Source organism: Vitis riparia, chromosome 15 (genome assembly GCF_004353265.1).
Source record: "Vitis riparia cultivar Riparia Gloire de Montpellier isolate 1030 chromosome 15, EGFV_Vit.rip_1.0, whole genome shotgun sequence".
NCBI lineage: Eukaryota > Viridiplantae > Streptophyta > Magnoliopsida > Vitales > Vitaceae > Vitis > Vitis riparia.
In genome coordinates this window covers 7,760,039-7,832,127 of record NC_048445.1, presented here as the reverse complement: position 1 = coordinate 7,832,127, position 72,089 = coordinate 7,760,039, and the positions used below count along the sequence as shown (strand labels likewise).

The window sequence follows — 72,089 nt, the reverse complement described above, 5'->3', positions numbered from 1 at the left end:
TTTGTAGGGTCAAAGAGCATGTAGGGATGTGGAAGACACATTGCTTTAGTCAGTGTCAAAGAGTGACAAGTTTATAGTTAAGTCCCTTTACAATGTTTTGGAACTTGACATTGGCGGGTATTTTCCAATGAACGACATTTGGCTTTCTTGGGTCCAACCTAGAGTTGGTTTTTTTTTTTTTTTTTTTTTTTTTTTTTTTTTTTTTTTTGCATGAGAGGTAGTGTACGTGAGGTAAAGTTCTAACTTTGGATCAAATTCATAAACGAGATTGGTCTTTAGCAAATAGGTGTTACTTGTGCCTTACACATGAAGAATTTATAGATCATTTGCTTCTCCATTGTGAAAAGATAAGAGTTTTATAGGAGCTGTTTTTTGTGTTTTTTAGGGTGTCTTGGGTGCTATCTTTATCGATTAGAGATACTTTACTGGGATGACATAGGTCTTTTGTGGGTAAAAAGTGTAAGAAGCTTTGACGAGCAAGCCTTTTGTGTTTATTTTAGATGGTTTGGAAGGCAAAAAACAACATTGCGTTCAATAATGAGATTTTTGTTGTCAAAAAGCTGAAATGAGATTTTGTTTACTTTCTGTGGTCAAATTTTGTTAGTAAGTTTTTTTTTTTTTTTTTTTGAATGGTTGGGTACATGCTGAGGTTCTTCTTCTATTTTATCTTGTTTGAGCCTTGGTGGTGAAGAAAGGTTTCTCTCTTGTGTACCTTGGGTCACTCTTGTGGCGGCTCTTTTGAATTTAATTTAAGTGTTTATTTATAATAAAAAAAAGTGCAATATTATAGGCTATCCATTGATCAAAATATTATAAGCTATCCTACAGTGCCGCAATTTTCTTATCATTTTTGCAACATGAGATTAGATATAGCTGGATGAATTGACTGATTCATTTTGATTCTCCAAATCTGTTTTTATTGATAATTTTGTTTTCTTAATCCTTATGAGATATGTTCTTTCTCTCTCTCTCTCTTCCTTACAAGAAATATCCTGTTATTACGTTTTTTTCTTGATCTTTATTGCACTAAGAATATCATATATGTTATTAGTTTTTGACCTGCATTCATCTTATTCATGTGTATATTTGTCACACTTCTACAAACAGGTCATTCCTTTTACAAGGGGAAGTGCATTGGACCAACATCCTCCCAATTTTAAAGAAAGAAAGTATACATGTCGTATATGAAGAAAAAAGGACAAAAAGGTGCAAAGACACAAAAACCCACTATCGCACCCTATCGTGAGTCTACCCAATCCACAAAATCTAACAATGATAAAAATCCACAAAACCTTGACCACTATGGAGAGCTTAAGAAAATGTTGGAGACATGCTTTTGAAAGATGATAAAAATAAGCATCAAAGTTCATTGAGTTCATATGTCCATTTGATTATGGAAGTAAGATGAATAAGGTTTCAATTGTGAATGAAAATTTGAAGTCATAACAAAAGTTTTATAGCCATGATACTAACTTCTGTGTGATAGAAAAAAATATTTGTGAAGACAGAGATATAGAGTATTACTAAGTCAACTATCATATCTCAAAGTGATCAAGAAGAAACAATAGTTTTTGAACCATATCATTCATCTGTCCTTCATTTTCTGTTAATACCTGGCTATGTGGCACAAATCCTAGTGATCGAGGATTCAACATATTGGAATATAGAAGTATAGACCATATTACATATTTAATTATACATTTTAAAATGCAAGAAAAAGCGCCAAATACTTGCAAGAAACAAAAATCAGTGTGTTGGTACCTTAGTATTTATACATCTATCTTCTATCATGAGAACTTGTCTAAGTGTTGCAATGGTAGCATATTTTGATGGTATTATCAACACAAAATGAATGGTATCTAACTGTCACATGCATCCAAGTGTTGGATATGGTTAAAACCTTATTCTCGAACTCTGGCAACACCTTCCATTTCCTGAGGACATAAACAATTGATGGAAGTTTAAGAAGTACAAGAAAGCTTAAAACCATGATGTTGAGACATGAATGTAATTCCTCACCATATATATGATATATTGACATTTTAGAACTTTAGCAATTCTTCCTATGTTGACAATGATCGTTATGTTTGGATGGAACAAAAACATTTTCCTCCAGAATGGAACACTTCTGAAGATGTCATCTAAGTTCCTTCAAAGTTTTGCTAAATTATGGGAATATGGCGCTATGTTATTATTGTTTGTCTCACAATAGTTTATTGGAATTTGTTTTTCCATTTTCTTTTTTCTTCTATATTTTTCAAATTTTATGTGCATAATAGTCTTTCTTAGTGGGAATATGGTGCTATGTTATTGTTATTTGTCTTGCAACAGTTTATTGGAATTTGTTTTTCTTTTTTATCTCTTCTCGTTATTCTTTTCTTAATACAAGGTCAAAAAACATGCTTATTAGCCTACCAATACAATAGTGGTATGTTATAAACAAAGAACATAAATTCAAGAACATGTGTCAACTTGATGTTGATGGTTGTACTTGCTTTAATTAAAGTGTTATTGCTAAGATTGATGGTGCAAGCAATCATAGGGTGTTGATTCTGTTAAGAGGTTGTTCATAACATTAATTGTAGTATGTACTTAATGCCAATGATAATGAAATAAACGATGGTTGTGTTGGTGGAGGAGATAATTTTATTTGTGGTGTTATAAATACAAAATCTGTAATGTCGTTGATGGAGGTGGTGATGGTGGTGTTATAAATACTTAATTGAGATATTGAAACCTATCCTTGTACCGTTTGGGATGCACGATGCTTATGATAAACCCATATTGTGTTGCTCTTGCAATGATAATTCTGTCATATTATATGAATTACCATCGTGAGTGCATTACCCATATACTAATATTGATTTTTTTTCACATTCGCATATAGTCATAATTGATTCAATTTAATCCTATATGATCCATCTGTTGATGAAGGTTTACTAAAAGGGGAACAATCTTATAAGAGAAGCATGCGTAGATCCTGCTCAAACCAAAACAGTGCATGCCTAGCCTAAAATCATGCCAAATATTATGTCATTCAATTCTATATTTGGTGTTGTTTCTAAATTTGAATTATAAAGCTGTATATTGTAACAGTCTAATAGATTTAGCCTTATCATTGTAACAGTAGCATAGATTTAGCCTTACCATGTATATGTTTCATAAACTAGCTTCTCAATCACTCTCTATATAACATAGAGTTTCTATCAATAAAATGTGTGGGAAATTCTTCATTGAAACTACGGAAATATTTGTTTCTCTATATGGTATCAGAGCGAGCTGATCTCAAACAAGCCATCGATCCAAGTTATCACCATGTCTTCCTCCTCTGATCAAACTCCAAACTTTAATCTCAATACTCAACCTCCTTCTGTAGCCGATAAACCCCTAATTGCTCTCAATATCACAACCTAAATCAATGAAAAATTAACTCCCTCCACATTTCCTCAATGGCATGCTCAATTTGAAGCACTCCTTATTGGTTACGATTTACTAGACTATGTCGAAGGCACCCTTCGGTGCCCCTCCTCCGCTGCTACTCCCGTTGACGAGCTGCACAAAACCCACTAGGTTTGATAGGATAAACTTATCCTGAGTGCTATTCTAGCCTCCACCTCTCCTTCAATCACACCACTCATTGCTACAACAAAGACCTTCCATGAAGCTTAGAAAAAAATTAAAAACTCTATATGCTAGCCAATCAAGAACACGTGCTATGCAATTAAAAGAGGAACTCACCTTAATCCAGCGAGGAGATCGGTCGATTACAGAATACCCCTATGCTGTGAAGGCCTTGGCTGATGAAATAACCATTATTGATTATTTAATTTCGGATGATGACCTAACATTTTATGAGTTGAATGGCTTAGGTCTAGATTTTTGGGAGATTGTTGCGCCTATTCGAGCCCGAGAATCATCACTAGCTTTTGAGGAGTTACATGATCTTTTGGATTGACACGAGGCATACTTACGATGTTGGAAGTTGCAATGTAGAACCTTGTTACTTTTGAAAATTTCACGAAGACGAAGCAATCTCCACAAGAGGGGAGTCACTCGTGGTCTTTCAAGCAAACTGGCTCTCACCGTAGGCCTCAAGGCTCTCAACCAAGTCGCAACTCAAATAGAGCCCAACATGATGGACGTCGCTCCAACTGCAACTCTAGGCGGCCCAACAACTCCAATTGGCATTACCAGCCCAAATGTCAAATTTGTGACCAATTGGGCCACACTACAAAGTCTTGTCCTCAATTCCATTCACAAAATGCCTCCATCAACTGTGTTGCAACCTCTATTGGCAAGGACAAAAATTGGTTACTTGATTCGACCGCTTCTCATAATATCATGGGTGATCTTTCCAACTTATCTATTCACTCCAAATATGATGGAACTGACGAAGTAATTCTCGGTGATGGTTCAGGTTTGGCTATCTCACACATTGGTTCTTTGGCTTTGCACTTTCCTCATCAAACTTTTACATTGCGTGATACTCTTTGTGTTCCAAATCTTTGCAGAAATTTAATTTTCATTCATCATCTCACCAAATAAAACAATGTCTTTGTTGAATTTCACCCTTTTCATTTTCTTGTGAATGACAAGATCACGGGGACGATCCTACTAAGAGGAGCATGTAACAATGGCATCTACACTTTTCCAGCATCAATGGTGGTATAAAAAAAAGTTGCTAATGTGCATGAACGAACTTCCATTGATGGAAGGCACAAGTGTTTTAGGCATCCTTCTACTAAAATTGTCCACCATCTTGTCAAGAAATTTTATCTTCCTATTTCCGTGAACAAAAGTTTGTCTTCATTATGTCCTTCATGTTCTATTAATAAAACACACCAACAACCATTTCGTGTCTCTAGTCTCCAAAGTCATGAGCCACTTGACCTTATTTACACGGATGTGTGGGGTCCCACTAGTTATACTGGAATTGATGGATCACGATATTACCTTATTTTTGTTGATCATTATACAAAATATATATGGTTTTATCCAATGGTCACAAAATCTAGTGTTTCTAATATTTTGGCACATTTCAAAAAGTTTGTTGAAACTCGTTTTTATAAATCTATCAAAACACTTTACTCCGACAATGGTGGTGAGTTTATCGCTTTAAAATCTTATCTATTATTTCATGGCATAACTCACTACACCACTGCTCTACACGCTCCACAACAAAATGGTGTCTCTGAACATGGTCACTGTTATCTCGTTGAAACGGGCCTTACACTTCTTCATAATGCAAATCTTGCTTTCTCGTATTGGCTCTATGCCTTTCAAACAACTTCTTATCTCATAAACGGAAAACCAACACCTCTCATCCAAGAAAAATCACCTTTTGAAGCCCTTTTTGATCAACCACCCAATTACTTGAAATTAAACAAATTTGGGTGCATTTGTTACCCCCGCACACGAGCCATAATTCAAATAAAATGCAACCCAAATCCAAAGTCTGCATTTTTCTCGGTTATTCACTAACCCAAAACGCATACAAGTGTTTTAAACCTCAAACAAAAAAATTCTTTCTTTCATGGCATGTGTTATTTGATGAAAATCTAACCCATTCCAGTCTATCCTAAATCGTGCCTTCTGTGACAACCCAACCCACTCGAGAATCTCACAACTCTTTTCTTTTTTTCTTCTTCGATGCTCAACAGGTTGCCATGTCTCCATCACAACTGTCCGGCGCACCAACCTCATCACTGCCTCCGAAAGGTCCGTTTGCCATTGTTGCGTCATCCTTAAGTAATTTTGGACCCTCTACTATTTTCCTTCATGATTGCTTGCAAACCCTAAATCACAACACCACCCGCTCGAATTTTCCTCGGACTGGTTCTTCTTTAAATTTGCAATCACAATCTCATGATTCTTCTCATGATCAGCATCTAGGCCTAGCTAATACTCTCAATTTTCCAACCCCTACCGAAACCAATAATCCTCCCCAACGCACTCATACCACGACCACAAGATCAATGAACCAAATCTCCAAACCCAAACAACTCCACACTGTGTCCAAATATCCTCTCCCCCTAACCATTGAACCAACCAATGTGAGCCAAGCCATTTCTCAACCTCACTGGCGTAAAGCTATGTCTAATGAGCTTACTACTCTAATGAAACATGGGACTTGGGACCTAGTTTTACCACCTTCAAACTGTAAACTCGTGGGTTGTAAATGGGTATTCCAAGTAAAAAAGAAAAGTTGATGGGTCAGTGGACAAATTCAAAGCCCGTCTAAATTGCTAAGGGCTATAATCAACGTCCTGGTGTTGATTACAAAGAAACTTTTAGCCCTGTCATCAAACCAACAACTATTAGAGATGTCCTATCTATTGCAGTCATGAATGGATGGGTTTTGAGGCAACTGGATATCAACAATGCTTTTCTAAATGGTGAATTATCTGAGACTGTGTTTATGGCACAACCCCTAGGGTTCAAAGACTTGTCCAAACCTAATCATGTTTTCAAGTTAAAAAAAAAAGGTCATCTATGGGCTTAAACAAGCTCCACAGGCTTGGTACACAACACTCAAAAAGGTCATTCTTCAGTTGGGTTTTCACAATTCCAAAGCGGATTCCTCTATGTTCATTTATAGCCACGATTCCAATCTTTTTTATTTCCTGGTTTATGTTGATGATCTTGTCATTACAGGGAATAATTCCACACTTGTGGCCACCATTATTAAGCAACTGGGTGACATGTTTTCTCTCAAGGATATGGGTTCTCTTCATTTTTTCTTAGGAATTGAAGTAATTCCTACTCGGGTAGGATTATTCCTCTCACAACATAAATATGTTCGTGAAATTTTAGATCACACCAGTATGAGTAGTGCAAAAGATGTCTCAACGCTTCTTTCTACCACTCAATCTCTTCAATTGTTTGATGGCACTATTGTTGTGGACAGCTCAGAGTTCCGTAGAATCATTGGCAACCTTCAATACCTTTCTTTGACGTGTCCAGATATCTCATTTGCAGTCAACAAACTCTCATAATTTATGCACAAGCCGACTACAGATCACTGGACAATAGCCAAATGGCTCATTTGATACTTAAAACAAACCATTTTTTATGGTATTCAGAACAAAGCTGGAACTCCAGTATTAAGAACATACTTAGATGCAAGATTAGGCTGGAAATGTGGACGATCGCCCGTCCACCTCTGCTTATATAAGTTTTTTGGGATCTAACCCCATTTCTTGGAGCTCCAAGAAGCAAAGAACTGTTGCAAGATCCTTAATAGAAGCTGAATATCGGGCGCTAGCAAATGCGGCTTCAAAGACAATGTTCCACTCTCTTCAAAGAACTCGCATTTCCAATCAAAGAATCTCCCCAACTGTTATGTGACAACCTTGGAGCCACACATCTCAGTTTTAACCCGGTCAATCATTCACGCATGAAACACATTCAAATCGATCTTCACTTTGTGCGTGACTTAGTGCAAAAAGGAAGCATCCAAATCAGTCATGTATATACTCAAGACCAACTAGCTGATTTGTTAACAAAGTCGTTGTCCAAACAACACATAGAATTGTTACACAACAAGATTGACCTTACCGATGGAAGCCCTATCTTGCGGGGCGTATAAAGGAAACATGCATAGATCCTGCTCAAACCGAAATAGTGCATGCCTAGCCTAAAATCATGCCAAATATTCTGTCATTAAATTCTATATTTGGTGTTGTTTCTAAATTTGAATTATATAGCTGTATATTGTAACAATAGCATAGATTTAGCTTTGCCGTTGTAATAGTAGCATAGATTTAGCCTTACAGTGTATATGTTTCCTAAACTAGCTTCTCAATCACTCTCTATATAACATAGAGTTTCTATCAATAAAATGTGTGGGAAATTCTTCATTGAAACTACGGCAATATTTGTTTCTTTATAGATCTTTGGTAAGCAAGAAGTTGGAAGAATTCAATCAGGTCCGGGGGCTTTTCTTCACTGGTGATGGGACTGGACAGGTTGCTGTGTGGAAATGGCTTACTCCACGCACTGCTTGAGCAGCTAACACTTCTTTCCCTGTAAATTATTAACTCGAAAAAAAACTACTACCTGCCTAGACACCGCTACATAGGAGTCCATAAATATGCCACATTGGCAACTTAGTTAGAAACCAACCCCCACCCCTGTGTGGCTGCAGCCTGCAGTGTAATTGAATTGCGCGGAGTTACACGTTCTGGGACACCTGCAAATGAAGTGATTGCTATTTTAAGGGGTTATTTCCAGCTTATGCTTGACACACCCAGCACGTACACTAAACCCTGGTTGTAGGTTGAAAATTTGAATTTCTTGGCTTGATTTCTTATCATTATGTTGCAAGATGGATGAAACGCTTAGAGTTGTGTTGGGACACCTTGAATAGAAAAAAAAAAAAGAGCCTGCTAAAGCCTTTGATGACTTGAGGGAGAGGTCCGAGAGGGATTTTCTGCCCCGGTGCCCTAAAATCGTCCGGTTTGGGAGTCACCGACTTCAATCTTGATACATGGGTCAGAGAGGGGGATTAAGTAGACCTCTGCTGGTGCTGTACTTACGTAAGCCTTTCCGATTCGGGAGGAAGCCCGTAGGGGACCCTTTAAATCCTAATGCCCTAAGCCCAGAAAGGGTTGGTATAAACAGCATTGCACTCCAGCAGTAAGCAAAAGCAAAAAAAAAGAAAAAGGTGTGTTCCCGGCCAGCTTATGTGAGGATTCCATGGCGCGATATACAAACGGCATGTAACAGTTGAGGACATACAAGTTTGATACTTACAGCCAGGGGTTAGTCAAAAAAACTTAACACTCAAGTAGAGGTTGGAAAGACTTTTATAGAGCAGTGAGTATGAGCAATTGTGGTGTTTCTGCAGGCGGGCTTTTTGCAAGGAAGTTGCACTCAGGTGTGTTGTGCATATATAGGTTGGGTTGGGGGAGTAGGTTCATTTGATACATAGATTATTTAGAAAGGATTTGTAATTACTAGGGGTGTCAAAGCTGATCAGTTTAATTTGTTTGTAATATAACCACCATTTATTGAATGAGAATGAGAATCACAAGTTGTTCTATTCATCATCCATGTATATCTATATATCTCTCTATTCATTCTGGTGGGCAGTTTTTATCCAAAATATTCTATGTTAATTTGAAGTCTAGTTGTGTTTTTTGAATTAGGGTTATATTATCCCAATATCTTTCACCAACAATATTAGTATAACTTAACTTGCAAACAATCTAGCTATAACAATGTCCATAACCCAAGACATTCCATGACATATAAGTCCAACCAAGAAAGCATATGAAGATGCAACATATATGCATGCAAATTGTCGGTTGTCACAGGCTACGCATCAGAATTCCTTCGAACGTAATCCCAGGTCCAAATGCTAATGCCAGTCCCCATTCTTCTCCTCCCTTCCTCTTCAACGCCTCCCTCATGTATTCCATAACATAGAAGATTGTGTTGCTACTCACATTCCCATAGTCCATCAGAGCTCTTCTGCTGCACTCTAGCTTCTCACTTCTCAGCTTCAGAGTGCTCTCTAATCGGTTCAGAATTGCAGGCCCGCCAGGATGAACTGCCCAGAACAAGTCATTGAACTCCACTAATCCGGCTTTCTCCATAAGCTTCTTGCAGAATTCCTCGATGTTCTCTTCAATCTTTGCTGGAAGGTCCCTCCCAAGTTTGAAGTTTATGCCCTCTTCCGATAGTCTTCCATCTATCACATTCTGTGTCCCTGGTAAGAACTGTTGAACTGCATGGTTCAGTTCCATGAAAGGGCATTCTTTGCCCGGTATCGGGTCGGTGCCAACGATGACCGCTGCAGCTCCATCCCCGAAAAGTGCAGCCCCAACAAGGTCGTAAGGGCGCTCCTTGTTTGGGGGACGAAAACCAAGTATGGTGGTTTCGGATGTTGTTAATAGGACACGGCTTCCAGGGTTGTTTTCAGCTATGTCTTTGGCCACCCGCAGTCCGGTCACACCCCCATAACAGCCTAGAAAGTATAGCATTATCCGGCCAACGTCGCTCCTTAGGCCAAGCTGGCTGGCAAGGTAAAGGTCACCTCCTGGCAATCGAATTTCGCTGGAGGAGACGTAAACTATGTGAGTTATATCCCCCACTGGCCTTCCCCACTCCTCAATGCAAGCAAGGCTTGCTTCCATTGCCATCTGTAGAACTGCCGGGTTGGCGATTTCAAGCTTTTGTTTGATCGTGGGCGAACCCTCCGTGGCAAGTTCAGGGTACTTCTCTAAGATTTCCTTGGACATGACTGTGTATCTTGTCTTCACAGTAGTTGTTTTACCTAGCAAAATAGAAAGGATCGAAATCAAATATACAATGCATATATATATTAATAAATGATGAATTCACTGAAACAAACAAACCCTAATGATCATTTTCATGCATAATGTGTAATACTCCATAGTTATTACAAGCCATTTTCATTCAACACAGCACTAAAGCAAATTAGCCCTGAGATGTGTTAAAAGTTATTTTGCTTACACAAGCGCTCTAGTTTCTCCTTAATGGCCAAGTCTTGGCACTTAGTATCACGAAAGTAGCCCTCCACCAGGCACTCCTGAGGAATGAGTTGGCTAGGAAAAGCCTTGCCCATTGCAAGGACGGTCGCCTTCCCAGGCATGGGAAGGCGTCTAGCTAGTGCAACATCATGCTTGGGAGCCCCGTTCCTCTCCATTTTAGACGTATTTGAGGGGTGTGAAGGAAGAAGGGGATGAAGTTGTGGGAAGTTAAAGGTATGAGGGAGTAGGGTGAATATAAATGGAGAGATGGGCATGATGTTGGAGAGAGGTTGGTGTGAAGGAAGAGTAGCATGAATGGAGAGAAATGGCTAGTCTATTAGAGTTTGGTAATACTTTAGTCGTTGCTTTGGAAGTGTGAGTGTTCTATAGAGAAACAACAAGCTTTTTCTTTCTTTAGGTAGAAGTGATTAAGTGAACACAACCCAATTCTAACTTACCATCACAAAATTTCATATGTATATACTTGGTAGGGATTTTTCTACAGCCATTCTTAGATTATGTTTCATTCACTGAAATGAACAAATTCCGGAAAAAAAAAAAAAAAAAAAAAAAAAAAAAAAAAAAAAAAAAAAATTGTTTTGAAGCCATCATATTATTTTTTTTAAGCATCCAAAATTTATTTTAAAATAATTATTTTTTAATTTCCAATAATTCCTTTCAACAGAACGAATTCGGACAGAAGTCATTGATGGGCTAATAAGAACCTGCCTCATGCCATTGTAGGCTAAGGGCCCAAGAAAAATGCAGCAACTTCATCCATTCAAAACGCTGCCGTTTTTACTGTCTCTAAAGTTTACAATCTTCCCAATATAGCAATTTTACAAATGTCTCCAGATCAGTATAATTTTTCTTGTTCAAATTAAATAAATTCAGAGAGATAAAGCTGAATTTCAACTACTTTTATCCCAATAACTTACAAAATGATGGAACAAAACACTGAAGGACTCACACCACAGTATTACACCAACTTTGACTTGTTACCAATACAGATATCAAATTTGGACCAAACCATTGCGTTGAATGCCCTTACTAACCTGATGAACCGAACTCCAGCTGAGATAGAGTCTTCCTTCTCCTTTTCTTTTCCCAGTTTTGCACATTTGTAATGACTGCAATCTTGAATAAACACAAGGATTTTGTCTTTGAATAAGCTCCAAACAGTGCTCTGGTAAGTCCAGCTTGTTGGCATTCTATATATTTAGTTTCTTTCTCCTAGGGGGCAGCAACTCAGAAGGTAATATTTGGTAGTAGAGATATTTCGACCTGACTACTTCATTTTTCATTAACCCACTTAGGAACAATGTCTTTACAATTATACCCGATAGAATAAATACAACAAAACCACCCCAATGCTCTGGGAAAAGGTTAGACAAAACTGAAAGTTAGAACATTGTAATGCTAGGGAAGGAGGTAAGCATCATCTTTTCATCTATTCTATCAACCACAACTAAACATTCCATGAACATTGTAAAGCATTCTGTTAGTCAATCCCAATCCTCAAGATGACCTTCGGAAATAGTACCTGCAAAGATCACAAAGGAATTAATTTGGTGTGTTCATACTCTGCAGTGTGTGTGCTTGGGTGTGTGGATCATGAGAATGAGAGCAAGGGAAAGAAGGATACACAAAAATCTTTATGCCATATAGGGAAGCATATTTTCGTAGAAGACGTTCCACAGTATACCATTCTGAGCGATCTTGATAGCCAATACGTGGCATGTGGATCGAAGCTTTCAAGTAAAATGGATATAACATGAGATATTTGCACATCTAGGAAAGAAACATAAGAAAACAACTTTCTGGTATCAAATTAATGGCAAATAACAAATCTAAAATCATGTGTCTTGCAACAACCAATTGTGCACAAGATGCAAAAGATAACCTCAACAATTGACTGGATATTATCCATACAAAGAGAGCCTGCCTACCTCAAAATATTGGTACATGATTGTAAGAGGGGGTAAAAATCCAACATTAGGACAAATAGATGAGGATATTATTTTAACAAAAAACAATCACAGGTTCCAGTTTGAATTTCAAAAGGAACAGACCTTCACCATCCAGAGAGAATTGGAGGACAAGATTTGCAATTGTTTGACTAGAGTAAATAAATACCAGATTTTTGAGCAGCCAAGAATGACGCCTTTGATAAGCAACATTCCAAGTCAGGAACAGAGATATTGCTGCGAGGTACTTTACGCCTAGGATTATATGATTGTACTACAGCGAGAGCCACCCACTGAGGAGCATTACAGTCCATTCTCTGTTCTTCACAGTCCTCTGTTAAAGCAATAAACGAGATCAGAGGTAACAAAATTATGAACCAAAAAAAATATGTCTGAACAAAGAAAATAGAGGATAAGAAAACATCAAATCAAGAAAACCACCCATGATTAAGTTAAGAAATTGTGTGGATGTCAGCTGATCCAGCAAATTACTTCAAATACCTTCCAGGAGAATAAGTTACAAGCAAGCACATGATACTTATAGATTGACTTTATATTCTGTCTTATGACCCTCGCCAAATCATTTGTATAAGTACAAAGTGCATTTGAGAAATAATAGGACTTAGTGGGGTGTCCTTAATGATGGTATAAATAGTTTACAACATGCTTGCCACCTTTACAAAATATCCTATCCATATCTTTCTGAGTGAAACTATGGGATGAGATCATGCCTCACAGAGTTATTCACTAAAGAATGAGAGAGGTTTCCGTTGGTCAGTGGAGTCCAAATTGAGTAATTGACTATTTTGCCCTTATTTTTTATACAATCCACTTCAAATGAATGGTTAAATTGTATCACTTGGTGCAAGAAGCCAAAAGGCTGACCAAAAACGTCCTCGCTTAATGATCAGGGTGAATATAAAACCTATCCATAAATAGATTGCCATTGATCTCATTCCAGGAAATAGAAAGAACAAACTTCAGCGTCCTAAGGTTTTACCAATGAAAGAAAGTTTACTCTTCATGAATCCTCAGCAAGGAAGAAGTGAAGGAAGAAATGATGGTTAAAGAAGACAAAGGACTATATGCATATACTGCCTATCAAAAAAAAGGACTAGATGTATATACACACATGAGGAAGGACTACATGTATTACACACATGAGGAAGGACTATATGTATTACACACATGTATGCATAGGCATGTGTCTGTATAACAATATATATATAGCAAAAAACAGTTTGGGGAAGAAACAATCTAAATTATAGGAACATAAGATACAACAACTGACCATTGATTTTTATAAAATGAAGATCACCAAGATGAAGGTCCTTAAATTCAGAAGCTCGTTGATATGCATCAGGAACACTTGAAGAAAGCCTGGCCAGGGCATCAAACATTCCTCCATGGCCCCAGATCCCAGAGTCATCAATGCAACTGTGAAATAAACATATGAGCTGAGAATAACAAGATGACTCCACACTTCATGAAGAAGTTCTTATGGTTAGAACAATACATGTGGTTCGAGCAAGTTATGAGGTTCTTGGAAACCTATATTCATCAAAATTGGTATAATTTGTTTCCAGTCAATTTGAAGGCTTAAATCCATCCATTAAAATAGAGTCATTGAAAACTAAAAACTGTCACAGCAAAAAATGGAGTCATCAACAGAAACAATAATTAAAAGAAATACTTCTTGAAGCCCTCAATACAAATCCATTCCAAATCCAATAGAGAAAAAAACTACCTCCATTTCAGTTACATGTAAAATAGTATAATAACATCCTTTTCATGGAATATCCAAAAAAAAATAAGGATGCATCAAAGCACACAATACAGAGATCAACACCAGGTAGGCCAACTCCTAATTGAACCATTTTTGGAGTGAGAAAGGGGAGGGTTGTTTTTGTGTTTCAAAATGTGCGAATTATTTGAGACAATGCGCTAATACTAGGGAAAAGTCATCCATTTTCATGCTTCTAACCTTGATTGGTAAATGGTTGGAAAAGTTACAGCAATATTTTCCAATCACTGGATTGTAAAGGAGAAAAATGTCTCAGATTTAGGGGGGTTGTATGCTTGTCTGCAGGTGGGGACCACAGGATAAGGAATTTTCAAAGTTGAAAAAGGCATTAATTGCAGTAGTGAGGTTGGGGAGATCAATGTTCAGTTATGGTGAGAGGACTAGATGTCAAAGGGTTATATAAGGGTATTAGGCGAGGCAAGCGAAGTTTTTAAATTTCATTAGCTTTTTAGTAGGGAACAGGCGAACTGTGAGGTTCTGGCATGATGGATGGTGCTTGACCCTTGAAGATGAGATTCCTGGATCTTTTAAGAATTCTGCAAAATAAAGACGCATCAGTTGCATATTATCATCATTGAACATAGATAGGAAATCATTGCTTACCTAGATTCACTAAGGAGTTCTAAGTGGGAGTCGAAGATAGTGGATTCGTTTAAGGAAGTCATTTATGGAGCAGAGACAAAAGCCTCATTTGGGCTAGCCTCCTGTTTTTAACTTCTGCTGGAAGCTGAAGCCAAAGCCAAGGACACAATTTTTTAAAGGGCAATATTGGTATTATAAAAGTTTTATTAAACATGAAAAAACTTCTTACATAAGCTAAAATGGAACTTCTACAAGAAGTAACATCTTCCTGACTTTTGTATTAAGCTTTTTTTTAAGTCATAAGTTCTTTGAACTATATTAGTCAAACAGACATAAAAGCTCTTATTGAGCTTAAAAACGAGTTTTTGGCTTCTCAAAAGTTGATCCAAACAAGACCTAAATGGGAGGGAGTTATGGGTTGAGTTGGAAGTGAGTGGTATTCATTAAAATCTTCTTTCAGGGAGTGCTGCAGTCCTAGCCAAATTTTTAATATTGAAATTTAGAAGAAGATTCTAACCATTGATTACTAGATGCATATAAAGAGCAGTTTGGGTAATTGGAGTTATGCGTAAAATGAGTGAGGAGTATTGGTTTGTAACTGGCAACTGTGGACCTTACTCTTCATCCTTACTGAGATGATGCAGGTGCTTCCAAGAATGGAAATTGGTGCTCTCAAGCTGGCACATTAGTTCATAAAGAGAAAAAGGAGGAAGGAATGGAGCATCCCCTCCTTGCTATGGCTTAGTTTTTGTGGAGGATGATGAAACTGAAACTTCAGAGAGAGAGCTTAAAAAAGACTGTATTCTGATAGTTTTTCATGGATGGAAGAGGTTTTTTAGAGGATTGGAGACAAACCTTCTTTGAATTGGCTGGAAGCCTGAGTGCATGGGAATTTGAGAGTTGTTTCTTCCTTCACTGTTCTATTTCCATTTTACTTTCTTCCAATGACTGGTAAAGGAAGAAAACGGTAAAATTGAAAAATTAAAAACAGGCCCTTACATACCAGACACATTGTTTGGGCCCTTACCTACTGCACATAGTTTGGCAGTGAGCTGGGATAAAATTGCAGGTATAGTACAACCCTACAAGCCCAGGATGTGAGCAATGAGGGCATAAGCATGGAATATCACAAATGTGCACAAGGGCCAACATGCTAATAGGTTTCAAAAAGACACAAAAGTTACCAACACTAGAAAGAAAAGCCACCAAACAATAGTACTGAACTATTAAGCTATGATGAGTGATAGAAGGACGATTTCAAACAATTTTCCATTCTTTTCTTTCAGCAGGCAATATACAATTTAGAAGAATTGCATTTGCATAGCTCTACATAATGTATGGGCATTGCATATTTTAGTAACACATGAACCATATTCTTAAACAAAACTATTTTATCCAACAACTTGATTGATGACATGGTCATAATTTTGAAAAAGTAAACCAAATCACTAAGAAAGTGAAAACATGCAAAAGTAATAAACAAAACAGCAGAAGATGCATAAAAGACTTAACAGATCAGGAAACAGGAAATCACATTTGGAAATAAATGACCAATTTTCTACCACTATTGCTATTTTTATCAGCAAAACAATAAGACTCCCGAACTAGAAGCATATCCATCGAAGACACTTGCCTGAATATGATAGTAGCCTCAGATGGACAAACTTTTGAGGGAAGTGTACAATCTCCATAAACAAAGTCAACAGAACCTGAATCTGATATCATGTCAACATCAACATGGGAAGGAGGATCTTTGACAGATAATGAATTGTAACCATGAGCTTCCCACTTGGCTAGCTTCTCCTCCTCTGCCTTCTTCCTTGCAGCTTCAAGTTTTAGAAGCTTTTCCTCAGGTAACTTTCTTCTATTTCCCACTTGTATAATTGGATCATCACTTGATTGGGATGCCTCCTTGAACTTTTCCACCCATACAAGATATGAAGCTTCATCTAGACCAGGGTCAAAATCAACAGAAACGGAACTTCTGTCCATAATAAGATCATGTCCTTTTAAAAGATCCATTGGGTTAACCTCAAATTTCCTATCATCCTTGCCCAATTGTTGTTCATGGCGGATTGCTACTACCTTGTCAGCCATGGCATCCAATTCTGACATATTTGGTTCACTTGATTCATCATTATTGATTTCTGAAGGATCAATCATACGTAACCCAAATATGACAGATCGCAAATCACCAGCTTCAGCTCCAGCCATTTCCTTCCCTTCCCTATCAATGTCAACCTCCCCTACAACATTATGGCTAAGCTGCAGCTTCCTCTCTGCTCTGCGCATTATAACCTGCATAAAAAATTTGAAACCAACAGTAGGTATGATGCTCTTCGACTCACTTGGTTGGCTTATTAGATCTCACCTCCTCTACCGTGCGTCCTGTAACTAGATTTATAGACAACACATGATTCATCTGACCAATACGGTGTGCCCGCTGCAAAGCCTGCTTGTCCACCTGAGGATTCCAATCTTGCTCGTAGAATATAACCTGTATGTATTAGAATTAGTACATTATTAAAAAGAACAATTAAATAACATGATTATGGATAATAACGAAAACATATTTTGGTTGAGCTTCAAATCAACTTCAAGGAAGAGGGAATCCATTCAAACTTTCACATTACACTTTTGCTCAGTTCATTGACCAGGAACCAGTTTATTAGCCTCTAAATTTCATTGCTAGTCTATCTAACAAACGGGCAGTACCATCTGCAATTGGACCAAAGGCACAAAGAATCATTTGAAGTTGTACCTCTTTACCATTATTCTCTTATCCTTAAAGAAAAGAGGGGGAAAAGTATGCTGAAAAGTTCATTTGGTATGATTCTAGCGTCATTGGATACCTTTTTTTCTGAAGTGCTTTCAGATATACAGATAAAGACTAAAAAAACATAAAAACTATATTACATCCTTATTATGATTCAACAAAAACATGAAGTAAAATTGCCTAAATCAATTGTGAAAGATGGGAAATCTTGCTTACAAAAATTTCATCTTACCCAGCAAAATCAATTGTTCTTGATTAGAGGCAGAATATACCAATAGCAAGAAACTCAATAGACCTTTTAATCATTAAAGTAACATATGTGTGCATAAATCACTGGGTAGTACTTGCGCTATAGAATTCTCTTATGTACTGATTGAGCATGGCCTTGTATCACTACGACAGATATTAAAGAATCCCCTTTCCAAACTCAAGTTGTTGGGGCATTCCATCCCCAAACCTGACCGAACTTTAATTGATAAATATTACAACTTTAAGAGGCCTTATGACACTTGCATGCAACCAACAGCATGCTACACAACCCAGGACAGTGGTGACACCAGTAGAAGGATTCATTTTGTACGAGAGCTCAGACTCATCAATTCTACTAAAATCTGATGCCACTCATGTCCCTTGTTGTTTGTCACAAACAGCATCCATGTAAACCACCAGAAAAATACATGCTATAAAACCAGCTGTCATTGCAAGTGATAATAACTTTGGTCGAGCATTTGGAGAGAACTCACAGTATCAGCAGCCACAAGATTCAAGCCAACGCCCCCAGCTCTTGTAGAGATCATAAAGACAAAAGCACTACTTTGCACATCTTGGGAATTCAAACTGCCTTCAACTATTTGCCGGCTGAAACTTCTTATTGCAGAAAAGCGCTCCTCAGCCCGAACTGATCCATCAAGACGCTCATAAGAATATTTCCGCAACTCCATGAAATCCTACTTTGCATATGAGAGACAATAAATTTGCTAAATGCATACTGACTTATGTAATCCAGATTAAGTGCTTAAGCACTTTCATGATATCATGTACTAAGAACAAAATAACAAACCTGTAAAATATCTAGTGTATGAGTCATCTGAGCAAACAGAAGAACACGATGTCCAGAGTTATATAGCTTCTGAAGTAGTTGATCCAAGATTATAAGTTTACCACTAGCCTGAACAGGACACCATAAATAAACAGAAGTTAATCCATAGAGTAATTATGAAAGTGCAAAACAGGCATTTAGAATTGAATGGAGGCAAGTCAAACATGCAGCTCTTATGACTTTTTCATCAGAAACAACTATAATTATACATCATTTCCAACGAAATATCGCACACCCTAGTTCAAATTCCAGAGTCAAAGAAGCCTGTTACAATACCAAATAAAACATAATACCTGAACCAGGTGTTCACCCTCCTCATATGGTTCAGGCTCAATACCAGGGAAAAGATAGGGATGGCTACATGCTTTTCTTAACTGTATTACCTGTACAGTAGAAGCAAAATTAATACGTAAAAAACCATTGCAAGCATTCGACAGATCAAGGAAATGGCAAATGCACCACAACAAAGAGGAAAAACCAGCACAGAAAATATGAATTTCAAAAGTGTCTGAAGTGTAAATTAAAAGATTAAACTGTTAAACTAGTTGAAATATGTAACAAAGAACCAAATGTTATCAGAATTTAGAAAGGAACATTGGTTTTACTTTCCTCCTTACAAACAATGCACCTCAAATGAAACAGAGAAAATTAATATCAGTTGAGAAGTTACACCCCAGATTCAAGGTTCTATTGGTGTGACAGTGGATGAGACAATCCAATTAAGGCATGGTTGACAGAAATTCATAAAAAACATGTCCAGAATTGCAATATTATGAATACCTTCTGGTACTCAATTCAAACTCATTAAACCTTGATCTTCAAATCAAGCATGAGTGGTAATAACTTAAAAAAAACCAATATACAGACATCCTGCTTGCCAAGAAAAGCATAGAAAACTATGGCACTCACACTATCCTTCAGTCTTGCTATAATTATTTTACAAAGAAGGCATGTCATGGATCTCTTAAAGGCAAGGTGCAAGCCTGCTGATACCCAACTAATCAAAATCACTGTTTGTAAAAATAATTATAGGCCTCTGATCAATATAGGAAGATACCATAGGGTTGTAAAAAAAACATATCTATCTCTCTCACACATGTTCTGATATTTGTTAGTAGTTGGTGCAGATAGCCAGTTTATACACAAACTAAAAGTGGTATTTATGAAGGCAATGCAAAACCTTGAGATACTTTAAGTCAGTGCCATGAAAAGCTGTTATGTTTAGTGACAAGGGTTATTTGGGAATAAATCCATCTACAGATGTATATTGGGCAGAGAGTTGTAGGGGGTGTTCAGGCCATTAGATATTTGTGGCAGAAAATTTAGGAACCTGGCAGAGTAGGAAACACTCCACTGTTACTCAATCTAGCACACAAGTGGAGTTTAGAGCTATGGCACCTGGAGAATAAGAGTAGTATGCTTGAGATTTCTGCTAATGAAATGTGCTTCTTCAAGAGCCCATAAGCTTGTACTGTAATTATAAAGTTGCTATAAAAATTGAGTGTAATCCAGTCCAGCATGACAGAACTAAAATGGCAAGTTTCAACTAAGGGAACTTATCCAGGTGGCTTAAAGAGAATGTTGTCATAGCTCCTCCATCAAATGGAGGACTAGATTAGATATCCTCCAATTAAGAACTTTTCCAGAAGAATAGAAGTAAGACTATGACATTCGAACTGATAGCTCTTGTTCATTCTGTATAATTGCTTGTAGTAGTTTGACACTTAGAAATGATAACTAAGGAGAAGCAAAATTGAATGCTAAAGGTGAGAAGTTGAGAAATTAACATACAATATTCTGTAAGGACTGGTGACCTGATGGTCCAGAAGACAATGCAAGAAGTTTAGGAAGTTCCTTCCTCAATATTGACATATACACCTTCTTTTGCAGGGAAACCAGTGGAGCCATCCTATCAAGGTAAATTTAGTAAGTTGTCAAATCACCATTCCAAGATAAACTGGCCAGGAAAATTTTTGCAGAAGCCGTTGGTGAGAGAACTTCAGAGTAGGGTTTAAAACTTTTAAATAAAAAATCTCAAACCACAAAGGACAACTAACACAGTAATCTCAGTAAGAGGGGGCAGCACAAGAGTTCCACACTCAATAAGCTTAGATTTCATTCGACGAAGCATGAAAGCTCCCAATATATATTTTAAAGTTCTGAACTGATCCTTAACTTCAGCCACCTTTTCACCTGTTAAGAAAAAGATATATTGAACTTTCAGTATGATGTCCATTAACTAAAAGTCAATCTCCTTTACTGAATAGCCAAAGCTTAGAATAACTATGACATGACAAACTGGTCCCTGAATAAATTTAAACAATCCAAAAATAACATTCAGATGTATATTACTTTCCATCAGAAAAAAGAAACATAAATATAAAACTGAAATATGCCATACATATGCACTATGTTCTGATAGGTAGATCTCTTACAGACTGGAAAAACTAACAGCATAATAGACTAATAATTTCAGTTCTTTTATTAAAATAAAAATATAGCTCTTATTCTTATTATTTAGTTTCTAAATATCATGTGCTGATTGGACTTTTTGGCTTGCCAAACAATCACTTCAGCAATGATCCTGCAACTTTTCTGATTTGGGGAAGGATATGAATTTCAAAACAGTAACATAGATCAAGGAGTTGGCAATTTATCAAAAACACTGACAGCCCCAGCCTAACTTATTAAGTCTCCAACAACTCAACCATTTGGCCAAGGTTACATCTCAAAACAGTGGATGCCTAAACCCCTTTTTTTATTGGCAAACAAAAAGGATATTAGAAGCGCCTAACAAAAGGGCTCACAAAATTATACATGGCACATACAAAGGTGCTAAAATGCCAACAAAGAGGAGAGAAACAAAAAAAATTCCCTCTACATATTAAGAGCTTAACCAGTCAGAGAAGTCAATCATGAAACATTGAAAAGTCTCCTATATACACACTCTTACCTACTCCATAAAGTTATACATAAAGGACTGTTTGATTGCTTGATCCACACGTTCAATATTTTCAAACAACCTCTTATTGCTTTGCTTCCATATAGTTCAACATAAGAACAAATGAGCAGTTCCCCAAGCTTTAGTCCTCTTCTTCCCAACAAAGGATCTATGCCAACTCAATAGTACACCTCTTACTAAAGAGTGCATCACCCATTCCATCATAAACAGAGAATAAATCAACTGTTATAGGATGATTTCTTTAAAGCAATGAAGGAAGATGTGATCAATTGTTTCTTTCTTCTCCTTTACACATCATTTGTTCAACAACTCCCTCCCCCACTTATGAGCTGGTCCAACTTCAAGATATTTCCCCCAAACTGCTTCCCATGCAAAAATGTCGACCTTTAATGGAACCTTAGGATTCCAAACATACTCTTTTCTTTCAATAGACAAAGAGACAGATTTGTATTCTCCAGTCCTATGCGATTGTTTGATTACATCCTTCAGCCTTCTCTTTTGTTTTGATGATGTAGTACTAATACTCGCTTCCTCATCCCGTAATCTCCATATCCATAAGAAGAAGAAGATGATGATGATGAAGATGATAATCAGAATGTAAAGAAACTTAAGTAAACTTACTTGATTCTAGCTAAACCATTTCATCCTTTGCATCCCTATGAATTGCATGCACTTGCAATTTCTTTAAAAAAAAAAACCTCTACTCCATCTAGCTCTCAGTCATGGATCTATCTTGAGAAATAGAGGTACCAAAAGCCCCCCTCCCTTACTTGCTCCTATACCTCTGCTACCCATGCATCTTCGAGGTCACTACAAAAAACAACACAATAAAAGACTCTCCCAGCAATAAATTACCACACCATCTATCCTTCCAAAATTTCCCATCCCATTGCCTACCATAAATCTTGTTCTACTGTTAAAGGCCTCCCACCCGCTTCTAATTTCCTTCCACAAACCCACCCCATACCCCTCCCTCACACCTCTTGACCACCATCCCTAGACACCTAAAACCTTGTACTTTGATTTCTTCCCAATTTGCCCCCACTTTATAATTATGTCACGTATGTCGCAAATTAAATTGGAAATATAAGTATCAAGCCCTTTTGTAATAGATACGTTCCTGAGGACCTATTCCCTCTCCTTAGTTGACAGATAAAAGTCCACATATCCTTATCTATCATGTCATGGAAACAATCAGACAAGTGGAAGATGAAGATGCATTTAGTAATTGGAATTGTAAGCAATGAAGAAGAACCATCACTGCACTATCCCTTTCCCCCAAAAAAATTCATTTATGTTCATCATAATCACTTAAAAGGAAACTTTTTGGTAAAGAATAATTCAATACAGGTTCCGACAGATGTTTGACACATGAGACACATGAATCAGCAAAAGGACCTTTCTTCCTATTCAATTCAAAGAAAGTTCCCCCTTTACCAACAAAAGGTTATATCCTGGAATTACCTACATAGGCCAGATATTCATCATTCCCTACACACTACCAGTATGCAGGATGTAAAGCATATGTTGTTGTCATCACCAAAAAAATGCCTGCTAACTCTAGCATCTATCACTCAATCTTTTGCTTCAGCACCTATACTTGGCAACAATGCCAAAATTATATACCATATCAAATTTGAAAACGGCTTGGTAGGTTATTTTTCCTCTTCCAGTGTCAAATGCTGAAATATGATGTCCAAGTTTTCCACACACAAAATAATTCCATTCTTCTTGAATCTCTAGATCTACAATCTTGAATTTTTCATAAGTGATAATTAGCCACGGATTTCCTTGGCTTTTCCTTTTTGTCAACAAAATCAACTTTTCTTATAAATTTGAATGGACACAACAACATCCTCATGAGGGAGATTTAGGACACTTGTCTCCCTCTTGGATGGAAGTCCAGTGGATATGAAAAGAAAGCAATATTGAAGCAGACTCCCATGCCAAAAGAAGAGCTTGGGTTTCTTACCACTTCATTCACATCTTTTTTTGTTGTTTGGGTTTTGGGGTTCCTGTTCTTGTTCCAGAGTAGATTATAATATCCTTTTGTATGTGCCTATTTGTGTGCTAGAGTGAATTAATCATGTACAAATTATTCTGCTTTGAATCTTTAATAACCATCAAACCAGTAAAAACATAATTAAAGGTCAAATACTTGTCATTAACACATCTCAATAGTATCGGAAAAATAAAAAGAAGCCCCAAAAGAACCAAAAGCTAGGGGTGCACCTCTTTTTGTTTGGCACTGCTCTCTTAATATATCATCTATTTGTCTATCAAAAAAAAAGAACCGAAAACTAATGATAAGAATATTAAAGATATCAGAGGAGCATAGGCTAGTACTACAGTACTACTGACTCATAACAAATAAGAACTAAGAAGATAACCTGAAGAAGGATGTCCGTCTTCCTTGAATGTGGAAAGAAACTGCTCTAACGTCCCAAATATTGACGGCATACAAAAATGCATCAGAGCCCAAAGTTCTGTGAGATTGTTCTGAATAGGTGTTCCAGTCATCAGCAACCGTCTTGGCATGACAAACCGTTCTTTAAGAACATTATATAACACCTGTTATGGTTTAAGCATTCAGGAATCTGCAATGACAATTAGGAAACTACTCTAACTTCATTAACTTTTTTAACCATTAACATATTGGTTCAATTTCAGTTAATAAAGCATTTCTACTAGTAGAAATTAATTTTGAAACTAATAATTACAGTTTCCCAATATGTCTCAGCATCTTAAATAAAAAAATAAATGAATAATAGAGAAAAGGGCACACATGCATTTTGTCATATACATGACAGTTCTTACACCATATATATCCACCAGTATGATCTTATTTCAATAGGAGTTGTGCCACAAGCTACAAAACATTGACTTATTATCAGCCAACACGTTGACCCCAAGGAATAAAAGTCATTAACAAATTCACAAAGGCTATGTTTGGTTGGCAGGATGGAATAAGATAGGATTTGTATATCATAGGATATCATATTACATTGGATAGAAAATACATATTTTAAGATATGAATTTCAATCCAATAGATATATTGGATATATGATATCGTAAGGCAGAATATCCAATGGGATATGTTATATTTTTATATTTAATTTAGGAAATGAATAAAAAAATAATATGGAATAAATATTATTTTTCAATGTTTAAAATAAAAATTATATCATATTCCAATATTTTCTAGAAAATGAAATTTCTCTTATGTTTAACAATATTCATGATTAAAATATTTAAACTTTTTAAATAAAAATATTTTATATTATGTTATTCAATATATAAAAATAATTTATATATCATATATTAATATTGTTTTCTAATATGCTTTATAATATGTTTTATAAAATATTTTTTTAGTTTTTCCTTTTGAACCATAAATTTAATTTATAATCCAAAAAATTATTTTGCAAAATGAGTATATAAAAAAATAAAAAAATGATAAAAAAAAAAATTAATTTATGATACATAAGATATGCATATTCCATATCTCAATATAGGATTCTCATATCCCATGCAAAAAAGATATAAAAAAAGTGTGGATAATATATCTCATCACTTATCCAATTTCATGTTTAGTTGAACATAAGATAGGATAAGGGATGGGATAACTTATCTTAGCTCATCACCAACTAAACATGGGATAAATATAATATCCCCTCTCTTATCCTATCCCACAGTCAAAAGGTATTTGCATGGAAATATATAGGCATTCAAACTTACACTTGAAGGATTTTTAAGTCTTTGTGCTTCATCAATTATCGCATAATGCCATGGAATTTGGGAGAGAAAATGCTGATCCATCAATGCTGTATCATATGTTGTCAGCAGCAAGTCAAAAGGAAGGGCTGATACCTGGAAAGGGATTCAACTTATGCAACTGTTAGTTATGCACATAGTTCATTGATTGAAGCTTGGGCAGTTTCTGGCTAAACGGACAATCTGTTGAATCTACAATGCTGAATTTGTAATATGGAAAACTTAAAATTGTTAAAAGATAAATCCTCCTTTAAGATAATAAAAAGAAGAAAAATCTGTGACTTTGAATTGATAGCTTAATATCACATTTAGGAAGCAAATTTGCTGGTTGGTAATAATTTCTGATTTTTCTCCACTAGTGAAAATGGAAATACCAGTGATCAAATCAAGGAAAATTTCACGATTCATCATTGAATTTAATATTAGACAACCCCTTAGATTTCAAATACTATCTCAAATAGTATTTTCCTTTTTTATTAAATAATCAAAAAAATAAAATAAAAACTTATTCACAAAGTGCCTAAAAAAAAAAAGGTCACATCCCAGTACAGAGTTTTTGTGAGGAAGCTGATGAGCAATAATGTTTACATGCCACCATAGAATCATTAAAAGTAAAATTAACCAAAATCAACATGTTAGTCTCTTAATTAATAGCCATATCAGCAGGACCCAAAACTTACATCAGACTTTGAGCACTGTTCTTTTACATGCTCATATATTGTCCTTCGAAGACTGCGTCTGTGTTCTTTGTCACCAACATACCTAAGAACTCTTAATTTTGGAGCAAAGTTTGCTATCTCTGATACCCAACCATCCGTCACACTTAGAGGACATAATACCACTGTGGATAACAAAAAATAAGGATGGGAACATAAAAAATGGTACAAAAGGTACAGGGAACCAGTACTAGAGAAAATTGTTTACAAGATTTAAGCTTTTGTTCATAAAGAAAAAGAGCTTCCTTGACTTACAAAATGGCCCAGGTGACTTCTGATGGACTTTCATGTAGCTCAAGAAAGAGATGGCTTGCAGAGTCTTCCCTAGCCCCATCTGCCAATAAATTTTTTGAATTCACAACAATGAACATAATCATGCATAGGAATGGAAAAATAATTATCTTTCACAAAGCCATAAGCATTATTATTTTCTTGCTTCTTAAACCTTAAGTAAGCTTAAAGAAGATTCAAGAAAAAGCTTACTAAAGCTCAGCTACATCATAAAGAGTATCGTGAACTCAGTTCTTCTTTTGTAGTTAGTGTAAGGATGTTTTTAGATACAGCAATCAGCATACTGCAGCTAAGCTACATCATGTGTGGTGGAGCAGCTAAAAACCTTTCTGAGAATTAACTCTTAACATTGTATAAAACAATTCTGGTAACACAACCAAAGCATAGTTCATCAAAGAAACCATAAGCAACCCTACAATCCTACAAGGTTCAAGGTTCAAACTGAACTGTAATACCATCAACCCTTCTGGAAAAACTTAATTAATAATACTGCATAGCAAAAAAAGAAAAAGGAACTTCAGTTGTCACTACTCAGATAAGGATAAACAACAGGTCAATCCAAGGGAAATATAAAGAAATAGCCCTATCAGAAATTTGAGCAAATTCAAGTTTTCTCTATGATGCTTGACTATTTCGATAAAGGCACCAAATCATAATTGAATTTCAAGTCTTCAAATGAATTCAATAGAATTCAGAATTTCACCTATAATGCTTGCTTTTGAACACTATAAAAGACAATTCACAACAGCTCAGTGAAAACAATTCAACATAACTTTAAATTTACTTCCATGTTTTTTTATGACCCAACTTCTACACTAAATTAGCTACTGACTCAATTGAATTTTGAGTATTCGTAAAATTTTGGGTTTCCACTGCATGGGCATGGATTCAATGCCCATGAATTAAAATGTGAAGTTCTTAGCCATGTGAATTCAAAATTCAACTCAACCCAATTCAACAAAGGCCACTTCTCTCAAATTCCCATTTGTAGACAAATGATACCTCATCTCCTGCATACACAATGAAAACCTACAATCACCATAATGCTTACTCAAAACAAACTTCTCTCCATTTGGTTGCCGAGAAAATTCAAGAAAATCAAAATCTGAGTCCTATATTTGACATTAAATAAAAAGGCCAGTCCCCTGAAGCAAACCATTCGGCTTAATTCAAGAGTCATTCATTCTATTTTCCGTCATCATCATTTTCTCGGCAAGACAAACAGAGATTTAAACCAAAAATAAAGCCAAAATCGCATCAGAACCCTACCGAGAACAACGTTGACGCCGAGGAGATACCTTCGTATAAGCCATGAAACTCCTTCGACTTGGTGAGGTTTAAGCGTCGCCGTGACCCCGAATTCGCCCCAATTCACCGGCGCGTCCTCGGCGCGTGCGTCTCCATCGAGAACAAGCTTCGCCGCGGCAATGAGTCTCTGTTCGTAGTTCATCTCTGGCCTCTCTCCTCCGCTGCGAAGTGTTTGTGACAAGAAACTGAAGACGAAGAGTGTTGACGAAACGCTGCGTTTCGATAGAGAGGATGATGCCCAAATGACGAAGCTAGCCTCCTTCAAGTTCCCAATGTACTGGAAGTGCCACTCTTTCTTACGGAAGTTGGGATAATGAGTAGGGGTGTTTCTGGTAAATGGGAATGATGCTTTTAAAATGGTATACCCGATGGCGCGTAACGGGCCAATGACACTGGTTTTTGAGCTACACGTGGCAATTTATTTTCCTGACACGTTGGTAATAAAATTAAATAACTATTCTGATAATTAAGTGAGCATTTATTTAAAAAAAATTAATCATATAAAATAAATTTATATAAAAAAAAATTTTTTAAAATAAAAAATAAATTAAACATTATTTTAAAGTGTATTTGATAGTATTTTTACTCAAAATATTTTATTTTAAAGTGTTTCTTCAAAAAACATGATTTTTAAAATTTTTTAAAGTATTTTTTAAATTTTATAAAACATCTAATTTTTTTTCAAAAACATCTTTGACCTAAAAACGCCTTCTACAATTATTGTGAAACAGATTCTTAATATTTTTATTAATTTTATTATAATAATTAAAAAATAAATAAAGCTGCTTCAAAGAAAAGAAAATATAAATATGAATTGCTTATAATTTTATAAGCCTTAAAGAATAAAGAGTTTAAAATATTATATATTTTAAATGATTTTATTCTACTTCATGTTTTTGTCTTTTCTATTATAACTAAAGAAGGACTATTTTTAATGATTTTAATTTTTTTAATATTAAAAGTGTATAAATCATGTCATGAAGGATTATTCCTTTTAAATTTATAAAAATATTTAAATTAAAATACTTTAATCACTATATTATGTAAAATAAATATGTCTTGCTAAAATATATATTTACATTGTAAAAAAATAAAGACATAATGGGGTTTTTATATACGTTTAATAATGAGAGAAAAAAAAACTTTAGATTAATATAGGGGTGTCTTTCATATAGTGCATTAAATTAATTCAAATGTCATAATTTTAGCATGAGGGAAGATTCATTAAATATATTATAATGTTTATTTGTATTTTGAGCGTTATAATAGGTTTATAAAAATTATACGAATATAGATAAAAACTTTTATTAGTTTAAGGGTTCTCTTAATCGAATTTTGATAATTATAAAACAAAATCAAGATTATTAATGGTTCGAATCAAGTCAAGTTTTCCAAATTTATTTGTAAAAGTTCAAACAATTATGGAAGAATATCAATATCGTGAAGACTTGAGATCCTTGAAGACTTGATGTGACCTAGGACCTTATGTAATATGGTATTTATTGGTGCACTTAAGTCTAAATCGTTTTTAGGCATTTAAAATGTTAATCTCATCCATCCTTAACTTAAAAATATCATTTTTTTGTCAAAGAATTGGATGACTTATTGTTTTCAGTTGAAGCCTTCGGTTAAATTCTTTCTAAACTTATTTTAAAAAGTTTTAACAATGTGTAAACAAACTATTTCAAACATCAAATCGAGTCATGTGAGCACTATAATGCAATTGGTTTAGAGCGTCAGGAACCAATTAAGCTTAATCGATCAAGGGACATTTGTATCTTCTCTCTCTTCCAATAGTTATGGTATAACCAGTTGAGGCAGAGTCGCAAAAAGTCGAACCAATTGCTTAATCAATTGAGGGTCTGAGCCTTAACAATCACATGTCAATACATAAAAATACACAACACCTAGTGAATTGGTAAAATCAATTACTCGATCGATCAAGACCTATCTTTGGTTGTTAGGGTTCCTGAGCTAGTACACTATATATTGAAGAGTTCTAAAGCATTTATGAGTATGAGAATGACTACACTCAATTGATAAAACTCTATTCTTCTCCATCAAAGCTATTTTACAAGTGCATTGATTCTCAACTCGTAAATCTTTCCATGCATTTTCAAATTCATCATAACTTTTTCTTATATTAAGAGCAAAACTTGCCACTGGGTTTGAAATTCTTAAATTTCCTTTTACCAACTCTTTATAAGAAAAATTATTCAAGTTAGTTGAATGCTTGAAAAAACTATGAAGGTCCATTGGAACTTTAAAATCCAATTATAAAGAATTTGAAAACTTTGACTATTAAAGCTTTTAAGATAGTGAAACTCCCACTTGGTTAATAACTTAAAGATAGTGAACGCCAGACTTGCAGAATCATTATAAAAGAGTTTGTAATTCTCTTCTCTCAACTTTTTTATATTTCTCTTATTTTATTTTTTATTTTTCTCATATTTTTCATATAGTTTATTGTTTTAGAGTTTTAACACCTAGTTCACCTCCCTCGTAGGTGATTATCTTAATTTAATTAGCCATTTTTTAAAGCTTCAATATTAGATTTAAAAATTCTTGAAGAATAAAATAAAAGAATAAAGGGAATAATAATTTAACATTGGTCCATAATATGCTTATTATATATATCATACCATGAAAGTTGGAACTTCACCTAATGGCTTTGTCTTTATTTATTTATTTTTAACTTTATTATTATATATATTTCAACTTATATCTTTTATTTAGTAATATTAAATTAAATAATAATTTTACATTAAATAAAATATTTTTAATGTATTTTATTAATTATATTTTTATTTATATAATTTTAATACAATATTAAAAATAATTTAAATTTAAAATGTTTAAGTTAAATATAAAACAAAATCCATAATATGTTTGTCCATTCATATTTTATGTAAAAGGCATGATACATAATAAGACCAAGGGTTCTTCCGGAGTGAACACTCTAATCAAATTCTTCGGCTTTCCTTCTCGTTTACCCATCGACCTAGAATCAAATGAATTCCTTTGCTTTCAAGCAGGGTCAATGATTACTCCTTTGTATGATTTAGCTCCAATGTTACAATCTTTTCTCCTTTTTCCTACTGTCCATTTTTATAGATTCTCAATTCAAGTATTAATATATGTTTTCATCAGTTATTTGGGTGAAGAAACTAGGGAGCATGGGTATTCTCATTTCTATTGAAGTGGAAAAAAAATTATCTATAATTTTTTATCTCCTTCAAAAAAGTTTTTCCATATTTGTGTGTGTTCGGTATTTTTTTTATTTTTATTATCATCATCCTTGTTAATCTAACCACACATACGAGTAAAAAATAAAAAAATAAAAAATTAAACAAATTTTTTAATGTGGTTCGATGATCAATGTGATCCCTATGTCCACAGAGTGCACCAATACTCTAACAATCCACTAATCAAAATGAATGTAAGGAGTTATAATAGTGAAGCTCTCGAAAAAAAACTCTCAATTGCAGCCACTCTCTCTCAAAAAATAAAACCATAAACATAAAAGGGTTAAATATATAATAAAAACAAACTTGTTAATCATTAGATAATATATATATATATATATTTCTGAAAGAGGATTACCCCTTCAACCCCACGAGTTGATCGAGCAACTTGACCTCCGACATCCCAAGTAAAACGTAACAATACTGATTCAATTTTCACAATCCAATAAAAATTATTATTTTTGTGGGTTATCATTGATTTACGCACAATGTTAATTAATTATTACCCATAACCCATAATTCCCTTCACCTCCGAACACCACAAACACACTTCAAGATAACCAAAACATAAATATTAAACTTTTGATTATGGAGGAAAGATTTATAATAATAACAATGATACCATCAACAAATATCGAAAAAAACTCCTTTTGAACCCATTATTCAGAAGAACGATGTTTAGTTTTGCCTACAAAACTCGAGGAAATATTCAAAACAATACATGTCTTAATGAAAGACTCGTCTTATTTTTTTTATTTTTTCCATTTCTTTGTATAGAAATGCATTGTTAACATCCATCTAAAAATGGAACAAATACACGAATAATAGTATTCAACTTAGCAATAGCTTTAAGTCTCTTTGTGTGATCAACTCCACCAGCTTAGCTTTCCGTCACATATTGGTAACCATCATGATGGTACTTAATGTTATGCACTCATTTACATCCCACTCTTTTTTTTTTCCCCTCTAGTAACTTGACAAAAGTCCATTCGTAGGTCTTCGAATGCCTAAGTCATTTTGCATGGCTTTTTCTCCAAATTGGATAGGCATCATCATGAGATATGGAACTTAGGAAATCCAAAGTAGGATGGAGACATGTTGACATAGGTTGAGTTGATTTTCCATGAAAAATGTAGTGGCATGGTAGGTGTTAATTGGTCTAGTTGAACAAAGTATCGAGTCAGAGCGTAGGATATAATAGAGATATATAAGTCAATTTATTAATTATTATTAAAAGCAATTTGTTGTTTTTAGAAAAAAAAAAAATAATAACAACGTTTTTTTTAGTTATTTTTATTTATTTTTTTATAACTGTTTTAGAAAATAATTAGACAAATATGAAAAACAATTAAAAATAAAACATTACATGTAAAAAAATTTTTAAAAAAACATTTGAAAAAATAAAAGCAAATTGAAAACATCTAAAGTTCTCAAAAAAAAATATTTTATTCTAGAAAACATCGTAAAACTTTATTTTCAAAAATTGTTTTCGAAAATCTCCATCATCAAGGTAAAAAACTTTTAGTAGAACATGAAATCTCATCAATGAATGGTAATAAAGACACACGTTGATCAAACCATAAACTAACAACAAACAGAGGATCATTTTAAAAAGACGTTTAATTGAAAATTAGAAACATGGATAAGTAGGAAGGAAAAATGACTTACTCTTAATAAAATGGATAAGTTCACGTATTTTAAAACCAATCACTTATACCATTTCTTAGAAGTAGAGTAACCAAAACACATAACAAATGACACCTAAGAGATGAAACCATCCAACATATTTGGAATCAACTAACTTAAGAACATTCTCTTCACCATTTATGTGTTCTAATTTTGATTTTCTTCTAAAAAAAAAACAAAACACTCTTAACCATATGACATAATCGAGCCTACCGAGAAGAATTGAGAAAACCATGAAATCATTTTAATAAAGTCGACTAAAACAATTTCCAAATTTAATGTAGTAATATTTGTGATTTTAGTATTGTTTAGGTTATGTTGACTAAAAAAATCGAATTTCTTCCTAATGATGTTTTTAATATTTAAGCTTTTTGAAATAGAAATTAAATATAAATAATTTTGATTTGAAAATGACTAAAGTAAATCTGAAAATGACTAAAGTAAATCCTAGAACGACTAAAGTAAATCCTAGAACGATTAAAGTAAATCTAAGTTCACTAACTTCAAATCAATTTCCAAATCATATTTGCAAGTTGTGTTGAAAATTCTCACATATAATGAGTACACAACATATCTTAATATTATGAGGCATCTCATTGTAGAATTGAAAGTATGAGTACACAACATATCCTAATATTATAAGGCATCTCATTGTAGAATTGAAAGTTGAGAAAATGGGAGGCATATAATCATTCCTATCAATCAAATTACCATCAAAAAGTAAAAATAAAAGAATAGAGAGTCACTACCAAGTGTAAGACAAAAGGGAAACACATTTGACATTGTGAATTGCAGCTCAAATTTAAAATGGTCAACTTAGAGTTGAGTGCTTGGAATCTCAATACATTGATTCATAGTTTGATATTTCATATTTGGTCTTGAATCAAAATAGTTCCATTTTTGGGGAGCCATGGAAGAGGCAATTGATGGGACCAATCATTCCCACTCAATGTTCATATTTCTCTCCTTTGTCCTTTAAGCCCACCCTCTTGCCCTCTCCACTCCAAGGGTGCTCTCTTGGTTGGTTGGCAATTTGGCATGTACTCTTCCACATCTTTCTAGATTCTATGCTATAAATTTTTCTTGTTAATCAAGGATTAAAATTTAGGGACTTCTACTTGTTGTGGTATGTGATATTTGTAGGGGACTTCTATTGTTTGATGGTTATTTTTTAAATTTAGAAAACACATTTAATGAATTTTTTTTATAGAAGACATTTTTTTTTTGAGAATTTGTTTTAAAAATAGGTTGTTTTCTAAAATAAATTTTAGATGTTTTCAGTTATTTTTTACAAAGTATTTTTAAGGATGATTAAAAATATAGATAATATTTTAAATTTTTTGTATTGGATTTAAGTGTGTATTATCTTTGTGATGAATAAGAGGGTGTTTAATAAAATTTAATATTTATTATTTAATCATTTATTGATTTTAAATTAAATTATTTTTAAGTTGTTCACTTCATTTTATTTTAATTATTAAGATTATTTGATAAAGTTAACTTAAAATTTATTCTACATCATCATATTTACACATTTACCCTAATTAATTTTATTTAATATTCATTTTTATAAGTTTAATATAATAAATTTATTTGTTAAACATCTATTTTAAAATATTGTATATACAGAAGATAACTGCAAAATATTTACAATAATTGTAAAATATACTCTCACTAGCTTTGGCAAATATGGTAAAAGAGATTTGAGATTGAGAAAAAATTAACTATTTTAATTTAATATTTAAAAGTTATTTTTAACTTTAAGTTATGATATTAAATTATTTTTTAAAATATGTTTAATTTATTTAATAATTTAAATTAAGTTATTAAGTCATATTAAATCATTAAAAATAATTAAACTATTTTATTTGAGTTATCAAATAAAATTTTACTTTTAAAAAATAATTAAAAACTATATTTAAGAACTATTTTAAAAACTAGGTCATATTTTCTAAACCTTATTTTCAAAATCTTTCTTTAAGTTAAAGAACAAAAAATATTTTTCTAGTATTTTATAGAAAGTGAGGGTACTTGATAAGTTGTTTTCACAAATAGTTTTTAAAAATAAAAATAAAAAACTTGTTGGAATAAGTTGTTTTATTTTATTTTTTTTTGTAAAAACATTGTAAATCCAATTCATATAATATAATATAAATTTAATTCAAGTATTGCTAAAAATGAAACTAGTTTTTTAATTATAAATAAATTAAAAATAAATAGTTTTTAGTAAAACATGAATAATAACATTATCATAATAAAATCATAAATTATATTTTTTTTTTCTATAAAAATATAGAGCAACACAAGGATATTAACATCATCATAATTTTTTTTGTTAAAAATGAATAATAATAATTTAAAATTGTTAGCAGATCAGAGGGTTAGCCACATCCATCAACTCCTCTTGTGTTCGCCGTGGGCACTTGGGTGAATGCACTATAAGGCTAGGGTATGCGTCTTTCCTAACAGTAATTGCTTTTAGGAGAATTGATAGTGTCTGAGGTCCTACAAGTGGTATTCGAGCCAAAGTCACAGGTTCGAACCCCAGGGTGTTGCTCGGGGGGAGATTGTTGGCAGATCGGAGGGTTGGCCGCGTCCATCAAGTCCTACAAAAATATTTATTTCTAACAATATTTTATTTATAATGAATAAAGTTTGACTTTTTTTTTTATACTGAATTATGAACATAATATTCTCAAATATTTTGATTTAATTTTAAATTAATTAGCTCAATTTTTTTAATTCAAAATTATTCTTAAAAATTAAAAAGAAAAATCATTAAAGAATTTAAATTATTAATTATGTCTTACTTAATTTATAATTTATTTACCTAAATTCAAAAAATATAGTTGTATGTATAAGAGAAATAGTAAAGTCATGACTCATAATGTATCAATTTTAACCTATTACTTCTTTAATGATTAGATTTATCTTTTGAGTTTTAAATTATTTTTAAAAATTGTTAAAACTTTTATTAATTTAATACAAAGTGTCGTTTGATTTGAAATTCATTTTTATAGTGTTATGTGAAAAAAAAAATAATAGAGTCATTATGAACCAATTTTTATTAAAAAATTTATTGTATTAACAAATTTATTATTTGAGTTTCAAATTATTTTTAAAAATTATTAAACTCCCTGATAAATTTAACACATTAAGTCTTATTTAATTTGGAGCTTATTTGTTTAGTGATTTAAAAAAAAAAAAAAAACAATGATTTTATATAGAAGATAAACAATAAAGTCCTTTTAGATCAATTTTTGCCCATAAATTTAATGTATTGGTTAGATCATTATTTGAGTTTTAAAAATTATTTGACTTGTTAATAAATCCAATACATTAAGCCTTGTTTAATTTAAAATCTATTTACCTGATGAAAAAAAATTAAAAAATAATAAAGTCATTGTAGACCAATTTTTATTCATAATTTTCTTGTATTAATTAGTTCACTGTTTGAGTTTTAAATAAATTTTGTTCTATAATTTTTTAATATTATTGAGCTTTATGACCTTTTAGTATTAATTGAATCGGTTTTTAAGTTTCAAATTATTTTTAAAAATTAATAAATTTGATATACCAAATGAAAATGTTTAGAGAAGTTTAAAAAAAAAAAAAAAAAGATATCATGTTGAATTTAAATTTTTTTATGGTTTTTTGAAAATTTTCAATTTGTTGCTTTTGTTTTTAACTAGTGAAAACAATTTCTTATTTATTCTCTAAAAAGTGTTTTTTTATTTCATTTTATGTTTAAAAAATTGTTTTCAGAAAACAAAAATAAAACCGTGTTAGAAACTTTTAAAAACAAAAAACTATTTTTAAATCAAATGAACTATCACTCTATGTTATAAAACAACCTTAATCCATCCTAGTTTTCTTCGCATCCAACTCAACAAGAGCCCTAAGCCTAAATTCTCTATAAAAATATCCACAAACCATCAGGGGAAACTATAGTTAAACACTGCATCAAATGCTTAATGGCTTCAAATCCAAATGATTAAACTTGTATCCAAATGGGAAACTAAACCAAGTGATGTCATGGGTGTGGGTTGACCTTATGATGACCACCAAATTTGGATGGTGTTTGATTCAACCCAATTTTAAATTGAATTTGCTTTGGGTATTAGAAAATGGGTGGAGTGATGATGATCAATGACATCACTAGATTCCACACTACACGGCAGATGTAGAGGATTGGGCCCCCCATTTTTGTCGTTTTTCCTTCAAGTATCCCACCCAACTTCCCCTTTGGCATCAAACTTTTCATCATTATTTTATCAGTGCCCTTATTCTTTTATTTTTTCCTTCCCCTCCCACATATTTGCCTCTAAATTGCCCTTTAATCACCAAACTACCACCCCCCATCCTTTATTTTCTTTTAAATATTTCATGATTTATTTTATAAATTATTATTTCAAAGTATTATCTCAAAAAAATATGATGGGTATTGTTGATTTTAATTTTAAAAAATTAAAAATATTTTTTAATTTGATTTTATTTATTAATGATAATTATTGGGTCATGGGTTTTCAAATAATTTGAGAATTTTGGGCATGAAAATATTTTTATAATGTATACTAATTTTGAGCATCCATTACCTTATGAATGTATTAGTCAAAGATACATTACAACCATTGAATTAAATATTATTTATTTCACTACTAATGAGACTTTGAATTTACTTTTTGAAGTTGAGAAGAAGTGGATGGACGTAGTATGTTTTTTAATTCAATGGTGCCAAGGCACTTTGTAAAATAATTTAGAGTAAATTACAAATAAAATAATATCAAGCTTAAATTATGCTTTCAAATAATTAATTCTATTAAGGTATTTGGTTAAAATTTGAAGTACAAAATTTATGATAAGTACATCAATTAATTAGATATATATTTTTTTATGAAAAATATTAGTAAAAAAAATATTTAATATTTAAATATAATTTAGGGTTGATATTATTAATCGTGCACACACAAGTAAAAAATAAAGAAAAAGACAATTTTTAATGTGGTTCGATCATCAATGTAATCTTTATGTCAATGGAGTGTATCAACACTCAATAATCTACTAATCAAAATGAATTAGAAGAGTTACAATGATGAAGGTCTCAAAAAACTCTCTCAATTGTCGTCGCACTCTCTAAACAAATAAAACCCTAAACATAAAAGGGTTAAATATATAATAAGGACAAACTCGTCAATTATCATATAAAAATCTCATAGGGTGCTACCCTCTTTAACCTCTTGAGCTAACCGGGTAATTCGACCCTTGATATTCTGAGCGAAACGCAACAAAATTGATTTAGACTTAATAATTTAATAGATATTATTTTATAAAAAAAAGTAAAATTTGAAGTAAGATTTGGTACTTTAATTTTTTAATCAATTTTCAAAAACACTTTTTTTTTTTAATGTAAGATTTTAGGAATTCTAATATTTGATATAAAGTATTTTGTTTTTCTTTTAATCCAAATAAGGTCTTTATTTTTATTTTAGTGGAAATAATTTAAATAAGCAAAAGTTTTGAATCATTGTTCGAATATTTTGTCAATTCTTGGTTTATAAAAATAATTTAAAAATTATATTACAAGATTATTCAAATTTAGTTATTGGGTTTTTTCTAGCCAATTTAATAATAACAATAAAAATAAAAAATATTGAAGTAATGTGTAGTAATTCTTGTTCTCTTACATTTCCATGATTATTCAATAAACACTTCCATCTCTAAGCAAACCCTTGTTGTTTTCATTTTAATCTTGCACTAATTCATCATTTCAAAATATAATGTCATTTTATTTGCTTGAATAAAAATAATTTAAAAATTACAAAATTATCCAAATTCAATTATTGAGTTTTTCCTATCGAATTTAATAATAATACATTTGAAAATAAAAAAGATTGTCGGGAAACCCTAAGAAGAGAAATACATGAATAAATAAAAACATTGAAGTAATGTGTGGCAATTCTTGTTGTCTTCCACCTTTCCGATTGACATGTAAACATATAGATCTCTAAATAAATTCACGTCATTCTCGTGTAAATATTTTATTGGCGTACCATTTCAAACTTTTTTTATAATATTAGTTTACTTGCTTGAATTCACTAAATTATTATTAAAATATAAAAATAATTTAAAAATTATATTACAAAAATTTATCCTAATTCAAATATTGAATTTTTTTTCTAGCCAATTTAATAACACAACATATTTGAGAAAAAAAAAAAACGATTGTCGGAGAACCCATGGAAGAAAAATAAATGAATAAATGAAAACATTGAAGTAATGAGTAGCAATTGTTATGGTCTTCCGCATCCATGATTGACATGCAAACACTTAAGATTTCTAAATAAAGTCACATCATTTTCGTCTAGATGCGCAAACATTTAAGATTTCTAAATAAAGTCACATCATTCTTGTCTAGATGTTTCACTAGTGTATCATTTCAAACTTTTATATAATTTTAGTTTATTTGCTTGAATTCCCTAAATTATTATCAAAATATAAAAATAATTTAAAAATTATAGCACACAAAATCATCATAATATGATTATTGAATTTTTCATAACCAATTTAATAACACAACATATTTGAAAATAAAAACGATTGTCGGAAATCCCTAAAAAGAGAAATAAAGGAATAAATGAAAACATTAAAGCAACGAGTAGCAATTATTATTGTCTTCCACATCCATGGTTGACATACAAACACTTAGATCTTTAAATAAAGTCACGCCATTCTCACTTAAATATTTCATTTACCATTTCAAATTTTTCAATAATGTTAGTTTATTTGCTTGAATTCACTAAATTATTATTAAATTTTAAAAATAATTTAAAAATTATAATACACAAAATCATCATAATACAATTAGTGAATTTTTCATAACATATTTGAAAAAACAATTGTCAAAAAACCCCCGAAAAGAGAAGTAAATGAATAAATGAAAACATTGAAATAATGAGTAGCAATTATTATTGTTTTCCACATCCATGGTTGACATGCAAACGCTTAAGATCTCTAAATAAAGTCAAATCATTCTTGTATAAATATTTCACTAATTTACCATTTTAATTTTTTTTAAATGTTAGTTTGTAAAATTATATTACAAAGAATCATCAAATTTAATAACACAACATATTAAAAAAAAAAAAAAATTGTCAAAAACCCCAAGAAGAGAAATAATTGAACAAATAAAATAATGATTAGCAATTATTATTGTTTTCGACATCCATGATTGATATGTAAACACTTAAATCTCTAAGTAAATTCATGTCATTTTTCGCTTAAATATTTCAATCACCCATTTTTAAACTTTTTTTATAATGCTAGTTTATTTTCTCAAGTCCACTAAGTTATCATTAAAATCTAAAAGTAATTTAAAAATTAATTATATTATAGAACTATCCAAATTCAATTATTGAATTGTTCCTAGCTAATTTAATAAAAAAGAAAAAATGATTATAAAAAATCCAGAGAAGATAAATAAAAACATTGAAGTAATCTATAACAATTCCTATTGTTTTCCACGTACATCCATAATTGACATCTAAATACTTATAACTCTAACTAAATTCATGCCATTTTGGCTTAAATATTTCACTAGTCCATCATTTCAAACTTTTTATAATATTAATTTAATTACTCAAATCCATTAAATTATTATTAAAATATAAAAAATATTTAGAAATTATATTACAAAATTATTGAAATTCAATTATAAAATGTTCTTTTGGATACATTTTTTATTTTTATTTTTAAAAATAAAAATAATAGTAACTTTATATAAAATATAATAACCCTTATAAAAAACATCGATCAACTTATCATAGATTCTTAAAAATTACTTTTAAATATTTCATTTACCATTTCAAAATTTTTTAATAATGTTAGTTTATTTGCTTGAATTCGCTAAATTATTATTAAATTTTAAAATTATAGTACACAAAATCATCCTAATACAATTATTGAATTTTTCCTACCTAATTTAATAACACAACATATTTGAAAAAACAATTGTCGGAAAACCCCAAAAAGAGAAATAAATAAATAAATGAAAACATTGAAATAATGAGTAGCAATTATCATCGTCTTCCACAAATACCTCAATTTTTCTAAATGGTTTTTAAAAATCAATATTATTTTAAGTTAAATTCCTAGAAAGCCCTTATATTGTTTTTAAATTTTTTGCCTTTTTTTTTTTTTTTGAAGAGGATATACAAAAGACACCAAAGTGCTTTTTCTATTCAATGTAACGACAAATGGTTAAAAAGAAAAGGGAAAAATAAAGGAAAAAGAGGATTGTGAAGAAGAGAAAAAATTCAAAACATTGAGGCAATGTGTCTGCCATGAATGGGCAATTTTTGCTGTCTTCCATATCCATGACTGAACTGCAAACCAGTGGTGCATCCATCACTTTCTTTCATGCTTCTCCATACTCCAACATTGACCCCACCATTCACTCCCATATTCTCAAACCAATTTCCCATGCAACTTTTATAATTCGATGGCAAATCTGTAATTCAACCTAATTCTAATGCCAATTTACTTCCATAAACCACTCCTTATCTATATAAATATATAATACTACCTCTTGCCACCTTCACACTAATCCTTACTCACTTCCAAAGTATACTCCAAGGTCCAACTATGCAGGCCAAACCTCTCCATGCTGTCCCGGTCAAATTCCCTTCTCCAACAAAGCTCCCTCTTCTCCAGAAACCTCCGGCCGTGCCGGAGAAAGTACTGTCAAGAGCTATTTCCATTTCCACGCCTGATACTAGGGTTTCAGACGTCTCGACCCCGAATTTGGATGACTCCCTGGTTGCATTTTGGGATTATCAGTTTCTCTTTATGTCGCAACGCTCTGAAACAGATGGGTCTATTGCTTTACGTGTGGTTGATGGTGCAATTCCCGTTGATTTTCCTTCGGGTACGTATTTTCTAGCTGGGCCGGGTCTTTTTAGCGATGATCATGGGTCGACGGTCCACCCTTTGGATGGGCATGGGTATTTGAGGGCTTTTGCCATTAATGGACCGGGTAAAGAGGTCAAGTTCTCGGCTAGGTATGTGAAAACGGAGGCCCAGTTGGAGGAGCACGACCCGATGACTCGTGGGTGGCGATTCACGTACCGCGGCCCGTTTTCGGTATTGAAAGGAGGGAAGAAGGTGGGGAACAGGAAGGTGATGAAAAATGTGGCGAACACCAGCGTGTTGAAGTGGGGTGGACGGTTGATGTGCTTGTGGGAGGGTGGAGACCCCTATGAGATTGAATCTGGGACGTTGGATACGATCGGAAGGCTCGATATGATGGAGGGCTGTGATTCATTGCATGAAGGTGGCAGCCCCGGCGGTGATGCTTGGGATTTGGCTGCGGCGGCGTTGAAGCCAATTCTACATGGTACGTACACAAAAACATTGCATTATTTTCCGAGCGAGGCTAGGGTAACGGGTGCATTTGTTGCTTAGATGACAGCCAAGTTACAGCCGTTCACCTCCCCATCACGGTGTTGAACCAGAGAGACGCATGAGGTGTCCTCACAGTTCCGTGACGCTAGATTAGCCCCCAAACCCACGAATCCCAGATTTCAAAAAATTCCCATCACTGACTATACATTATATTTTTATATCATAAGATTTCAATGGACGGTCATAATTATTATTATTATTTAATTAAAATATCATATCTTTGCCTCGAAATGCCAACAAGAAGTTCCATGTATATATTAGCTGAATTAAAAATTAATGATAATATTTTATTATAAAAATGCAGGAGTGTTCAAGATGCCGGAGAAGCGGCCACTGTCGCATTATAAAATTGATGCTAAAAGAAATAGGCTTCTGATGATGTGGTGTAACGCAGAAGACATGTTGCTGCCTCGGAGCAATTTTACAATCTATGGTAAATTAACATTATATTTAATTAAAGCAATGTATGGTATGGTTAGGAGTTAGGAGTTTGGACCGACATGATTTAATTTAATTTAATTAAATAAGTACATTATGATGCAGAATTTGATTCGAAAATGAAGGTGGTACAAAGGAAAGAGTTCAAGATTCCGGATCATTTGATGATCCATGATTGGGCTTTCACCGATTCTCATTATGTCTTGTTCTCCAATCGAATCAAGCTTGATATTCTAGGTAATGTGCCATCCACCATTCCTCTACCTTGCCCAAAATTTTATTTTTTGTATATTTTCAAAAATTTTATTTTTTTGTATAAAAAAGAATTATTAAATTTAAATATATTTTTTAAGATTTTTTTTTTTTTTTGAGAACTCAAATATAGAAAAAAAAAGTTTTCTAGATCATCTTCTATGAAGGTTGATATGGTCATAAACAATATAAAATTTTCTAATTACTCTTTATCTTTTCAGTTACTCCAAATAGTCTAAAAAAATAACTAAAAATATCTTAAATTCATTCTAAAAAAACCATTTTTAAAATAAATTTTGAAAAAAAAAATTATATTCTATTGAAAGTTTATCAAACATATTTTCTAACTTAGAAAAATATTTTCTATTTTAAGAACTAAAATATTATGTTTACAATTACCAAATATAGCATTCATTTTATTATTATTATTATTATTATTTTACTTTTTATTTGTTTCTACTTTAAGTTAAAATTCTAAAATTAAGAGTGCATTTGATACTGATTTTAAGAAGTGTTTTTACCATTTTTAATATTTGAATTTTTTTATATTTTAAGTATTAGAAAGACTAAAAGCGTTTCTTAAAAGCACTATCAAACATACTCTAAAAATATGTTTGATAGTATTTTTACTTCAAGTGTTTTTAGTGAAAATGTTTCTTTGAGAGAATCACTTATTAAGCATTTCTTCATAAAACATTCAAGTGATTTTTCAAATTTTAAAAGTGTTTCCTAAATTTTTTCAAATATTTAAAGTGCATTTAAGAGTGATTCTAGAAAGTGTTTCTAGCATTTTTAATAATGATAAAAAATTTCAAGTATTAAAAATGTTAGAAATGTTTTCTAAAATCACTTTCAAATGCACTATTAGAATGTGTTTGGTAGTGATTCTAGAAAGTATTTTTAGTATTTCTAACACATGAAATTTTTTATTTTTCAAGTATTAAAAAAGTTAGAAACGTTTCCTAAAATAATTGCCAAACGGACTTAATTTTCTTTCAAAAATGCTTTCAATATTAAAAACATTTCTTAAAATCATTATCAATTGAGTCTAAAACTAATAAGAAAAAGTAAATATATATATATATATAAGTTCCCACAATCGAATTTAAAAAAAAAAAAAAACTTATTATTTCAAAATAATTTTGTAGGATCAATGGGGGCCTTAAGTGGATTATCACCAATGATATCAGCATTATCGGCAAACCCTAGTAAACCAACCTCTCCAATCTATCTCCTTCCTCGATTCTCTGACGATGTCATTGGAAATCGAGATTGGAGAGTTCCAATTGAAGTTCCTTCACAGTTATGGCTGATACATGTTGGCAATGCCTATGAGGAGAGGGACGAGAGAGGAAACTTCAACATTCAAATACATGCCAGTGCTTGCTCTTATCACTGGTTCAATTTCCACAAAATGTTTGGTAATATTTACTTTTCATTAATTTTATTTTTATTTCCTAAAATAAACCATATTTATTTATTTACTTTTTTTTTTCTTTGTACAGGATATGATTGGCAAAGTAGGAAATTAGACCCTTGTGTTATGAATGTACAACAAGGCCAAGAAGAATCACTTCCACACCTCATTCAAGTCTCCATCAACTTGGATGCCAATGGTACATCCAAGAATTGTAGTGTCGAACCTTTGAATCAATGGAACAAACCCTCCGACTTCCCCGCCATCAATCCATCCTCCTCTGGCACCAAAAACACGTACATGTATGCAGCGGCCGCATCTGGTTCCCGCTCGACCTTGCCACATTTTCCGTTTGACACCATCGTTAAAGTAAATGTCCCTAACAAGTCGACTCATAGGTGGTCTACCGGTACTAGGAGGTTCATAGGTGAGCCCATCTTTGTTCCCAAGGGTATTGAAGAAGACGACGGTTACCTTCTAGTAGTCGAGGTAAGTATTAAATCATTATACCATTTTACAATGTTAGAAGCAATTCAAAATCTCTTGTTTGATTTATCATAGAAAATATAATGAAAAATCAAGTAGAATTAAACTTATTTCAAGACTTATGTGCCTTCAAACCATTTACTCTTTACATAAAAGAAAAAAATGATAAATAAATTTGAAAAAGTATGTAAAAAATTTTATTTTGAGAAAAGTATCTTTTCATACACTTATATGACAAAAAAAAAAACCATAAAATAGGAATTTAAATTTATAAAATATAAAATTTAAGCACCTATCGAAAAATAATTAGCATTTCCAACACTTTTTGGTAGAAAGTACTACATTTGACCATTTAGGTACTATATTTTAATTATATAAGTACTATATTGATCATTTTAGGTATTACCTTTGATTGATGAGTGCATGAAACTTGAATTATTGTTAAATAATTCATATTTTATAATTATTTTTACATGAGTACGTGAAAACATATGTTTTTTTATATTATTTTTCACAATTTTCTTTTATTATACTTTCTGTAAACTTTTCAAGATCCAAATAGGTTCAAATATTTTCGTTCTTTTTCTTTTTAAACTAACATTTTAAGGTTCTGAAAATTGTTGTTTTATATTGTTTTACAGTATGCAGTTTCAATACAAAGGTGTTACCTTGTCATATTGGATGCTAAGAGAATAGGAGAGATTGATGCACTTGTAGCAAGGCTTGAAGTCCCAAAACATTTGACTTTTCCCATTGGATTTCATGGCTTTTGGGCCCCCAAAGAATAGGTTAATTTGTACATATTTTTAATGTAGAATTAAATAGAAATCCATGTTACATGATTTGTATTTAATTCAATTTTATTGCTTAGTGACTAATGTGATAATTGGTTTAGATTTGCAAAAGTAAGTCTCCCTTAATATTTTCTTGAAGTTCATTTTCAACAGTAATGAAATTGATACATGGGAAGAAGTGCATGGGCCTAGTTTGGGAGTGAATATTATAGAAGTAGCTAGAGTTATTTTTATGAGAAAAAAAAGAGGGTATTTTTGTCAAAACACGACCAAAAAAGGATGAAGGGTTAGATATCTAAAATTGAGTTTTCAATAACCCTTGAAAGTACTTTTGATAATGGGCTACATAACAAAAACATAATTTTTAGAAGAGACATCTATCTACCATGCAAGTCCACAAATCACTTGGAAGTGATTTTCTATATTTTTAATAGTGACCTTTTGCATAAATTTTTGTAAGTGTTTCCAACCTTTCAAGAATTACTACCAATTTTAGTAATTGCTTGAGGGGTTTTTGGTGCATTCATTAATACAAAGGAAAAATAAAAGAAATATAAAGTTAAAAGTTTCCATTATGGTTTATGAATTTAGTTTCATTATGTGAAGTTAATCTAATTAGCAAATATAAGTAATCACTCGAGAGGGGAGGTGAATTGATTGATGATCATTATTTGAAAATTTTGTTAAATTGCAAAGATTATAAGCAATAAAAATATAAAGCAAGACTAGTTTGTAATAAAGTAAAGAAATATGAAAGAGAGTGCAAATAACAATTTTAACATGGTTTTACACGGCCTCACCTATGTTCATTACCTTAAGCTTTAATCCAAGCCTTGATGTACTCCACTATACCAAGGATCCTTCAATCTAAGGAATATTTCAATATACACTTGGTTTCTATGTATCGATGGATTTTTACAACTCCATAAGAATAATTTTTTCTATACTTAAAACAACTCTTTGATAAAACATTATGAGGAAAGATTTTTCAAGTTGTTAGTATTTAAGCTTTGGTGGATTATTCACAACCATGGGGAGTGGTACTAATGCAATACTCACAAATCTTGATGGATTAACTACTTATTTCTCATTTAAGCTTACTTTCAAGCAATGTTTTCATAATTGGACCGGTCATTGAATCGAAAAAATCATTGATTCAGGGTTCACTAATTGGACCGTGATCGAATCGTGGTTAAATAAGTGACGTCATTAATATATAATTTATATAATATTATTAAAAATAAAAATATTTTTAAGAAATTATATATATAGATATAAAATAATTTTTTTAATAATATTTCAATTTTATATTTGATATATCAAACATAAAAATAATAAATATAAAATTGATTGGAGCCAAAATATGTGCTCTAATGGCACATATTCTATATGATTTGTGCACCAAAGGACATTTAAATCACCCAACTTGACCTAAATCAATGCTAAGGCCCTAGCCATGAGTTTAATTTGTACTTTGGAGACTTATCTCAGGTTCAAGGGAAGAAAATGGTGCAAGTTGAATCACTTTAGATTTTGAAAGATAAAAAAATGGCTAAATGATTAAATAAGTGAGTCAAGACTCATGGACCATAAGGAAAAGTAAGACGAGGATAATCATGAGTTTGAAAGATGAGAAATGACCATTATGGAGTAAGAAAGGAGGCAAGAAAACATAGGAAATGAGGCATAAAGCAAGATTCAGCTGCATGGAAATTTAGAACTCAAAAATCTGATGGCATTATATACTCTGACTTTGAGGACTAATTTAGAGCACTTCTTGGAGTCCATTGTATACATACTATATATCATTTTGAAGCTCGGGAAGTCAAGAGTCCAATACTTTAAACAGTGTGGAAATTAGAGCTGAAATGAAGAAGTTATGACCATTTGAAGACAACTGCACCAAGTTGGAGGGTCATTTCGAAATGATTTCGAAATTCAACTTATGATTTCGAAATTCAACTTATGAATTCGAAATCCACTTTGAAATGACACCAATTTCGAATTCACCCATTGCCACTCTAATGTTTCGTTTCCTCTACCTCGGGAATTGCATCTAGGGCACTCCATCCGCCCTAAATGGACCCCACACGACTAGAAATCACCATTTTATTATTTTTTTAATCATTTTTAGGAAATTATTTTGTAATAAGTGGACAATGAGAATGTGCCACATGTTAGGTAATTGATGGTATTATATAAACTCTCTCAATTCTAGGTTTGAGGGATCTTGGATTTTTTTTTCCGGAGAGTTTGACATTGAAGGTGGAAGAAAACGAGAACTTTGATTTGTTTTCTTTTCTTCTTTATTAAATATATTGTTTTTAGTTTCTTTTGATTTAAATTATGGATTTTTACCCTATTATGGATTATGAATGTGACATCACCCCCATGAGAGGCTAAGAGCCAACTTGGGGCTTGAAGCATGAAAACCTAAGGGTTAGGAAACCTATAGGGATAATGGGTAAATTATTATAACAATGAGACTAATTATTGGTTGGGTGACAATTTATCAATTTTTTTATTCTATCCTTGTGAGTTAGTTTAGGGAATGATACGATAGGTTATTACCCGATACTAGTGATTCTTGGTAATTCTTGATCATTGGTTATCCTCGTTTTCCCTATTGTTATTTGCCCTAAAACAAAGCTATAAGGAGTAGGAAATGTTAAAAAGGAAAATCTTAAACTAGTAATTAATCTCATTCATCTAATGATTTTAGGAATCTATTTTAAAAAGGAAAAATTAGGTTTCAGATGCAATTTTGAGTTATAGAACTCAACTTGATCGCGAACGACTAAGGATCCCAAAACCCTAAGATCATATTACTTAAAAGACCCTTGTTTTCTCTCATTTTTATACCCTAGGTTGGATTGTGGAAAACCCCAAACTTGAATCAATTGAATTTAAAATCAATATTCATTTTTTTATTAATTTAATTTCTTTTACTTAGTTTCACATTATTCACATATTGTTTTTCACTTTAGGATTTAAACAAAAGCAATTCATTTATTCTAATATTGATAATTTCCATAAGTCAGTCCTTCAGAACGATACCCGGAATACTACAAAACTCGTAATGACTCCTTCTCTAGTTTTTCTTGACCAGAGTTGTTACGTAAAAAGGCTAAGTATTTTGGTACAATAGAGAAGTTCGGTCAAAAATATAAATGAATTTTTAGATAACACAATTTTATGCCCATTTATACTCATTTTTAGAGAACCTATCTCGACCTTTCATTTTCAATTAATCTCCACCATCCATTCAAAAGCAAACCCTAAAACCCATCTTTTCCCTCCACAACCGCACTTTCCTATTTTTTTTCCTCTTGCTCTTCTTCTTCTCTCAATTTTTCTTTCTTTCTTTCTTTCTCTCGTTGTACAGGCTCCTACCCTTACCACCAGCCACCTTGTTGTCGGCAATAGCTCCAACGACGATAGTTTGCCAGCCAACAACCGTCTTATTCCTACCATCCCACAATCTCTCGATTCACTATAAATTGACCGATTCACTCGGTTTACTGGTTCTATTGCCAATTATGACAATTTGAGGTCATCGACTTAAAAGGGTAGACCAGATCAGAAAGATCACCGGTCGACGGTTGGACCGATCAAACCAATTAGACCAATCAAACCGGTTGGTCCGATTCGATTTTTAAAACATTGCTTTCAAGCATTCTAACAATGACACTAAGTTTGAAAGTTTGATAATTTCTTTGCTCATTGCCTCAGTGCTTTGTGCCTATTGATACATAGTGACTCTCGTTTAGCTCTTAAGCAAGCAATAGTGAAGTTTATTGTAAAATAAACATCATTGATGCTATATCAAGCCATAGATTAGAAGCTCTTATAATGTTTAGAATTCATACACGTGAAAATATTTATTAATATGGATATTACCAGTTTCTATGATCAATTAATTGTCATGTTGATTCCTTACCTACTTTTACCTCTAAGGCTATAATGGGAGATGATAAGCTCAATATACAAGGGTTATAATGTCAACTTCCATAAACTACCAATGACTTAGCTCTAGATTGGTGTAGGACTATATTAACATGGTTAAAGGCTTATGCAAATTTGACAAATATAAAACGCCTTTATCATTTTACCTTTTTGAATAGAAAACTATATTTCACTGGACCAAAAGCTATGTTGACTTGGTGCATTAATAGCATTGAGGTATATCTTTTCCTACATCATGTTCATCACAAACACTTACGGTAATGCATTTGCAAGTCTTTATCATTGTCTTTAATGTCAAAGGTGTTATTTGCTTGTTATATCTAATGATAATGCAAAGTTTCAACAAAAATACACAAGTATCAAGAACTTATTGATCACATAAAGTGTCTAGTCACATAGACTTCCAAATTTCAAGGCAACCTTATAAATGTTAACTACCTTATTTGTTGTTCTCTCTTTACTAATTGCAAAAGCTATTATTATTAGAAGAAAGGTTGCTCCATTTTTATTTTTGTTTTTTTTGCAAAAGAATCAATTTTTTCATTAAGGGTTAGCGACACCACCTTAGGTGTCTCACAAGTGCAAAGATTTGTAAAGTGTTGGTAGAGGTTCACCAAGGACAATTTGGTGAATATTAAGGTGATTAAGAGTTGCTTAGCTAACTACTCTATTTAGGTTATTATTCACCCAATATGGAGGCTAACATTATTCACCATGCTCATTGTTCTCTTTCTTACCAAGTCTATGGTAATGGTATTCATGATTCATTAGTTGAACTCCATAGTCTCTCTACTCATTAGCCTTTTCATATTTGCAACATGGATTTTGTTGACCCTGTACCTCAACATATAAGGGGCATATATGAATCTTAACCACTAGTAATTGCTACACCAAATATGTAAAGGTTGTTGCATTGAAAAGGCTCCAAGATCTATAGTAGCTAATTTCATTCTTGAACAATCATATGTCGTTTTGATACATACCTTTGTTAAGTATGTGGAAGCTTTGATACTATTGGGATTTAGCCCTAGAAAGTATGAAATGATGTAACAGATAAAGATTTATTTATAAATTTATTTATTTATGTTTCTTGGTTTCCCTTTATACATTTATTTTTTGTATTAATTAGATATTTGAGTAGACACACCTCACATCACTTGCATTGTACACGACTTTGGTGCATTATAAGTTGCATTGATGATTCAAGTCATGGGTTCCTTATAGAGTGACGAGTTGTCCATAGTTAGTTTATGGATTTAGACAATCAATTTGAGATTGGACTGCATTACCTTCTAATTGAATAGATGACTTGTTTTAGTGATCAAGATGGTTTTCCCATAGTGAGTGCATTTATATATGTGACACACACTAGAGTATAGGACCTACGATGAATCATGACATAAGGCTACCAATTGTCATAATTCACCAAGCCACTATACTGTGTAGACGTTCAACCTTGACTTATAGGTAAAACCTTAAGTTAATCATATATTCTTATAGATTGTGTTATTATTGATGAGGGCTGGTGGCAACAGGTATTCAATAGAGGTATTGTGATATCTCATATGATTGAAACAATGTGTACTCTTGAGTGATCCAAAGGACATATCATCTAAAGGACTATGACCATAGCTTTTACTTCTAATTCTTCCAATTCTTCATTTGTCATCCTTTTTGGTTTTTTTTGTTTTGTAATACTCTAAGAAGTTATTGTTGCACTAAAACATCTTTAATAGTACTCTATTAGATACTAAAATTATTTTTCCTACCAAAATTCCCAATATTATATTTTATCTCTAACGTTAACTTCAAAGTAATTTTCTCATGATCTTCATACCACGACTCTGATACCATTTATTGAGTATGCAAAAGCTTTGATATCACTTATTAAGAAAAATCACAACACTCAAATGCAACAAGAAAAAATTAAGTAAAATAGAGAAGACAAACTATTTACGTGGTTCAGTGTAATTATTTCCATCCATGGGAAAGGAAAATCAAATTTATTATAACCTTTAAGACTACAAACTTCAAACTTTCTCAACCTTTTTCTACCCAAAATCCAATACATCATTTACCTATCTTTCTTCGCCCTTTTCTCACTTTTTTTTATAAATAATTTTCTTTCTTTCAATCTATTATAAAACCACATTTATATAATCATATGTGTTAACCCTAAAACAATAGTTTTCTAATCATAGTCAAACTTAAAAAGATAATTTACCAAAACACAAACTCTATAAATAATTAAATATTAATTTTCCTAAAAATAAAAAATAAATCATTTGATTCAAATCCTAACAACCTCACCATATGCTTTTTGAAAATGGTCTCATTCTCCACCAACATGCATAAACATGGATCAATGCATGTTTTCCTTTTATAGATATTATACTATAGTTATAGAGGTTTAGACAAAATGATTCACACAATTCTTATTAGAAGAAGAGGTATAAATACAGATTTGAGAAACTAAAATTACTCCTAAACTTGTGCTAACGTATAACAACATATGTGAAAATAAAGGAAAGAATGAGTTGTACAGATTTCCTAAACTAGCTGATCAAATGCAGTTACGAATTCTGATGTTGATTTTCTGCATGAATACTAGTTGTCCTTATATGCCCCCTCAAGATGGAGGTGCCATCTGCAACACCAATCTTGGATCTTAATAGTTGAAAGCATTGACATGAGAGTGATTTTGTAAGGAGATCAGTTAGTTGATCAATGGTATGGATGTGCTGAACACGAATAGTTCCCTTTTTGACAAGATCTCGTACAAAGAGGAGATCAATTTCAATGTGTTTCATCCGTGTGTGCTGGACTGGATTTAAACTGAAATGGTTGGTGCCAATATTATCACAAAACATTTGAGGTGCTTCTCTGAGAGTGAGACCAAGTTCCTTGATAAGAGAATGAAGCCAAACTGTTTCTGATGTGGCAGTAGCTAGTGCCCGAAACTCTGCTTCTATAGATGATCTTGAGACTGCCCTTTGCTTGCGTGCAGACCATGAGATTGGATTAGGACCAATGAATGTGATGAAAGCAGTGGTTGAAACACGAGTGTCCGTATTTGATGCCCAGTCCACATCACTATAGGTCTTGAGCTGGAATTGATCATGCTTTTGGAGAAGGATACCATGAAACATGGTCTGTTTAAGATATCTGAATAGTCTTTTTGCTGCGGCCTAATGGTTTGTTGTCGACTTCTACATGAACTGAGATAATCTGTTGACTGCAAAGGCAATATTGGGACGAGTGAGTCCCAAATACTGAAGTGCTCCAATGATCTTGCGATACTCAGTGTTGTCAACACATTCAGAATTATCTTGAACCGTAAGCTTGGCTGTAGTGGACATTGGAGTGAGTGTTTCTTTAGCATTTTCCATGGAGGTTCGTGAAAGGAGATCCCGTATATACTGATGTTGAGATAGAAAGAGCCCCTGTGGCATTGTAATCACTTCTATTCCCAAGAAATAATGCAAGGAGCCCATATCTTTGACTAAGAATGTAGAGCCAAGCTTGTTTATAATGTTATTCACAAAGCTGAGTGTGTTGCTTGTGACAATTATGTCATCAACATAAACAAGGTAGTAGCACAAGATATCATGAGACTTATAGATGAACAAAGAGTTGTCAGTGGCCGAGTAAATAAAACCAAAGCTGAGGAGTGCATCCTGAAGGGCCTTGTACCACTGTCGTGGGGCTTGTTTAAGACCATAGATACTCTTTTTTAGCTTGCAAACATGCTGAGGTTGAGATGGATCTTCAAATCTTGGAGGTTGATGCATGAAGACTGTTTCTTCAAGATTACCATGCAAGAATGCATTATTGATGTCTAACTGACGAAGGGGCCAGCCATGCATGACAGCAATGGTTAAAAGAAGCCTAATTGTTGCTGGATTTACGACGGGGCTAAAGGTTTGAGAGTAGTCAATACCTGGCCGTTGATGAAATCCTTTAGCGACAAGTCGAGCTTTATATCGACTGATTGTTCCATCTGGATTTCGTTTCTTCTGAAACACAAATTTACACCCAACAAGATTTTGGCCAGGAGTGGGAGGAACCAGTTCCCACGTCCCATGTTGAAGGAGGGCTATCACTTCTTCTGACATAGCCTTGAGCCAGTGAGGGTCTTTAAGAGCTTGACTTACACAACTTGGTTCGGGTGGTTCAGGTAAGGGGTGCTTGGTGGTGGTGTGGAGTTGTTTTGGCCGAAAGATATTGTTCATGGAGCGAGTGATGATGGTTCGTGGACATGGTGGTGGAGAAGATGGTATTGAATTTTCTGGTTGAGAAACAGAAGTAGAAGGTCTAAGAGTTACCTGATCTGAAGTGGAGAGTGGTGCCTCTTGAGATTGCACAAGAGCTGGATCTTCACTTGGAGTCGAAGAATCAGAGGGGATATCTCCTTGAGCCCGTGTGGTAGCTGGAAGCTCCCTGGAAGCAAGCTGCAAAATTGGTCCTGAAAAAGAAGAGGTTTCTGGTGGGGGTGAGTCAGTGGGTGATTGCATGGAAACTTGTTTGAAGGGGTAAACAGATTCATCAAAGGTTAAGTGTTTGGAGGTGTATATGCACTGACTTTGTAGATGAAGACATAGATATGCACTTTGGCTAGTAGAGTAGCCAACAAAGATACAAGGAACATATTTCGTTTGAAATTTGTTTGTGTTATACGGCTTCATCAAGGGAAAGCAGAGACATCCAAAGGAACATAATTTTTCATACCGAGGTTGTTGCTTAAATAGAGCTTGAAGAGGTGATTTATGATGAAGAACAGGTGATGGAAGTCGATTGATTAGATATGTGGTTGTTGCAAAAGCATAAGCCCAATATTCTGATGGAAAAGAGGCATGACTTAGAAGGGTTTGACCTGTCTCCACAATATGGCGATGACGACGCTCGGACACTCCATTTTGTTGGGGTGTATAAGGGGTTGTCGTATAATGACTAATGCCATGGGTTGTGAAAAAAGGGTCGAAGAACAATGAACTCTCCTCCATTATCGGAATAAACTCCTTTAATTTTTATGTTAAAATGAGTTTCAATCATTTTGTAGAAATGAGGAAATATGGTTTTAACATCTGATTTTTTATGCAATGGAAAGAACCACACATATTTGGTAAAGTGATCAACAAAAATAACATAATATCTGTGGCCATTGAGACTAGGAGTGGGAGAAGGTCCCCATACATCAGTGTAAAGTAAATCAAATGGTGTTGTGCTAGTTAGACCATGTTTATGAAAGGGTAACTGATGAGCTTTATTGACAGAACACGAATGACAATTATTAGAACCAGAAAGACATGAAGTGGTGGGAAGGGAGAAAGAACTAATGAGGCGAGTGACAACTTTGGATGATGAATGACTAAGGCGCTGATGCCAACCAACTACTGATGTGCGTTCATGAACAAAAGCAATTGGAGTAGCAGCAGGCGATGAGGGCAGAGGGTAGACTCCATTTTCACACGGTCCTTGAAGAAGAATCTCCCCCGTTCTCCGATCCTTCACAAGAAAATAAGTTGGGTGAAATTCCAGAATAACATTGTTTTGCTTTGTGAAGTGGTGAACAGATATCAAGTTTTTGTTAATGGTAGGAACACAATTTGATCTGGAGTCATTCTTGGATTGTTGATAAGTTGATGAAGACTGATTCTTTGAGGAGCGTGAGTCCCTACGTTGAGTGGTATTGGTAGTAACTACCAAGGATTGAGCAGTGGAGTCAAGCCTTTGAAGATATGCCTCATGACCACGTAGCAGATCATGTAATTCTTCAAATGAGAGTGAAGACTCTTGGGCTCGAATCGGGGCAACAATGTCACGAAAATCTGATCTTAAGCCATGAAGAACATATAGGGTGATGTCATATTGAGATAATGGGGCATCGATGAGAGCAAGCTCATCGGCAATGGTTTTTACAGAGTGTAGGTACTCTGTAATGCTGCAATTGCCACATTGCATGAGGGTGAGATCCTCTTTGAGCTGCATGACACGAGTCCTGGATCGACTAGCATACAGTTTTGTCAGTTTAGTCCATGCTTGATATGATTTCTGGGAGGTTGCTATGAGTGGTATCACAGCTGGGGACACTGAAGTCAGAATTGCACTTAGAATAAGTTTGTCCTGACAGAACCAAAGGTGATGAGTTGTAGTGGCAACTGCATCAGTTGACGTCGGTAGGGGTGGGCAGGTATGAGTGCCATCGACATATCCAAAGAGGTTATAGCCAAGGAGGAGAGACTCAAATTGAGCATGTCATGAAGGGAAGTTGGTCGGTGTGAGACATGCAGTAATTTGTTGGGTGGCATTGATGGCTATTGGAAAACTATTAGAGGAAGAAGTGGTCATAGCAGAAGCGAGAAAAACAGGAAATACTCGTTGGAGTTTTGAGGTGTGCTCTGATACCATATAGAGGTTTAGACAAAATGATTCACACAATTCTTATTAGAAGAAGAGGTATAAATACAGATTTGAGAAACTAAAATTACTCCTAAACTTGTGCTAACGTATAACAACATATGTGAAAATAAAGGAAAGAATGAGCTGTACAGATTTCCTAAACTAGCTGATCAAATGCAGTTATGAATTCTGATGCTAATTTTCTACATGAATACTAGCTGTCCTTATAATAGTGTTGTATCATTTGGACATGATAACCTACCTCCAAATATATCCTTAAGTTATTATGGTACTCATGTCTCTCTTATCCTACCTTTTGGTAAAGGTATCTTGTGACTAAATGATTCTTGAACCCTTCTAAGGGTTTTGCTCTTATCTAATGCTTTGACGCTAATATATTGCCTAATTATGAAGCTACGGTGATTCCAAAATGGACTTGACATTCTTAAATCATCAAGTACTTTTGTGGCAAAAACTTCTTATTCTATGTCTTTTAAAAATAAATCAAAAGCTAAAAAATGTAGTCATGGATTGTGGTTCTAATGAAGGAGAAAAATGTAATTATTTTAATTTAGAATATTAAATTATTAAAATTTAAAATAACCAAAAAAAAAAATGGAAAAGAAAGAGCAGATGGGAGTTATGTTTATTGGAGATATTAATTGAACTTAGAAGAATAAAATCGAAATGTTATTTTAATTTAAAAAGACAAAATATGTGGAGATAATTAGGGAAGTTAATGAAAAATTTTATTTTATTTCAGGAAGTGTTAAATTTTTTTGTAATGTTGCTTGTTTGACCAAAAATAACCCATTTAAAAAAAATATTTACAAATTAAACTTGATTGCATCCCGTTATAATGGATGACTACAATTTTGACCACTTAAAAAAAATTTAAAATCATAATCACTAATTACGATTTTAAATTTTAACTTGATTTTAAAATTATAATCACCAACTACGGTTTTGATTTAAAATTTATATATATATATAATTATGTTATTTTGCTTGAAATATTTAACTTTATTTCAAAATAAATAAATTGATTTTGAGTTAAAACTTTTTTTTTATATATAAAATTAGTAGTTAACTTGATTTTAAAAATAAATAAATTTATCATATTATTTTCATTTTATATTGGTTAATAAACTTATGTGATTATTTAAAAATAATAATATATGAAATAAATAATTGATATTTTTAATTTGATATAAAATATTTTTTTATTTTATTAAAATAATTGATATTATTTTAAATATAAATTATAATTAGTTAATTATATTTAAATATAATAAATTATATTTATTTAAAACAAATAAACTATGAAATTATATTTGAAGAAAACAAATAAAGCAAATTATTATATTTATTAATTATTATATATAATATCATATGTATACAAGTTCAATTTAAATTTAAAATTTATCATATTTTATTTTAATATATAATAATTTGTTTATAATAAAAAAATAAACAATGTATTACAAATAAACAATTAAAAAAAATATTTTGGTAATTACGATTTTAAATTTATTTTAAAATACTCATCAACTATGGTATTTTTTTTACATGGATGCCTATGTGATCGGAATGCACTAAATTGAGCATTATTTTAAAATTAAATTTCTGATTTTTTTTTTTAAATGGGTTATTTTGGTAAATAAAAAAAAAAAAAAAAAAAAAAAAAACTCAATAAATTATACAAATGTCATAAGATTTATTATTTCTTTTATACTTAAAAAAAAAAAAAATAATAATATAAGAAAGGGAAAGAAACAAATGGGGTAAACCCCCCAAAAACCCTCATTTCAAACGCCAGGCTCGCAGAGGGAGAGGAGCGAGCGACAATGTCAGGCTTCAACCTCCCCACTAGCTCTGCCCCTCCTTCTTCTTCATCATCATCATCAACCTCTTTGTTTCCTTCATTTCCTTCTGCTTCAGCTTCTTCATCGCCTCTCTTCTCTGGAATTTCTTCCTCTTCTTCTTCCTCAATTTTCCCCTTCTCAAACCCTTCTTCTTCGTCTTCTCCATCTCCATTCTCTTTCGGATCAACCCCTTCTGCTGCGTCCTCTCTGTTCCCTTCTGTCTCACCATCCACTGAATTCTCACTGAGTTCTTCCCCATTTCAATCTTCTTCCACTTCTTCAAACCCTAGCTCCTCCTCTTCTTCATTTTCTTCCCAATTCTCCGCCTTTGGTTCATCTTCGTCCTCCTCTTCCCCTTTCGGTGGGGTAGGATCATTCGCTTCTTCTGCCCAAGGTACGTTCGGGTTCGGGTTCGGATCCGCTCCAGCGGCATCATTGGCACCGAGTTCTGGGTCGACCATGTTTGGGGCGTCTTCGATCTCATCCACTGGTTCGTCACTTTTTGGGGCGGCTTCGCTCTCATCCACCGGTTCGACATTGTTCGGGGCCCCTTCGGTCTCATCGAGTCCTTCCCCTGCATTTTCTACTTCAGCCCCTTTTGGGTCTTCTTCCTCTTCTTCGGCTGTGATTTCTTCTACTACAACTCCTTCCACTGCTAACACCTTGTTTGGGGCATCTTCGGCTTCGGCTTCTACCGCTAGTGCCTTGTTTGGGGCTTCTTCAGCTTTGGTGTCTACTGCTACTGCTAATCCATTGTTTGGGGCTTCTTCAGCTTCGGTTTCTACTGCTACTGCTAGTCCATTGTTTGGGGCTTCTTCGGCTTCGGTTTCTGCTGCTACCCCTGCCTTTTCGTCTCCCTTGTTTGGGGCTTCTTCTCCTGCACCTCCCTTTGGACCTTCTTCTTCGTCTTCTACTTCGGCTTCAACTGCTCCTTCTGTCCCCAATTTTTTTTCTTCCAATTCGAGCTCTCCAGCACCTGCATTTTCGTTTTTGAAGGGGACTACGAGTTCTACGACTACTTCTGTATCATCCGTATCCTCTTTGACATCCTCTACCACAAGTTCTGCGGGTTTCTCATTTGGAACACCATCCTCTTCGGATTTTCAGGCCTCTTTTAGTCTCGGAAATGCAGCTTCTACCACCACTAGTGCCGCCCCAGCATCCTCGGCTTCTGCTGCAACACCGGCGAAGCCTGCTCCTTTTGGGTTTGGAATGTCATCACCTTCATTATTTTCGACAGTGACTACTACTACTAGTTCTTCGACTCCGGCCGCCGCCACAACCCCAGCTGCTTCTGCAGCTTCCACCTCGGCGTTTGCTGCCTTTGGGGTGAGTTCTTCAGCTTCAACTGTTGCTTCACCTGCTTTTGGTGTGAGTTCTTCATCATCAACTCAGGCAACAACTCCAGCATTGCCTGCTTTTGGGGTGGGTTCTTCATCTTCAGCTATTCCTTCAACCATAGCAGCAGCAAGCACAACTAGTTCCTCGACAGCGGCAGGGTCTTTTCCTGGTTTTGGTGTTACAAGCGCAGGTGCTTCCTCGGGGACTACTAGTTCTTTTCCGAGTTTTTCGTTGCCGACTAGATTATCAGCCCCTGCTTCATCTTCACAAGCACAAACCACAACTGCTTCTCCACTCTTTGGTGAGTTTGCTTGTCTTCTGTGTTTTTAATATATTCATAATCAACTGCAGCTGAAGTATTAAATATAATTGTGGGTATCTCTGAAAGGGCTTGTTCATGGCTTGATAGCTATTAGCTAAATTGGTTTTATATTGGATAGCAAGAATTTGTAATTTATTTGTGTGTTTGGAGGAAAGTTTAAGTTTAGAGTGTTCGGATTTGCAGAATACTTGTTCTTAATCATTACATTGAAACATGTGGCAAATGAAACGAACGTGCTTATTGCCTGCCAAGGAAAATTAGTACTTTGGCTTCATCACTGACAAAAATTGTGGAAAAGAAAGAAAAAAAAATCACCAAATTTCGCAGCAAATTTGTTGTGTTTCTCTAGGTTTCTTTAGGCAAAAAAGACGAAGTGAGGTTGAACAGGATATATATATATATATATATATATATTATAAGTAAAATGGAATGCAAGAGATGGAATTTTGTTCTCTGTGCATATAATTCCATATAATTAATTCCTGAAATGCTAATGTGCCCAGATAAAGTAGCAGCTGTTTGTGTGATCATGTAAATCCTTTTGTAGGTGTTCCTCCTTCCACTGCTGTAGCTGTAACAAGTTCCAGTACTACTGCTGTTCAGACATCATCATCCCTGGTTGTAGCTTCTAGTAGTGGGTCAGTACCCTCTTTCTTGGTGGCTTGGCTTTCTTCTGGTATTTGAGCAATTTTTTATTTTTTATTTTTTAGAAAAGTTATAAAATTTTGTTGCTGACTCTGCTGATACTTTTAGCAAAATTAATTCTAATGTGTTTTTGTCAGTAACACTCATCAACTAATTCAAACATTTTTTTCCTCAACATTTTTATGGGAATATCTTGTTATATCCTTTATGTTAGGTTTTACTAGATTTTTTGTTTCTGAAAAATCATTGATTAGAAATGATATTGAAATATTGTAATACTTTACTGCTGTTTATTTTCTCAAAGGTTGCCTAGTGTATCTATTATATAAACTGCAAGTTAATATTTAAATTTGGTAACTTATCAAAAAATATATCATTTATTCCATGTCAAAAACTTTCAGTAACATACTATGGATCTGAGTCATCCTCTCTTTTTCTCGCTGTCTCTCTCTGTTTTCCCCTTATTTGTCTGTAGGACAACCTCAACTGTCACAACAGCTGTAGCACCTGCTCTGAAAATGCCATCCGAGATCACTGGGAAAACTGTCGAAGAGGTACCTCACAATATGGATTTTCTTCTATAAAGTAGTGCTTATTTTTATTCTTTATATATGCAAACAAATGAAATCCCAGAGCAGAAATTGTGCCCTTAGAGAAAGAAAATGAGTCTGGGCATAATATGTGCTTTAAATATGACATACTGCATATTTATCCAAATCTTTGAGCATTTCTTTCAGGTTTCACTGGTTTACCTTGTTGTATTTGGACACACGACTATATTACAAAATCACTTTTCAGTTTATTTTTATTGTTTTTTCCCTTGATTGTTGGTTTCTCTTTGTTGTTACTTTCTTTTAATTTTATTCTTTAATGCCTTTCCTCCAGTTTCTCTCCTATTCTTTTGAGCTCTTATGTTTGTTCTATTTTATTGAAAGATCATCAAGGAGTGGAACACTGAGCTACAGGAACGCACTGGAAAATTTAGAAAACAGGCTACTGCAATAGCCGAGTGGGACAAGAAGATTTTGCAGAATCGTGATGTTCTTCTGAGACTTGAGGTGATTATTTTAGATGTAATTAACATTTCTTATGAGAAGTCAATTTATTAGAATGAAAAGGACAGAGGGGAATAGGAGATGCAGCACTGTTCATAGGAATGTAAAATGAATGAAGAAGATAAAAAATAGGATGTAGAAAGATAATGTGATTCCATTCTATATATTTATTTGGCCTTCTTATGGATTTTGGTATGTTGAATTTATTTTCACTCATGGAATCGACATTTTAAACAAAATGATACTATCTCATACTGCATAATAGTATTACACACCTTAATAATATCAAAGCATGATTTAAGTCTTAGATTGATATCTTTTCATGTCCTTGTTTTTCTGGATTTGCTAATACGATCAGATCAGCCATGTAGTAATGTTTTTGACTTATTTGTATGGTGTAGTTTATGACTATTGCCACTTGCATTCTTTGGTCATTGCACTAAATTTTGAATTTGTAAATTGCATAACAGATTGAAGTGGCGAAAGTGGTTGAGACCCAAGCTCAATTGGAGAGACAACTTGAGTTAATTGAGACCCATCAGCAAGAGGTATTCAAGTAAAGAGTCTTGAGTCTGTTTTCTAATGGTGAAATTATTGTAAGAAAAAGAAATAAATGATAGGATGTTTAATCTCGTGGATATTTGTATTGCTTATTATCATGTATTGTATTTGTTGGAAGAATCATCATCTACAAGAGAAAGTGTCTTTTCTACTACACCTGAAGCTCTTTTTCTAGACTATACTAAGCATGTAATTTTCTGCCTTGTCTCCCCTTTTATAGTTGTTGCACAAAACCATTTCAACTGTTGGAGCTACTTGTAGGTTTTTTCCATGCAGGCATTCTAAATCTTATTTATGCAGGTACCTTGATTCATCCTAACATTTCATGTAGCTGTTTATAATCTGTGGATGTGTTGTTGCTCCTTGATTGATTGCCATTTGTTGTCAAAACTCAAAAGGCATTGTCTTCTTGTTCGGTTGAATATTTAGTCCATTTTTAAACACGGAACTTTTTATTTCCCAACTTCAAAAAGATTGCTAAATTATACTAATGGATTATGGTTAATCAATGAGTGTGACTTAAAGAATTTTAGCAGGCCTTAATTTTATCCTTGAACATTTGAACTGTTCAAGTAAATTTAATGAATTTTATAAGTTTAGAAGATTTTCAGTTGAGCTCTTAAAACACGGAATTTTTTTTATAGGAATCTCTAGTGTTGTGAACACTGGAGTGTTTTAATTTTTCTGGATGGAAAGTGTAAACATGATGGTCCTTTTTGATGAGAAGTCTCCATCCATGTTGATGGAGAAAAAGCAGCTGATGTTTGAGTTTGTGACTTGAAATGAAGACATGTTTTACGGTGGTTGCTGTTGTAATATAGATTTTGAAAATTAGAGGTCTCCTTTGGTATTAAAGGACTTGTTACTTGTGGGTCATGCTTCTTGTGAAGTTAAGTTTATGGAGTATAGCAGCTGTGACAAGAGGAACAAAAAATGTGATGTTGTGTTGCAGGCTTCCATCAGGAAGGTAAATGATCCTCGATTCTATGGATATGCTGTGTTTGTTAGGAGCATGAGGAGGGGCAGTTTTGTTTAAGAATTTCAACGTTAGCTCTTTGTAAGCTCTGTTCATTATTTATCCATATTCCTAGACTGGTGATCCCATCACTAGGAAGGCGGCATTCAGATTATAGACTTGGTTGTATTGCATCACAATCAAAGTTCTTGAAGGGGATATTTCAACCTGGAATGACTAGATGTGGGAGAGGCCAGACATTAGGAAATTTGGGTCTATGGTAGTAGACAACCGTGTTAAAAGAGCTTGGGGACTTTACTTGAAGAAGAAAGGACAAATTGATTGTTTCTGATAATTATATATATGTATATATATGTATGTATGCATGTATACTAGGGTCGGGGTTGGGATTGATATATGGAGAGAAAACCAAAGGCGGAGATGCTGGTGAAATTTCTCCAATGATTTTATTCCTATTATCTGCTTGGTTTAAAGTGAAACTTGAGGGATCCTAGAAATATAGACATAGCACTAAAATAATATTTGATTGTAACTTTGAATTTTATTTGATTATCCTACAGTATTTGTGATTAAACTAAAAAACATTTTATAATAAAATGAAACTTACAACTTTTTAAATAAATTGAAATCTTAAAATTTTTATGCAAATCATGCATTTTAGAGAGTTCTGTCCAAAATCCTGTGAACCCTTGAGAAAGCATACTCAATTAGCTGTAGAGGTTCATCGAACAAATGGTTATTGGCTATCACTAATTAATATTTTGTTTGTGTGTGTGTGCTTGACTTACTATTTATAAATATCAGGATCAGGATGATGAAATTCCTTTTTCTTGTTCCTTGTTCTGACTATTAGGTTGATAAGGCTTTGCTAAGTATAGAAGAAGAAGCTGAGCGTATTTACAAGGATGAGCGTGGATTGCTCCTTGATGATGAGGCTGCATCCACAAGAGATGCAATGTGAGTACTCATTGTACTAGGTGCATTTTACTTTGTCAGATGGAATCATGTGGTTCATCCTTTGTTCCTTTCATTCTCCTATTGCATATGTTCTTGTTTTCTTATTACTTTGCTGTCATGTAACATGGTATGCCCCATGCTTGGGTTATATGTGCATTAAATATTTCAAAATCTATCACAGTCTTACTGATTGTTGTTGATATTTGGGGTTTGGGCAGAAGTTTGTGCATAAAAATTGTTGAACATGTGTGTAGCAGTGGAGATTCCTTGGGATATAAGTGATTGATAACAAATGGTTCAGATTATTTGCCTATCAAAAAAAAGGTTCAGATTATGAAAATGTTGAGCTTCTGATTGTGCAGAGACTCATATGAAATAAATCCTTGAAAATGTTCGCTTTCATTTGTTTAATTTGTTATTCAGTATTTAACATTTAAAGATAATAGTGTCATAAATAACTAAATATTTCTTAAGTAGGTTTTGGAATTGGAAGCTGACTGGGAAGTCCATGGTTCTTTGGACTACAGGACCACATGTTCTTAAGCTTTGTGAATACACCCATGGAATGGGAGCTTCCTTTTATATACTTTGTGTTGGAAAAGTTTATATTTGTTGACTATTCGATGAGGCAACCTGCTTTTGAAGGTAGTGCATAATTCCCCTGATAAGATTATGGAGTACCTTAAGTGTAAATACATCAAATCATGACCAAAGTATTTCATTAAAGTCTTAAAGCTTAGGCTTGTGAGAGCTTTAACCCAAGTTAGTTCGAAATCCATTATTGGTCTATTACAAAAAACTTAACTTTTGAGGTCAAGTGGTAGCTTGCCTTGTTTCTAGGTCATAAGTTCAATCTCACTGGTTCCCCTCTTATTAAGCCCACTTGCAAGCCCAAAGGAGGTTGCTTGTCCAGTGGGGCGTTAGGACTTAATTCAGTTTGAAATACATTGTTGGTCCATTACCTAATAATTTAAGCATTTAGGGTATTGGGTGGGAGGCAGGGTAGGGATCTTTATTTGATTCTATGTTGGGTTCATTGAGTTGTCCAAAATTGTCTGTAATATTCATTTCTCATGGAGATATGGATTGATCTAATCTATACTATTTTATTCTTTCAATTTTGTTTATGGTGGGCAGCCTCATCACTGCTTCATCACTTTCTATTGTGGTGCACCTCTTGGCTTCCAAGGAAACTCCATCATTAGTCATCACCATCCCTAATGTAGTTACCATTTCCTCCCCTATGGACTAGAGGATTTGCATCAAACAATCAGATCTACCATCTTCAGTTTCCTGGCTTACATCATATGGACCTGTCATCAGTAACCAATCCAAAGCCTTGCCTTTTCCTTTCTTAGCTAACTGGAAACTAATTATTTCAGTCACTGCTGTTACACCCTTCACATGACCACCACCAGATTGAACTCAACTCAACTCACCAACATTACCACCCAAAACCATGGTAAAAGGAAGCTTTCATCAGAGTTTGTTGATGTTATATCCTTTTGTGGAAAGCTATACCCATTGAAGCCAGATAGGAGTCTTCAAGACCAGTCTAGTATAGAAGCTCAAAATGATTGTTTTTTGTTTTTTAAAGGTTTAGTTAATCTTGAAGTGGGAGGCTTTAGGTGTGGGATTCAATAATTTCTTTTAAGGTAACTTTTTGTATTAGTTCAATGGTGAGGAACAAATCTTTGATGGCTAACTACTTGACCAATAGGAACTGGATGTTCCCACGTAGGTGTGGAAAGCAGCAATAGAGCTCATCAACCACTTCTTTCTACATTTTAGAGTAGATTCAGTGCTTTTGAATTTGTTCTCTTTTTTGGAGTTTGGTGGTTATGCCTCATACATCTCATGATTTGGTGGCAAGGTGGCATGTTAAGTCTGGGCAGGGAGTATGAGAGCTCAGAAGGTGGTGCAGCCTACAATGTTTTGGACTCAATGGCGATTATAAAATTTTTGAAGATTTGAAAGTCCACTTCAAAGTTGAAGCATTTTGCACTTAAAACAAAAATTCTCTTTGGAGTGGGATGGATTTGTAATAGTGTAGTTCATTTTTTATGCTTTTGCTTTGTCTATTAGATCTTGATTTTTTTTTTCTCTCTTCATGTACAGTGTGTGTGCATAGACTCTTGTGCTTTTTCTCATGTAAGAAAATTTTGCATGAAACAGGATATCATATTTTGCCATATCATTTTTTTCTATGTTTATGCATCTATTAGAATGTTTTTCTTTCCTTGGATGTCATTCCAGGTATGAGCAGGCTGAATTTATAGAGAGGGAAATGGAACAAATGACGGAACAGATAAAATCAATTATTCAAACACTAAATACCAATCAGGTAAGGATCTTTAGTTCAATGATCCACTTCTTTCCAGAAGCTTCTTTCACAGACAATACTTTTGACTGTTTTTCTTTTTCATATAGGGTGGAGAACTTGATGTGATGGATGGGATGACTCCATTAGATGTCATTGTCCGAATTTTAAACAATCAACTAAGCTCTCTAATGTGGATTGATGAAAAGGTAAGTATCATTTACGAGTTCCATCATCAATGTTTCACTTAGAAGGACTATGTGCTATATAGTTTCATTAGTGTACAACAAAAGTAAAAGAAAAATAATTGTAGGCTTTCAGTTTTAAGTAATTTTCGTGGTTATACAACACTACCTTTTTGGTGCCATATGTAACATCTAAAACATGTTCTAAATTGCTGCTGTGGTATTTAGATTACAAAATAATAGAATATGTTTTGGATCTCATTTCCTAGTTTGCACATTTTATTATGTTGAAAATTTTCGTAGTTTTTCTGAGAATTTCCTTAGCATATACGGTGTTCTTAAAAGTTATATGATTGCAAATTTATTCTATCAATGAAAAAAAAATGTAAATTTACTGTACATAAACATGCACAAATCTGCTTTGAAATGTTATTGACATTTGTGTTCTCAAAATTTAAGCCAGCAAAGGCTTCCAGAACCACCCATGTTTCACTTGTGCCTATCCTGAAAAAGAGACAAATTGTATTTCCTCCCCCAAGGGTTGATGGCAATTAAAGAGAATTTCCCGGGGTTTCTAATACTACATAAACCGCTGATGTACTGTCTTTATCAATGCATTCCCTTAAGTTTCCTGCAAATCTGGCCAAGTAAAATGTTGATACAAGTCTTGTTTATTTATTACCTCATTCAACTTGTCAAATTGGGAAGAAGCGTTAAAATCCAGGATTCCTCAACTTCATGGTCAACCAATGAAGGGCAGAAGAAGTATTGGTTAACTTTAGGATCGGGGAGTGTAATTTCAAAAAACTCATGGGAACTATATGTTTTGCCGTAACGTTTGGGAAGTAGGTTTAAACTTTTTTATAGGAGGGATAAGTGTAATTTTCCCCAAGAAAGTCAAAATGCTTCTGCAGATCTAAACATTTTCTATGGGGGATTTTATTATTGTAAGTTCCATAAATGTTCCTATAGAAGGAAAGGTTTTTTTTTACATTACTTCCATTTCCATTGCTAGATCACTAACATTAATTCTTGTCAGGCTCAAGAATTTAACTCGCGCATTCAGAAGCTTGCCAGTCAAGGTTCCACATCAGAGCATGGATCAATGGGTCCAAAATTCTGGATGAGTTAATCTTTCTTAAAGTTGGTTTCTACCAAGTAGAGTTAACAAGTGCAAAGAAGAAGGGCTCATTTCACATGGTTGTTTCTTTTAAAATTTTGGCTAGAGATTCATCTTGGATGCACAGCAATGCTTCTTGTTTCTTTGGTGAGAATGGAGTTCCTTTTTCCAGCAACTTTTTTGGAAGTTCTGACTGAGGATGGTGTAGTTCTGGACCTCTGGTGATTTGGCCATCTGTGAACAAAAGCTTCCCAGGATTCAGAGGTGAAGGAGTTGAATTCGAATAATTTTCCTTGTTATTAGGCGACAGAGTGTTATTGGACACAGTCGTAACTTGTACCTCTTAACATATCTTTTGCAGCTCTTGCATAGTTCTCGCTTTATTTTCTTAAAACCCTTTACAGAGTAATGGAACATTCTGAAAATTGAAGAAGTTGAGTTTGTTGAAAGTGGGAAAGGTTTCCTTGCATTGAAATGAAAGGAAGGAATGCAGTTAACCAATCATCCTGGTCCTATACGATTTCTTGTCTAATTCTCATGTTGATATCATGTGTATGTTTCTTGAATAAGATTTTGGTAATTGGGAATTCATACAGTTTCAAACAATCCCGGAAAATTTCTAGAATCCCTAATGGAGAACAGCTTCTTACCGTGTTTGGCAAGAGCCATTTAGCAGTAGTTCAGAATATATGAGAAACATGGCTTCCAGGAAATAAACCTGGACGCACCAACTTCATTTGGCTCTTGGCATGCAAATCCTTCAATAGATTCAATCCCCATGGTGTTAAAAAGAAAAACTTATACAGACAAAAGAATCCTATAATAACTACCAGTGGCCTTCAAACTGTTCAAGTATTCATAAAAGAAAGCTATTTATACAGGCTTTGCGTCAAAGCCAAATCAAGCTCGAAAGTGATCAGCACCAACTTGTGGTAGATTTCCATATCCCAAACAGACGGGCTTTCCATCCTGGTGCTCAATAAGAATCAGGCGCTTTGGGCACGAGCTACGACCACAATCAAGAGGATTACTATGGCAAGGAAAGTGGATGACACGATTTTTTCATCCAACTGATCAGTGGTTTCTGTGGTGGATCCTTCCCTCTCAGAAGACCGAAGCACCTCATTCAAAAGTGACTGAAATTTCTCTACCAGTTCCATGATTTTTGCCTTGGTGATCTCCAAAATCCACGTCAAGATGTGTGTGGCCAAGTCCGGTTCCTCACTGGAGCTCTGTGAACTTTCCTCTTCAGCTGCATGGATCAAATCAATAATAGTTATATGAAATAAGTAGTAGAAATGAATAGGAGGTCAGGTAATACTCTGCTTTTCTGTCTGTTTTCTTCTCCAAAACCGATCGTAGTATGCAGAATGAAGAATGAGAAACACTACTGCTAAAAATTCTTTTACCAAAATCACTCCCAAACAGACCTTAAACTACTTAATGACACCATTCCCATGTTCTCTTGTTTCTCATCACCCCCAACACCCTGTTCTGTGCACTCTATCTTCTCTCCATGATTGAAGTGTATGGGCAAAAATACTTAGCAACAAAGTACACACAATCGGTTTTGTTTTGGAAGGCTCGAATCTAATGCAAATCAAATGTGAGCATAAACAATTGAAAGAAAGATCCATTTGGCTCAATCCAAACCTGTACAGAGCGGCTCCTGGAGCTTCCTCACCATCTTGTTGTTCAATATAGCATCCCAAACAACTTTATCCAATGACAGAGACATCACCATTCTCTACATGCAAATTAGTTTCCATCCATAAGAAACATAAATGCAAAAGGTGCTTTCTTTAGAAGCAAAGTTCACAAACACACCTAACCTTAACATTCACAACCTAATTCCATGTGTCTGCATATAAGATTTCAAGAGATTTTTAAGAGTGAAAGAAACAGAGCAAACATCATCATTTCCACAAACAAATCCATGCCTGAAAAGAAAATTTTTTTGGCTATTTTCTGTTTTCAGAACAATGCTTTGTTGAGGAATTCCAGTTCAATAACTATAGTCAATACCTCATAAACTCAAGCAAATTCTGAGTCATTTTCCCACACGTGTTACTATTACTATCATCCAGTTTAAGAAGAAAACCTCAAGCAAATTCAAAGTCAAATACAATCCACCAATAAACCCTTCTAAAGTATTGAAAGGCACCTGAACAGATGGGTCAGTTTGAAGCAAGCGGAAAGCCTCATAAATTCTGCCATATCTCTGAGTTTCCATTATTCTTTTATCTGACTCTGACCCAGATGAAGAAATCCCGTGCAAAAAACTGGGTAAGATGCAATTTCATCAGATACACTCATCTCTGAAGTATTGGGAAATAAACCATCAACAAAAGGTGAAAGGCCCAACAAGTGAAAGCACAAAAATTCATTGGCATGCACAGTTGAATTTGTGAAAGATTCAAGAGCAAGAAAAATTTTCAGTCCAGCAAACCTCAATATGTCAATTGGGAAGGGAAAAACTAATATTGGTAAGGGAATTAATTCATGGGCGTCATAAATTACTAAAGAAATCTGCAAATGAACAGGCAAAAACAAAAAAATAAATAAATAAATAAATAAACAGAAGTGAAGATTTTCATCACCTCTGAAGCGCAGCAATGGCATTTTCGACTTCAAATCGAGATGGGGTTGGCCCAAAAACACGATTAATGAAAGACTCATTTGCTCTTTCACCTTGTCTTCCACCTACATACTCACATCTGCATACTCCACCATGGCACAAACGGTTAGCACAGTGTCGCCTGAAGGGCGCAGTGAAATTACCTGAGGCTGGAAACCTAGAATTGGATGATGATGATGATGGGAGGGTGGGAAGATTGTTGGAGGTGGTGGTGGTGGTGCGTCTGGGGGTGGAGGGTGCTGCTCCAACAGCAGCTGTAACTGTTCTTATCATGGCTCCTCCACCCATTTCTTTTTTCAGGTTTTTTTTCCCAATCTACTCAATGGTTCTTTGTTAAATTGCAGTTCTTCTTGTGCATCAAAACTAAGTGATGATTATTTTTTTTTTAATTGAAACTAGGACAAAAGGGGATTTGATGAAGAACTGCTGAAGAGCTGGTTGGCTATGGCTCCTCTGCCCCTCTCCTCCTCAATCCACTTTCATGAAGATTCCCTACAGATAAATGGTTAGATTTTTTCCTCTTTCATTTTTTTTATTCTCAACATACGCGATTTACTGTTATAGAAGAGTATAGAAGGGACTTTTCTTGCTAAGGATATATTTTCCTTTCATTCCAAAAGTAAATGAAAGCTTTTAGGACCCTTTGGGTTTGATTCACCTCTCTTCTAAGTTTTGATTAAATTAATCTAACCCTTATATATTTGAATTTTTATAGAATACTTCCTTTATCTCTAGTGAAAAATGAGGTGACAGAAAATTAGAAATGAGAATGATGGGAGGGTATTTGATAAAATTTTAAATCAATTGGAGGTTAAATATATTTAACCTTTTCCTTAAAGAAAGTGAATGAAAAATCCTATAAAACATTTATAACAATATATTCATAAAATGATGTTAGTGTACTCTACTATTTGTTTTTACGTCCAAATTTTGTCCTATTAGATTTTATTAGTAAGGTTTATAATGAAGCAATCCTAACTAATTAAGAATATTATACATTTTTTCTTCGTTGGATTTTTTCCATAAAGTTTTTTATTAACAACATATATATATACTTATTAGATTTCATTAGTAAAGTTTTTAATGACATAGTTTTAACACGCTCACTAGATTTTTCGTTGGATTTTTCATTAGTGAGGTTTTAATGAAAGATATATATATATAATATAATAGACATCCCATGAAGAGTATTGTAAATATTTTATAAAGAGTGGTGAATGACCACGGTGAAAGAAATTTGATGTATTGTCGTGATATAATGGAACTAGTGAATAGGAAGTGTTTGAGCTAAACCCCAAATTAGTATTTTATTACCTATTTTAAGTTTGTCATTTTATATTAATTCTTTAGAGACAACAAAAATATTATGCAAATATAAATAAAATTAATCACATAATTAAACACATAATATAATGTGGAAAAATACCTAGCAACCTACTAGGTGTAAACAATCGCAAGTAATCTCCCGATCATTAAATAATCCATTAAATATGATAAAAGAGTATACAAGTCAAGCTTTTGATGAATGACTACTTTCTTAGGCTCATAAAAGTCGCATTTTAAAATAAAATATCTATATTTATATTTATAAAACCCTTTTTAGAATTATGAAGAGTTTATTAATTTTAAAATATTCTAAAGATCCTTTTTAAAAATAAACATCAATTTAAAGAAAATTACAAATTTAAAACTTAAAAAAAAAATATTCCAAAAATTCTTGTTAGAATTAAACACAAATTTAGAGATAAACATTATTTTAAAACTTATTAAAAATAATTTTTCAAATTAAACATATAATAGAAATTAAATTAAGAAATAGAAAATATTATGTTCCTAACTTCTCGTATTAGTCATTCCAAAAGTTTTACCAACCATAAATACATAATTACCTTATATTTTACCACTTCAAATAGCTAGAATCCAAATTTGATGAGGTCTGACTTTAAATGGATAAGACCCAAAAAAGCAAATTGCATGAGAAAGGAATAAAATTGTCTAAGTAAAATACCCCAATAATGAAATAAAGCTTTCATTTACCCATCTTAAAGTTAGTATTAAATGTAATCATTAGCTTTGAGAACCATGTTCAACAAAATAATGGGCGTGGAATTTTAGACCCACCCACCTCATTTGGGGCTTTTGGGTGAAGTTCATGACATATATGAAGCGCGCAATCAAGGGCATAA

The 72,089-nt window shown here is 33.4% G+C and overlaps 5 protein-coding genes across 7 annotated transcripts; 2 read left to right on the top strand and 3 right to left on the bottom strand.

Annotated features, from left to right (window-relative positions):
• Positions 1–9,189: 9,189 nt before the first annotated feature.
• On the bottom strand, positions 9,190–10,697 carry LOC117932659 (type III polyketide synthase A-like). The gene is made up of 2 exons (XM_034853936.1): positions 10,480–10,697; positions 9,190–10,279 (listed from the first exon to the last, which is right to left on the bottom strand). Exons 1-2 carry the CDS (start codon positions 10,670–10,672, stop codon positions 9,312–9,314), a joined length of 1,161 nt encoding a protein of 386 aa, XP_034709827.1. The 5' UTR covers positions 10,673–10,697; the 3' UTR covers positions 9,190–9,311.
• A 1,074-nt stretch (positions 10,698–11,771) lies between these two features.
• Positions 11,772–27,966, bottom strand: LOC117932794 (probable helicase CHR10). 3 transcript variants are annotated; one of them, XM_034854126.1, is made up of 18 exons: positions 27,738–27,782; positions 27,471–27,478; positions 26,661–26,957; positions 26,433–26,511; positions 26,142–26,302; positions 25,426–25,557; positions 24,077–24,257; positions 20,782–20,917; positions 20,516–20,633; positions 19,018–19,107; positions 18,686–18,793; positions 18,369–18,572; positions 17,221–17,346; positions 16,483–17,147; positions 13,755–13,900; positions 12,633–12,797; positions 12,142–12,247; positions 11,772–12,039 (listed from the first exon to the last, which is right to left on the bottom strand). In XM_034854126.1, the coding sequence occupies exons 4-18, from the start codon at positions 26,509–26,511 to the stop codon at positions 12,015–12,017; spliced, it is 2,442 nt and encodes an 813-aa protein (XP_034710017.1). In that variant the 5' UTR covers positions 26,661–26,957; positions 27,471–27,478; positions 27,738–27,782; the 3' UTR covers positions 11,772–12,014. The 3 variants fall into 3 exon arrangements, with proteins under 3 accessions (XP_034710017.1, XP_034710015.1, XP_034710016.1); XM_034854124.1 differs by lacking the exon at positions 26,661–26,957 and having other exon boundaries at positions 27,738–27,966; XM_034854125.1 differs by having other exon boundaries at positions 26,661–27,497; positions 27,738–27,815.
• Positions 27,967–41,321: 13,355 nt separating this feature from the next.
• Positions 41,322–45,668, top strand: LOC117931839 (carotenoid cleavage dioxygenase 7, chloroplastic). The gene is made up of 7 exons (XM_034852911.1): positions 41,322–42,098; positions 42,471–42,599; positions 42,710–42,841; positions 44,005–44,277; positions 44,362–44,762; positions 45,401–45,553; positions 45,603–45,668. The coding sequence occupies exons 1-6, from the start codon at positions 41,348–41,350 to the stop codon at positions 45,545–45,547; spliced, it is 1,833 nt and encodes a 610-aa protein (XP_034708802.1). The 5' UTR covers positions 41,322–41,347; the 3' UTR covers positions 45,548–45,553; positions 45,603–45,668.
• Positions 45,669–57,720: 12,052 nt separating this feature from the next.
• On the top strand, positions 57,721–67,769 carry LOC117931872 (nuclear pore complex protein NUP62). The gene is made up of 9 exons (XM_034852943.1): positions 57,721–59,425; positions 59,994–60,084; positions 60,567–60,645; positions 61,027–61,149; positions 61,617–61,694; positions 63,537–63,640; positions 65,897–65,984; positions 66,071–66,169; positions 67,185–67,769. Exons 1-9 carry the CDS (start codon positions 57,766–57,768, stop codon positions 67,275–67,277), a joined length of 2,415 nt encoding a protein of 804 aa, XP_034708834.1. The 5' UTR covers positions 57,721–57,765; the 3' UTR covers positions 67,278–67,769.
• Positions 67,770–67,953: 184 nt separating this feature from the next.
• LOC117931873 lies at positions 67,954–70,404 on the bottom strand. Its single transcript, XM_034852944.1, has 4 exons — positions 69,866–70,404; positions 69,430–69,547; positions 68,919–69,012; positions 67,954–68,517 (listed from the first exon to the last, which is right to left on the bottom strand). Exons 1-4 carry the CDS (start codon positions 70,189–70,191, stop codon positions 68,252–68,254), a joined length of 804 nt encoding a protein of 267 aa, XP_034708835.1. The 5' UTR covers positions 70,192–70,404; the 3' UTR covers positions 67,954–68,251.
• Between the last annotated feature and the right edge of the window lie 1,685 nt (positions 70,405–72,089).

Excerpts from the sequence above, each read along its gene's own strand:
- LOC117932659 (XM_034853936.1), bottom strand. The coding sequence starts at position 10,672 with ATGGAGAGGAACGGGGCTCCCAAGCATGATGTTGCACTAGCTAGACGC. Across the intron at positions 10,280-10,479 it reads GGAGAAACTAGAGCGCTTGT|GTAAAACAACTACTGTGAAG; the intron begins GTAAGCAAAATA and ends CTATTTTGCTAG.
- LOC117932794 (XM_034854124.1), bottom strand. The coding sequence starts at position 27,918 with ATGAACTACGAACAGAGACTCATTGCCGCGGCGAAGCTTGTTCTCGAT. Across the intron at positions 26,303-26,432 it reads GAAGTCACCTGGGCCATTTT|TGGTATTATGTCCTCTAAGT; the intron begins GTAAGTCAAGGA and ends TGTTATCCACAG. Across the intron at positions 19,108-20,515 it reads ACCAGTCCTTACAGAATATT|GTAATACAGTTAAGAAAAGC; the intron begins GTATGTTAATTT and ends TCTACTGTACAG.
- LOC117931839 (XM_034852911.1), top strand. The coding sequence starts at position 41,348 with ATGCAGGCCAAACCTCTCCATGCTGTCCCGGTCAAATTCCCTTCTCCA. Across the intron at positions 42,099-42,470 it reads GTTGAAGCCAATTCTACATG|GAGTGTTCAAGATGCCGGAG; the intron begins GTACGTACACAA and ends ATAAAAATGCAG. Across the intron at positions 44,763-45,400 it reads GTTACCTTCTAGTAGTCGAG|TATGCAGTTTCAATACAAAG; the intron begins GTAAGTATTAAA and ends ATTGTTTTACAG.
- LOC117931872 (XM_034852943.1), top strand. The coding sequence starts at position 57,766 with ATGTCAGGCTTCAACCTCCCCACTAGCTCTGCCCCTCCTTCTTCTTCA. Across the intron at positions 60,646-61,026 it reads CTGGGAAAACTGTCGAAGAG|ATCATCAAGGAGTGGAACAC; the intron begins GTACCTCACAAT and ends TTTTATTGAAAG. Across the intron at positions 61,150-61,616 it reads ATGTTCTTCTGAGACTTGAG|ATTGAAGTGGCGAAAGTGGT; the intron begins GTGATTATTTTA and ends ATTGCATAACAG.
- LOC117931873 (XM_034852944.1), bottom strand. The coding sequence starts at position 70,191 with ATGGGTGGAGGAGCCATGATAAGAACAGTTACAGCTGCTGTTGGAGCA. Across the intron at positions 69,548-69,865 it reads GCCATTGCTGCGCTTCAGAG|TTTTTTGCACGGGATTTCTT; the intron begins GTGATGAAAATC and ends CATCTTACCCAG. Across the intron at positions 68,518-68,918 it reads CCAGGAGCCGCTCTGTACAG|CTGAAGAGGAAAGTTCACAG; the intron begins GTTTGGATTGAG and ends TGATCCATGCAG.